The 67,733-nt window shown below is 40.2% G+C and overlaps 7 protein-coding genes across 12 annotated transcripts in view; 3 read left to right on the forward strand and 4 right to left on the reverse strand.

Annotated features, from left to right (window-relative positions):
• The first annotated feature begins 17,192 nt into the window (after positions 1 to 17,192).
• On the forward strand, positions 17,193 to 20,670 carry LOC116261750 (cytochrome c oxidase assembly protein COX11, mitochondrial). Its single transcript, XM_031640595.2, has 7 exons — positions 17,193 to 17,548; positions 17,663 to 18,026; positions 18,381 to 18,433; positions 19,664 to 19,736; positions 19,827 to 19,931; positions 20,208 to 20,288; positions 20,375 to 20,670. The coding sequence occupies exons 1-7, from the start codon at positions 17,454 to 17,456 to the stop codon at positions 20,471 to 20,473; spliced, it is 870 nt and encodes a 289-aa protein (XP_031496455.1). The 5' UTR covers positions 17,193 to 17,453; the 3' UTR covers positions 20,474 to 20,670.
• Positions 20,671 to 22,884: 2,214 nt separating this feature from the next.
• On the reverse strand, positions 22,885 to 30,592 carry LOC116261837 (uncharacterized). Of its 5 annotated transcripts, none has more exons than XM_050079831.1 (8): positions 30,272 to 30,592; positions 28,434 to 28,637; positions 27,156 to 27,314; positions 26,834 to 26,900; positions 26,654 to 26,734; positions 26,410 to 26,528; positions 26,194 to 26,276; positions 22,885 to 24,056 (listed from the first exon to the last, which is right to left on the reverse strand). In XM_050079831.1, the coding sequence occupies exons 1-8, from the start codon at positions 30,403 to 30,405 to the stop codon at positions 23,134 to 23,136; spliced, it is 1,770 nt and encodes a 589-aa protein (XP_049935788.1). In that variant the 5' UTR covers positions 30,406 to 30,592; the 3' UTR covers positions 22,885 to 23,133. The 5 variants fall into 5 exon arrangements, with proteins under 5 accessions (XP_049935788.1, XP_031496586.1, XP_031496585.1 ...); XM_031640726.2 differs by having other exon boundaries at positions 28,434 to 28,563; positions 30,272 to 30,382; XM_031640725.2 differs by lacking the exon at positions 28,434 to 28,637.
• Positions 30,593 to 32,217: 1,625 nt separating this feature from the next.
• LOC116262559 (ras-related protein RABA1c-like) lies at positions 32,218 to 33,360 on the reverse strand. The gene is made up of 2 exons (XM_031642033.2): positions 32,967 to 33,360; positions 32,218 to 32,847 (listed from the first exon to the last, which is right to left on the reverse strand). The coding sequence occupies exons 1-2, from the start codon at positions 33,194 to 33,196 to the stop codon at positions 32,391 to 32,393; spliced, it is 687 nt and encodes a 228-aa protein (XP_031497893.1). The 5' UTR covers positions 33,197 to 33,360; the 3' UTR covers positions 32,218 to 32,390.
• Positions 33,361 to 38,183: 4,823 nt separating this feature from the next.
• On the reverse strand, positions 38,184 to 38,831 carry LOC116262651 (transcription repressor OFP7-like; the record flags this gene model as incomplete). The annotated part of the gene is made up of 1 exon (XM_031642136.1): positions 38,184 to 38,831. A coding segment is annotated over one exon (648 nt), but the record flags the coding sequence as incomplete, so codon positions are not given.
• A 532-nt stretch (positions 38,832 to 39,363) lies between these two features.
• LOC116263298 (phosphoribosylaminoimidazole-succinocarboxamide synthase, chloroplastic) lies at positions 39,364 to 47,645 on the forward strand. Of its 2 annotated transcripts, XM_050080299.1 has the most exons (14): positions 39,373 to 40,000; positions 42,347 to 42,616; positions 42,684 to 42,785; positions 43,063 to 43,192; positions 43,356 to 43,448; positions 43,537 to 43,625; positions 44,597 to 44,677; positions 45,612 to 45,701; positions 46,500 to 46,589; positions 46,711 to 46,761; positions 46,839 to 46,885; positions 46,963 to 47,020; positions 47,098 to 47,201; positions 47,383 to 47,645. In XM_050080299.1, the coding sequence occupies exons 2-13, from the start codon at positions 42,368 to 42,370 to the stop codon at positions 47,155 to 47,157; spliced, it is 1,140 nt and encodes a 379-aa protein (XP_049936256.1). In that variant the 5' UTR covers positions 39,373 to 40,000; positions 42,347 to 42,367; the 3' UTR covers positions 47,158 to 47,201; positions 47,383 to 47,645. The 2 variants fall into 2 exon arrangements, with proteins under 2 accessions (XP_049936257.1, XP_049936256.1); XM_050080300.1 differs by lacking the exon at positions 45,612 to 45,701 and having other exon boundaries at positions 39,364 to 40,000.
• An 8,130-nt stretch (positions 47,646 to 55,775) lies between these two features.
• On the forward strand, positions 55,776 to 57,854 carry LOC116263360 (3-ketoacyl-CoA synthase 6-like). Its single transcript, XM_031643068.2, has one exon. It carries the CDS (start codon positions 55,878 to 55,880, stop codon positions 57,366 to 57,368), a length of 1,491 nt encoding a protein of 496 aa, XP_031498928.1. The 5' UTR covers positions 55,776 to 55,877; the 3' UTR covers positions 57,369 to 57,854.
• A 5,843-nt stretch (positions 57,855 to 63,697) lies between these two features.
• The window catches only part of LOC116262515 (putative 1-phosphatidylinositol-3-phosphate 5-kinase FAB1C), an 11,060-nt gene continuing 7,024 nt past the window's right edge, over positions 63,698 to 67,733 (reverse strand). Inside the window, exons 6-11 of the mRNA XM_031641963.2 lie at positions 67,304 to 67,635; positions 67,081 to 67,207; positions 66,818 to 66,988; positions 64,645 to 66,195; positions 64,289 to 64,555; positions 63,698 to 64,205 (exon numbers count right to left, since the gene is read on the reverse strand). Coding sequence (XP_031497823.1) covers positions 63,954 to 64,205; positions 64,289 to 64,555; positions 64,645 to 66,195; positions 66,818 to 66,988; positions 67,081 to 67,207; positions 67,304 to 67,635 — 2,700 coding nt within the window. The 3' untranslated portion in view covers positions 63,698 to 63,953. The remainder of the gene's footprint in view (positions 64,206 to 64,288; positions 64,556 to 64,644; positions 66,196 to 66,817; positions 66,989 to 67,080; positions 67,208 to 67,303; positions 67,636 to 67,733) is intronic.

Raw genomic sequence — 67,733 nt, forward strand, 5'->3', positions numbered from 1 at the left:
CTTCAACTATTTAAGCTTGTTATATGCATTGTGTAACCAAGGCTCATGGTGGCTTTTCGTAGTGAAAAATCATGCATATTTAATGAAAAGACATTAAACCTACATGTACAACCCACCATTTGATGAACAAAAGAGATCACAAGTTTCTGCATCTGCCAAAAGGGAGAATTTTTGAAATAAACATTAAAGGAAGAAGATAAACACTTAAAACCAACAAAGCAGTGGCGGAGCCACACGGTGGCTAGTATGGGAAATTGCCCATCCCAACCTTAGAAAGTTTACTTATTTTGATGTTTTTCATATATTGGCACCAAAACTTTGATGCAAGGGGCATAAAGTACTTGGGTGATAAGACAACTTATATTTAAAGGGACATGAGATTTGAATTTATGGTCAAAGTCATGTGGGCATTTACACGATTTTCACAGTTTTGTTGGTCTATCTGTTATTAGGTGACATCTATGTATGTTATTCTACTAGAAGAAAATAGATTTGATCAACGAACAAGTTTAACCTCAGGGCCAACTTGAAATGGTTAAATTAAACAATGATATGAGTTTATATTTCTTAAGATGATTCTAACTCCCAAAAAAAAATCATGAACTCATTGGCGTCATTTGTGAAAAAACCTTTATATCTCTCCTAAAAATTATGCAAAATATGATTAGTCCTCCCCCAAGAAGTTGTAAAAAAAAAAGGCAGTCGTGTATTCTGCTCTTGGGGGAGAAGCAAAGGGCTGGAATGGTGCTAAGTACACAGGTCTGAGCTCGAGCCTAGCCCATAGAACTTCGACTGGACCCATTCAACATAGAAGTCGGCGGCCCTACCTGAACCCAGTATCCTGATCTAATTATTCAGATTTACCATGTTGGATATTAGAGATTCAACAAGCTTATTGCTCTAATGATAATATCCCCATGGGAGTGGCTTAAAAATTCTCCCACATCGAAGATCTTCAGAAAGTTTTGTGATCGGATATATCATGATTCATTGGTACCTTTATGTGAATTAATTCAGTTACTGAGCGAGTTAGAATTTGCTAGACTAGCTCACGCAAGTCTCTTTGCTGATGTTATGGTTAGCATCAAAGAGACATTCCATCCTTGGATGCAGAGCTGCAACAGGCTTCTTCTTTCAGTGTGTAAATTAGAATATCTAACGCATAAGAATGGATTGGAAACAGTGTTTTGTCCAAGAATATTAGAAAGATTGATGACTGTACGTACTTGATCACAACCTTTTTCTAATGCTGATCTAAACTAGCCATCATGAATCAAACCAGGGTCCAATAAATTAGCCCCACTCATACCCAGCCATATTAAGATGTATGACAATCTTTTTGAATAATTCTGATATTTTCTTGTTAGTATCAGTTTCAATTCAATATTGAAAAATTGTTGGTAAAAAGCAAGTAGTTTCCCTCATAAGTTACGTTGAATTTGTCAGAAAGCTGGCTCCAGTATATGTGATCATACCCATGTTTATTGACATACCAGTTGGACGTTGTTCTCCAGAATGGCTGGCTACAATGTTGTAGGTTTATGAAGGAAGACTGCCATCTGATCAGAATTCTTCTCTAAGTTGTTAGATTACATGACCCAAATAGGGTAAGTTGAACGGATGGCTATTTACCGAGTCCAAGCAAGATTTGCGGCTTGATGACTGGCTTATGTGGTTGACCTCAAGTTTGAATTTTGTTTTATTATTTGATCAATCCCAAAGTTCTGCAGTATCATGAATTTGGAATAAAACATCTCATTTATGTCCATTGTGGAAGACTTAGTTATGGTTTCAATTGCCATACAACAGTTGTCATTTTAAATGTAAACTCTTGGGTGAAAACCATTTCAACAAAAAACAAGAAAGGCATTTGCCAATATAACTTGAAATAAACACAATGAACAGCCTTTTATTAACCAGACCCCTCCCTAACTGTGCTACTCCTGGATTTCATTTATAGCACTCTCTTTGTCCTTTTGTATTGTCATGCATCGCTTTGAATACAGAACCCTTCAAACCATGCGTGAATGTATGATATTGTTATTTTCTGCTACATAATTTGCTAGCTACACTTGGAATTCAGGTTCCTTACAAGCTTTATCTCTTTCAAGCTTTTTGGTGTTGCCTTCATGCGTCTGTGTATTACAGTACTAGGTTGGATGTGATCTTACATTGGACTTACAGACATGTTGTTCCGACAAATCCAGCAAACTAGCAACTCAGAAAACAAATCAGGATTTACCAATTGCTTCAATAATATATGCAGGAAAAACATTACACTTTTCACAGGAAACCCCAAGACCAAGCGCCCCACGCAAGGAAATATTACAAGAAAAAGTTTCTTTCGTTTGAAATTTCTTCCATAACAAGCAAAGAAAGAAAGGTAAAGATGAAAGTAAGGAACGTCCAAAGGAGAAAAGAGCAGTTCATTTAGTTGTATCTCTTATATTAGCTTGTATGAAACAAGTAAACGACCTCTTCAGGTTAAGTCATTGGTCATAGAAAAGTTTGTCACCAGCCCACGTCCCAGACAACCTTTGAATAGGTTAGTTCCTTACTTTGTCTTTCAGGATAATCCAGCAAACATTTTTAAGTCTCAGCAGCACACCATAGCCTCAGTTGAGTAAGCACATGGCTCTCACCTACCATCCAGCAAACATCTTTATGTCATCCTTGAGCATCCCATATAACCGAAAATCATGTCGAACATGTTTGCCAGTTTTCAACTCTAGCTTATCTATTGCAGGCCAACCCCCACCCCCACCACCCACCCCACTTCCTTTCGTCTAGGACCTTGGTCACATCCATGTTGGGTGTAGGCTTTTGACTTGAACAAAAAAAAACACAAAATACACTTCTGACTTGAACAAAAAAAACACGAAATACACTTCTGACTTGAACAAAAAAAAACACAAAATACACTTCCCTTACAAGATCAATTTGAACATTTAATGTTTTTGCCTGACAGAAACGAATTGCTTTAACTGACTTATTTAACAGGAACCGTTTCTACTCTGTGGCACAATGAACAGTCAGAACATTCTTACGAAAGTGCAAAAATCTCAAACAGAAACCAAAATGGAGCATGTCAACGAATAGCCAATTTACCTTGAAGCAGTAGTTCCCTCCTGTGCATGCCACGCAATTTCTCCTCAACAGTCTGCAGAGACTTAGACCTTGTCACAATGTATAAGAAAGACTCAGAAATATATGGTGACCACTGACCAACCATTATTTTCTACAGCAATGTGTTCCACCATACTCAAACTAAGCAAGGAAACCAGCCATACTGAACAGCAACCATTAATATAATGATGCAAACTTGTTAAATTTTCATCCTAAATTACTCTATTTGTACAAAATTTACTGACTTTTGTACTTCCACATTCGCAAACAATGGAGACAAAACTCATACGAACCAGTAATGAACCAAGACACTAGTTTTCCGAATCACACATCTATATCGTGTAGGAAAAACGGGATTTCGGGAAAATTCATGGTTACCTCTGCCCGGATGTTGCTCAGATATTCCTTAAGCTGCCCAATAGAAGAGAGCAAGTCCATTAATGAAGTGAAGATGTCGGCCGTCAAATAGGAGACCCTGGAACTGTGGCTCATGCATCTCAGATATCCACTTCATTAATGGACTTGCTCTTTTCTATTGGGCAGCTTAAGGAATATCTGAGCAACATCCGGGCAGAGGTAACCATGAATTTTCTAGAAATCCCTTTTTTCCTACACGATATAATAGATGTGTGATTCGGAAAACTAGTGTCTTGGTTCATTACTGGTTCGTATGAGTTTTGTCTCCGCTGTTTGCGAGGAACAAACTTGAGGGAAGTAATGAAAGGAGTGGAAAGAGAGGTAAGATAAGCAGCCATTAGAACCAGCAATGCTTTTAATGCCTCTCTGGTGACTTAGCTCACGAATGGTTTGCTAGTTTATATAGACGAGTGTACATTGCATGTTTATAATGGTTGAAATATTTTAATAAGGTTCAATTTCTTAAACTATAGCGTTTGCGTAAGCTAATATGATGGTTTTTTCTTTTTAAACTATGACACTTGCCTATTATTTTCTTTGCATAAAAATAAATTCTTTCTTCACGTTTTGGAACAAAGAAGGCGGTTTTCGAAAGCCCTTTTGCTACCTTCACGCGCCACTCTCTCGATGTGGGAGGTTTTCGCGGAATGCCCGAGATCTCCTACTTTATTATGCTGGTATCACTCAAGGGCCGGGCACATGCTCGGTTTCCCAGAACTTTCAAAGAAGAAAGATGGAATGGCTGGTATGTCGACTGAATCGGTTTTCAGATTTCTATCGGATCGGGTGCCTTGCTTGATGGCTTTTTTTTTGTAGCGTAGAAATTGACACCACTAAAAATAGAAATAAGAACCGGGCTGCCTACAAGCCCTCGTCCTATCCATTGTGCCAACCCTCATGAGAATACTTCACCATTACTACTAAACGAGCAACTTAATAAAGAAAGCATACATATCTTAGACAAAGATCTAGATGCAGTCACATGACTATGCAGGAAAAGGGGCATTATGTAATGCACTCTGTCTAGAACTTGAGGATCACTTAGTGCATGTCCTCACTTTTTTCATTCACCATCTTAAGAAAGGGTCTTTCTTCATTAAGACCTTTTCTTTCCAGGTTGTCCGTGTTTGTTTTGGCAACCTGACTGATTGCCTTTGACACGAATAAAACGAGAGTGAGTTGCATGCACCAGGGTGGTGATGCACGTAAAAGATAAGCACTACAAAAAAGAAAGGGGGATTTCAGGTATTTTGGAGATTTTTTAAAAGAAATGCGACTATTTTTCACTTTTTTTTGTCATCACAAGAGTGCTCTTCTTTTTACTGACCAGGGGCATTTTGGTCATTTTGTTCTTACACAAAAATTTTTTATGTTAGCTTCAAGATAAAATGGAAAACAAATTTTAGCTTTTCCAATTTGTGTGTAATTAAAAGAAGGATGCCAACCTCGCACCTTAGAAAGAAGATGAGAAAAGAAATAAAAACACAACAATTTACGTGGTTGGGAAAGATCTAGGTCTTCCTACATCTACAGCTGCAATGAGTCTCCATTATTTCAAATAAGAGCAGTCACAAGTGATTGTTGGCCCTCTAATAAAACAAGAGTTTAGTGCAACACAGCAAACACATTGAAAAGTTACAATACAAGATTTTAATGCAACGCAGCAAACACATTGACAAATTACAATAATGTTCCTGCCCAACAATTTTTTTGCATAAAACAGGTGAATCCTATTGAAATTGCATATAGGCTCCACACTTGGTAGGACCTAACTCCGGTATAGGCGACAGCCCAGTCCTAGAGTCGATCCTACACCCAAGATCCTCGTAGAGGGTCCACACGGGTCTAAAGACGCCTAAAGATTGAACCAACACAACTCAAAGAGGAAACTAAGGCTAGACTCAGACCAAACACACTCCTTGTAGCCGGATCTTAGGCTCTAGGCCACCGAAAAACTACAGGAATACTGGACAAATGCGGAAGCGATTCAAAACTATGCAAGGAAAATAGCAAATCTAACTAGTCTAAATGAAGTACCTCCCCAAGGCTTGCTCGGGGTTCATTTGATGAATCTTCTGGAATTCTTTGATGATCTGCTGTAGGTGCTGTTGAGGATGAATTCCAGACGTCAGGTTGTAGCTGAGAAAATCGGGACACCAAGGTGGAAGGTGCTGCAACGCCAAGTAAGACGCCAAGTTGGAGAAGATCGCTGGTAAAGTCTTTGATGTCTTCTCTTCAACTCGGTTGCTGCTGCTGGTTTTGACGGAGCTGATACAAATGCTGCTGCTCCGGGTGTGGCAGTAGGCTCTAGATATAGCTGAGAGAGAGCCTCTTAGCTCAGCCCACCTGGCTGAGTGCCGTGGTAGCACACGGGATCCGGTTGCTTGGTGATAGCAACCTCAATTCGCTTGGGCGAGTGGATGAAATGCCCAAGGGTAGCACACCAAATGTTGTAGTCGTGGCTGGGGATGGGTGGATTCAGCTTGGTCTTAGCTGAGGAATTACCTAACTACAGTCAATAGAGGAAAGCTCGGCCGTAGAGCTTGGTAATGATCCTAAGTGTGGCTGGCTTAGGGCCGGTTAGGAGCGATAGGGGCTTGGACGGCTTCGGCTACGGTGTAAGGGAAGATGATCTAAGGGTGTGAGGTCTAGAATGAGGTGGCTTAAGACAAGGGAATGTGGGATGTTGATTAGGAACTGGTGGTTAGGTTCAAGGATGATTGAACGAGTGGCTTGGGTTTAAATGAGAGAGCTAATGAGGAACTAAGGAGGGTTAGGGATCACGTGAGTGAGTTTGACGTGGGATCAAAAGGTGGACTCCTACACTTGAACCTAGGATAATCCTCTAGATCTAAGGCTGAAAATTCAAAGGTGGTAAGTGGGATGTGATGTGGCTGGGATCTAGGGATGGTTAATGATTGAATCACCTAAACTAAAGAGCAAATCCCTCCAAATGTGGGCACTAGTGGCGCCGGCTCCTCCAATGTAGTCAAATGTGGCGAGGTGGCGCCTTGTGGAATGATGATTCCAAATGTGGGGATTCTCTTCCAAATCACGTGCAAATCAAGGGTCAGATCTTCTCCTAAGGATCTGGATGAAGGGCTAGGAGAGACTTAGATGGGTAAGGATGAAGCTCGTACCACTTTTTGAAGCTAGAATGTAGGAGTTTCCCCTTAATTCTCGCCTAGAAAATCTCCTCTCCATGCGATATCTCCTTGGAGTACTTTTGGACGGACTTACCCTTGGAAATGATGGTCCCACTTCGTGGCAAGGAAGGGCACTTTGGTCCTTGGGTGATGATGACCAGAATCCCCCAAATGTGGCCGGAATTATGGCAGAGGTCGCCGGAAAACCAGAAGTTCCCGGTGACTTGGTGCTTGCTATCGCCTAGGCCGTTCTTCGCGAAACCAATGTGTATCTTCTTCTTTCTTTGCGTGCAATCACCTTATATGGTCCATTCCCATGTCCAAGATGGTCTCACCGTGATTTCTTGAGGATGGGATTCTGATTTTGCCGGCGAAATTCCAGAGATGGACCGCGGATGAAAACTAGAATCGATCGACTCTTCTTGTGCCGTTTCCTTGAGTGATTTCTCAACTAGGAAAGCCTCAATGCCTAGGATCTTCTAAGACACGTAAAACTTAGTTTAAATCAAGTTTCAACCGTGGAAAAGAAGGGAATCTCGGCTGTGACTCGAGACTTCTCCTCTTCTTGTAAGTCAAACCTTGGATCAAACCAAACCAACGTAGTTGCTTAGCTTTCACCTTAGGAATCCAAGAACTAACCTTGTATGAGGAAACCGTGGGTTTGCTGTCCTTCCTTGGATGAAGACGCAGCCTCCTTGTTCAACTTAGGCCTCTAATATCTCTGATGTAGCAGAGATATTGCACCCAAGACGTGGCTGGGTAGATGCGAAGATGAAGACGATGATAACTCCTAGGGCCGTGGCTCACCCAAGAGAAAGCCCTCACCTTCTTCTTCAACGAGAATTGATGTAAATGAAAGAGAGGGGAGATAGTGAGGAGTTGGGAAGGAGAGGAGAGGAAGACGTGAGGGGGAAGGGGAAGTAGAGGGCCAGCATGCTGGTCTTGGGAGAAGAGATTGGAGGGAACGTGAGAGAGAGAGAGAGAGAGAGACACGAGAAGAGAGAGAGAGAAGTGAGGAGAGAGAGAGAGCAAAGAAGCAAATGACCTTGATTTCCCAAAATTCCATCCATTTACACATGAATCAAAACCTTATATACATGAGTACATAAATCTGGTTCCCATGCATGGAACCAGCCCAAATCCAAATCCAGAACATGCTAAAGCAAAACGGATCCAAGGCACAACCCGCCTTGGTAAGTTTGAATCCAAAACCGAATTGGCGCAAACTCAAATAAAGCAAATCAAGAAGTGAAAAACGGCTAAGTCCTAGCTAGACGCCCCTTGAGCCTTGTGAGCTCAAGGTGGGGACCTCGTCCGGGTTGCCGCCCAAACTTCGGACTTGACACATCCCTTAACCTCATTGAGCTGAGCTCAATTCAGCCAAGAGACCTCCCTAGACTCGTCCTAGACCGACTCTAGAGACTTGGGTTTCGATACGACTCAAGAATGGACCATGGCCTATACCAGAGAAGTCCTATGGATCTAGTATCCTAACTCGCGGATTCTCTCAATTGCTGGTCTTCACCTAGTTCATTCATGTCCTAGAGCCGTTGCATATCCTCCCGCACCTCCCATTGCATTTGCTCTAGGCTCGAAGTTTAATTCCATTGAGCCGTGATCTCTCACTGTGGCCGTGCCTTTGGCCTTGGTTAGGCCTACTCGGACTAAGGCTCGTATCAGATCCACCCTCCTTAAATCGAGCTTGTCCTCAAGCTCATTATGAACTTGTTTCTTGGTGGCTCTGACGCACGCAGTCATCTTTCACCTTGTGTTTCCTCCCTGGTCCATAGTCTCTGGGTAACACCTTCACTGAGTTCCTAAGATGGAGGAAACATCTTCTTGGGCCTCTTGAATAAACCTTGAACATGGCCCTTTTAACTCTGAGTTTAGCTATGGTCAATGTGTCTGGACCATAGTCTCGAGGTAACTGTCCAATTCGCTTCATTGGTTGCCCAAGCAACCTTTCATCATTCTGGATCTCATTCGTTGACATGGCTTTACCACGGTCATGTGGTTGCCACTTTCTACCACCATGTTGTAGTGGTTTTTGCACTTGTTTAGGACTATAATCCCTTGGGAGTTGCCCTATAGCCCTCTTTTGCAGCCCTTGTAGCTGCTCAATAGTGCCCTCCTGATGTGCGAGGGCCTTCCCTCTGTCGTGGGCTTGCCATAGGCGCCCACCTGCTTGTAGTACTTGTCGGTTGATGATGTAGTCTTTCTGTTTACAATTACTCTGTACTGCCCATTGCACCTCAGTTGCGCTCATGTCGTTGGAGTCAATTGATGTTGGTGACTCCGACTTGTAATCCTCACATGAACTCGAGGGGTTCCACATCTCTTCATTGCAATTTGGTGACTCTGAGTACTGGAATGCTCTCCATCTTTTTGGGTAGAGTTTTTCATTCTTATCTCTGTGAATCACCTCTTCATTTTGTTGTTGTCCACCCTCCTTAGGATGTATCATCTGTTGTTGTAATAGAGAATGGGTGGACAAAGATCTTTCCTTGTTCTCATACGATTCAATGTGCCCACTCTTAGCCATTGGGCCTTCACGATTCACTCGTGGATCTTCTTGAGGAGCCTTATATTGGTTGAATGATGGTCTTGGCTCCAAAGTAATAGTGTGATCGTCATCAGAACTGCACAAGAAATCATCTTCAAACTCAAAGAAGAATCCTGCTAATTCCTCTTGCACTTCCTCTTGCCACTTTTGGATGCAACGAAGCTTAGCATGTTGATCACTTTCACTCATCTCAATAGGGGCTAACCACGTATCCTCGCTCTGTGGATGATTCTGACAAGAGGGTATTCCTTCAAGTTGCTCCACCCGTGGTCCGATACCTTGGTCTTGGTGTGAGCACGTCATGTGGAAAGCTAACTCTTGGGTTGCTTGTAGTTGTAACTCTTCCACAATCTGTGAGCAGTCAGTTGAATCCGCTCCACCCTCCTTATGATCTGCCTTACCTTCTATTGTGGAAGGATATGATGGATGATCCTCGCTTCGCTGGCTGGACTCTTCATCTCCTTCTATTTCCATGGGATCATTAGAGTCCATGCTGCTTGCCTTTTCTACATCATTCCTTTGATCTTCAAGGTTAAGATCTTCTGGCATTTGACAACGGATTAGCTCCACCTTGTCTTCTGGCTGTATGATCTCAAGAGGTTGAAGCTCGCTTGATTCTTCCACTTCCATCATGTTGGGTGAAGCTAGAGCTGTACACACTAAAGATTCTTCTTTGTACGTATCTAATGCTTGGTTGGGACTAGACGCGTGCATTGAGTTTGTAGAGATTGAAGCTCTTTCTTCATGTGATCCTAAAGAATCTTCACTTGGAAGTGTCTCTTCAATAGATTCGCACTCTTGACACTTGCTTTCTATTTCAGCCAATAACTCATTGGTAGTCCATGTCTTCAATGATTCGCCATCACTTGAGTTGTTGGATGGCTCCTCAACTGTAGCTTGATCATGAACACCCTTGCCCTTGAGGCTATTGTTCGGCACTTCACATTTGATTGTCTCTACCGCTTGGTGCATTTCATCTCTCTTGTTCCTGCTTACTTCGTCCCTTTTCTTAGGTTGATAATTGGTCTGAGGGACCTCGGATTTTTGAGTAAGGCCTTTAGTTGAGTAGGCCTTGCGGTAGGCTTTAGTGTTGTCAGTTTTCTTTGGAGGTGATTGTGACACCGCACTCATGATGCCTTGGTTCTTGCTTCCGTTGCCTTTGCTCATGTGCTCCGTGCGAGGTGGCGGAGTAGCTGGTCCGAGTAGCTCTTTGCTCTTCATGTTGGTCGGAACCATGCCCTTGGACGTGTTGCTCCTTAACTCCACGTGAGGCTTCTCTTGTTTCACGTTGTCCAATATCTCATCCATCTTTGAGAGCGCTTGTCGTATCATCTCTTCAATGTTAGGAGATGACTTTCCTGGGTTACTATTTCCAGGTTTCCCTACTTGTTTGACGGGTTTGGGTGCTGGGATTTCTTCCAACACAAACTTATGACTCATGTCTCCTATTTGTATCACTTCTCCTGGATAAACTTGTAAAAGCTCACCCAGGTTGACTACTCTTCCTGCAACCCTAAGTCGACCCACTAAGGTCCTATTGGTGATCCTAATGTTACAGGTCCCCTTGTCCACTTCAATCACACAATGATAACCCATTACACTGACATCTCGTAGGATGATGTCGCATCTCGGGTTTTGCCCAATCAAGAAACTGATGAACTGTGGGCCGTAACTCCAATCTTCTCTGTGAACTAAAATCTTCTCTTCCATGAGTTTTCCGTAAGAATAGGTGCTAAACACTAAATCAACATCTAAACTTCTGGGATACGCACCTTCTTCCATCATTCTTGCCTTCTCTTAAATCAAAACAAATGCTTAAAAACTTTCTAAGCTATCTATTTCAAACACCAAACTGAACTACTAAAAGCTGAAAACCACGACACTTGTAAATTCTGTAACTCTCTAACTCGATGTCCAAAAATCACGAAACTTGGTAGCAAAATACTAGACACGATAAGGAATCCAACGCCACCAAGATCAAGCTCTAACTCTGCTCCAGGAAAGCACTCGTTCTTCTGAAAGTCACGCCTGGGCTTGCTCTTCAACCGCGCAGGACTCCCCCAGTGATAGGGGTCCACTCAAAAAATCATAACTTTTCACCCGTAACTCAAAAAAATCTGAAATTTGGACTGGAGATTCCTGAGACGTAGGCGCTTCCAACGAGCCTAACCTTGACCAATTCCGATGCCGGATCTGACAGCGCCGGCCAACGGAATCCGGCGTAGTTTCTGGTTTTTCAGAAACTGAAAAAAATGCAGGCTGAAGAGGATGAGTTTCTGCTATGCTACCATCAAACCAAACTAACACTGCTGGAATCTGAAAACTGAGTGCGGCGGCCTCTCAAGATGGCTCTGATACCAAACTGATAGGTTTGGTATCAGCCGGATAAGTTTGGAACTCTCCTTTCCAACTTTCACCCGCTTTTACCAAAATCGATCTTTCTTGCACTTATGAGCAACATAAACTCTAGAATTTGAATTCACAAGATGTAAACAAGCAACGGAATCCTCCACGTTGGCTCTGATACCAAATTGGTAGGACCTAACTCCGGTATAGGCGACAGCCCAGTCCTAGAGTCGATCCTACACCCAAGATCCTGGTAGAGGGTCCACACGGGTCTAAAGACGCCTAAAGATTGAACCAACACAACTCAAAGAGGAAACTAAGGCTAGACTCAGACCAAACACACTCCTTGTAGCCGGATCTTAGGCTCTAGGCTACCGAAAAACTACAGGAATACTGAACAAATGCGGAAGCGATTCAAAACTATGCAAGGAAAATAGCAAATCTAACTAGTCTAAATGAAGTACCTCCCCAAGGCTTGCTCGGGGTTCATTTGATGAATCTTCTGGAATTCTTTGATGATCTGCTGTAGGTGCTGTTGAGGATGAATTCCAGACGTCAGGTTGTAGCTGAGAAAATCGGGACACCAAGGTGGAAGGTGCTGCAACGCCAAGTAAGACGCCAAGTTGGAGAAGATCGCTGGTAAAGTCTTTGATGTCTTCTCTTCAACTCGGTTGCTGCTGCTGGTTTTGACGGAGCTGATACAAATGCTGCTGCTCCGGGTGTGGCAGTAGGCTCTAGATATAGCTGAGAGAGAGCCTCTTAGCTCAGCCCACCTGGCTGAGTGCCGTGGTAGCACACGGGATCCGGTTGCTTGGTGATAGCAACCTCAATTCGCTTGGGCGAGTGGATGAAATGCCCAAGGGTGCACACCAAATGCTGTAGTCGTGGCTGGGGATGGGTGGATTCAGCTTGGTCTTAGCTGAGGAATTACCTAACTACAGTCAATAGAGGAAAGCTCGGCCGTAGAGCTTGGTAATGATCCTAAGTGTGGCTGGCTTAGGGCCGGTTAGGAGCGATAGGGGCTTGGACGGCTTCGGCTACGGTGTAAGGGAAGATGATCTAAGGGTGTGAGGTCTAGAATGAGGTGGCTTAAGACAAGGGAATGTGGGATGTTGATTAGGAACTGGTGGTTAGGTTCAAGGATGATTGAACGAGTGGCTTGGGTTTAAATGAGAGAGCTAATGAGGAACTAAGGAGGGTTAGGGATCACGTGAGTGAGTTTGACGTGGGATCAAAAGGTGGACTCCTACACTTGAACCTAGGATAATCCTCTAGATCTAAGGCTGAAAATTCAAAGGTGGTAAGTGGGATGTGATGTGGCTGGGATCTAGGGATGGTTAATGATTGAATCACCTAAACTAAAGAGCAAATCCCTCCAAATGTGGGCACTAGTAGCGCCGGCTCCTCCAATGTAGTCAAATGTGGCGAGGTGGCGCCTTGTGGAATGATGATTCCAAATGTGGGGATTCTCTTCCAAATCACGTGCAAATCAAGGGTCAGATCTTCTCCTAAGGATCTGGATGAAGGGCTAGGAGAGACTTAGATGGGTAAGGATGAAGCTCGTACCACTTTTTGAAGCTAGAATGTAGGAGTTTCCCCTTAATTCTCGCCTAGAAAATCTCCTCTCCATGCGATATCTCCTTGGAGTACTTTTGGACGGACTTACCCTTGGAAATGATGGTCCCACTTCGTGGCAAGGAAGGGCACTTTGGTCCTTGGGTGATGATGACCAGAATCCCCCAAATGTGGCCGGAATTATGGCAGAGGTCGCCGGAAAACCAGAAGTTCCCGGTGACTTGGTGCTTGCTATCGCCTAGGCCGTTCTTCGCGAAACCAATGTGTATCTTCTTCTTTCTTTGCGTGCAATCACCTTATATGGTCCATTCCCATGTCCAAGATGGTCTCACCGTGATTTCTTGAGGATGGGATTCTGATTTTGCCGGCGAAATTCCAGAGATGGACCGCGGATGAAAACTAGAATCGATCGACTCTTCTTGTGCCGTTTCCTTGAGTGATTTCTCAACTAGGAAAGCCTCAATGCCTAGGATCTTCTAAGACACGTAAAACTTAGTTTAAATCAAGTTTCAACCGTGGAAAAGAAGGGAATCTCGGCTGTGACTCGAGACTTCTCCTCTTCTTGTAAGTCAAACCTTGGATCAAACCAAACCAACGTAGTTGCTTAGCTTTCACCTTAGGAATCCAAGAACTAACCTTGTATGAGGAAACCGTGGGTTTGCTGTCCTTCCTTGGATGAAGACGCAGCCTCCTTGTTCAACTTAGGCCTCTAATATCTCTGATGTAGCAGAGATATTGCACCCAAGACGTGGCTGGGTAGATGCGAAGATGAAGACGATGATAACTCCTAGGGCCGTGGCTCACCCAAGAGAAAGCCCTCACCTTCTTCTTCAACGAGAATTGATGTAAATGAAAGAGAGGGGAGATAGTGAGGAGTTGGGAAGGAGAGGAGAGGAAGACGTGAGGGGGAAGGGGAAGTAGAGGGCCAGCATGCTGGTCTTGGGAGAAGAGATTGGAGGGAACGTGAGAGAGAGAGAGAGAGAGAGACACGAGAAGAGAGAGAGAGAAGTGAGGAGAGAGAGAGAGCAAAGAAGCAAATGACCTTGATTTCCCAAAATTCCATCCATTTACACATGAATCAAAACCTTATATACATGAGTACATAAATCTGGTTCCCATGCATGGAACCAGCCCAAATCCAAATCCAGAACATGCTAAAGCAAAACGGATCCAAGGTACAACCCGCCTTGGTAAGTTTGAATCCAAAACCGAATTGGCGCAAACTCAAATAAAGCAAATCAAGAAGTGAAAAACGGCTAAGTCCTAGCTAGACGCCCCTTGAGCCTTGTGAGCTCAAGGTGGGGACCTCGTCCGGGTTGCCGCCCAAACTTCGGACTTGACACATCCCTTAACCTCATTGAGCTGAGCTCAATTCAGCCAAGAGACCTCCCTAGACTCGTCCTAGACCGACTCTAGAGACTTGGGTTTCGATACGACTCAAGAATGGACCATGGCCTATACCAGAGAAGTCCTATGGATCTAGTATCCTAACTCGCGGATTCTCCCAATTGCTGGTCTTCACCTAGTTCATTCATGTCCTAGAGCCGTTGCATATCCTCCCGCACCTCCCACTGCATTTGCTCTAGGCTCGAAGTTTAATTCCATTGAGCCGTGATCTCTCACTGTGGCCGTGCCTTTGGCCTTGGTTAGGCCTACTCGGACTAAGGCTCGTATCAACACTCCAACAGGAAGCTCCTTTGTCAACTTTTTGAGGGCATTCATTGTTATTTTGGTCACTTCAAACATATAACCAGCAGGTTCTATTGAAGTGTTAAAAACACTGTATTAATTTAAGCTGGTGCATGCCATTGTATCTTGCCTTTTCTTTTAAACCATTTTTAAGAATGCAATAAAAATAAGTGAAAATGCCAGTAAAAAGAAACAGACTAAAATATAAACCAAGTGTCATTGACATCTATTGGCATGTCCGTCACCATTATACAATGAAACCAGAGGTTTCCAATAGAACATTTAATCAAACACTTGAGGTACCAAACCTTAACTTGCATAACTAGTTCCGGCTAAGTCTATCTAGAATGATCATAACCGTTGCTGAAATGGTCATCCATTTGCATGCTTTCGATTTGCCTTCACAGTCCCACAAGGAGGTATCTACCTTCCATGGCCCTCGGCCACTGTTTGATTAAAAGATTTCAGGAGAAATAGTCTGTCACCCACAAAGAAAGCATTCTAATGGAATTCTGTTTCCACATAGCATGCTCACGCCGGCAGGATCCTGCTGCTTCTTGTCCGAAGAATTCAACAGAGAAAAAATAATTCCTGTAACTTATATGGATCGAATGGCACGTTGTCATCAACGATAGTATAAAAAATATTTAACAAACATGAAATCAAAACCAGAAGATCATAAAACAAAATATGTGTTTCGATCGACCTTCTATTGTGCCAGAATTAATCATATCTTTCTTCATTTTTCATTTTTTAGATGAGGAGTAACTTGGGCATACCAAAACTACTTTTTCCTTCCTCCCTTTAACTTTCATCATCTTGATCATAAGATCTCATGAAATGAACGACAACCAATAATATTCACAGCCCATACTATATATATATATATATATATATATATATATATATATATATATATATATATATATATATATATATAGAGAGAGAGAGAGAGAGAGAGAGAGAGAGAGAGAAAGAAAGAAAGAAAGAAATGATTAAAAAAAGAAATCATACTTTTCCAACTAATTGTGTTTTACCGCTGTTTTAGTTTGTGATCTTCATACTCACAACGTTATAAATCGACATAAAAAGGACTTTCTTTTAATGGTTCAATAAAATTCTGCAAGAATTTAAGAATCATCACCCATGATCTTTTTACTCACAAAATCCTCTTAATGTCCAAAAAAGGTATTTTCACCCCATGCCCCTAAATATGAAAAACATCTGCATTTTTTTTAACTAATTCAAAATATGTAACTAGTCGGATCAATTCATCAGTTCACTGTATTTACTCATTACATTATATTCGTATTTTATTTTTAATTTTATAAATAATATGGGGTAAAGGGAGAGAGATCCATGCTTAAATGAACAGGATAGTCCATATCAAACTCAATTACCTTTTGGATTACAGACAGGGAGCTGTGGACATCAGGAAATTCAAAGGGAAATAAGAAACCAAACCGTCCACAACAATGAAGCATTAATTTCTTCCCCTCTGAACTTTCTATCAATCTTTTGGTTCTTTTGAATCAGGAATAGTTCTTTCTGATAGTACAAGCAGTACCTTTGGCAACACTAATAGTTCGTTTTTGATAATTGAGAACAAATGACACTTTCTAATCACTCTTATGCATGACAAGTTACGTATATGAGTTATATTACAAATTATGGATCTACAAGAAGCTATACGAATGTCTGTTTTTTATAGTATAGAGGACTTTTTATTCTTGCAGGCTACATGAATAAATAGTTTGTTAGAAAATATATACAAATTATGGGTTAACACACACGAATACAGATATGTATAACATATTTTGTGTTTGCATGACAAGTCACGTAGATGTCGCTCATGTGTCAATGCTTATGTGGAGATATATAGGAACGCATCCAGGACGTGTGAGCTAGGTATACAAATAGATCATCTATGATACTTTAAATGCATATATTAATATGTTATAAATCATATGCATGGCGGAATATACAGGCAAATAATTACTAGTATGGATGAGTGCCAAAGTTATCCGCATGTTACACAAAAGATGCATGGTGCGTGACAAATTTAGCTAGGTGACAAATGCTCACATTCTAATGTTATTTAGTTGATGAAAAAATTAAACATAAAGTTCAGTTAGGCTTACCTTTTTTGTCTATTTTATAGAAAAAATGCACCATAACAATTTAATTTATGATTGAGCCCAGCCGAGTGATCGAATCTAGAGCTGAACCTAGTGACCCAGTTTTAAACCGATTGCCGTTGGAGTAACCGGATTACCAACCATGCCCTAAACTGAAGTATGCCATGGATCCGCTTATCCTTGATAATGATACAGAGGACTAACTGCAACTGTGCCAAAACAAATGGAAGAAGCCTCACTAAGACCTCCTTTTGGATTTGGTGGAGCCTGTGGGCTGTGAATCTTGGAGGGAGGAATCCGCCCCGCCTGCACGCACCCAATCAGTTTTGCCTGTTTCCGGCGTCCCTTTTTCCGATCGAGGCCAGGCCTTCCCCCTCCCTGGATGCCCGTCGGAGAGGCGTGACCCTCTTTGCTTCTTCTGCTTCGTGAAAGAGAGAGAGAGCTGATAGAGAGATGTCGTGGTCTCTCTTTCAGAGGAGGATCGCTCTCGCTCACTCAAGGATCGATAGTCTCAATCGACTGTTCTCCCACTCTCCTCTTGGATTGAGGTAACCGCCCGCCAATATGCTGCTACTCCAACTAAAGGAAACCCATTAGCAAGAAAATGTCTTTCATTATTTGGGCTTCCTTCCCTCACTGCTTTGGAGTTTTTGGGTTTTCAGAGGAATGAGGAATGCGAGGAATGGTCGAGTTTCGGATTCGTTTCCGCCCGTGAGTGATGGCAGGCAATCGATCAGTCATATTACGTATGGAGGACTTCCGACTCGGTCGATGGTCCGCTCGGGTTCTTCGTGCATGGACGTCGCGTCAGTGAGGGCATTGATTTCCGGAAGAGATCGCCGGTGGTACTCAGCTCGTTCGGAGGGGGTTTCTCGGTTTCGTGCGGCGAGGGAGGGTAGTCAATCAATGCTTCTGTATCTGTTTGCTTTGGTTGTGGCGATGGTGGGTTCGACGTATGCAGCGGTTCCATTGTACAGGAAGTTCTGCCAAGCCACTGGTTATGGTGGAACTGTTCAGAGGAAAGAGGTAACCATAAATTGTCCAGAAATCGCTTTTTTCCTACACAAAAATAGATGTGTGATTGGGAAAACTAGTGTCTTGGTTCATCACTGGTTCGTATGATCACTGGTTCGTATGAGTTTTGTCTCCCCTGTTTGCGAACGTGGAAGTACGAAAGTCACTAAATTTTGTACAAATGGAGCGATTTAGGACGAAAATTTAACAAGCTGGCATCTTTATATTAATGGTTGCTGTTCAGTATGGCTGGTTTCCTTGCTTAGTTTGAGTGTGGTGGAACACATTGCTGTAGAAAATAATAGTTGGTCACCATATATTTCTGAGTATTTCTTATACATTGTGACAAGGTCTAAGTCTCTGCAGACTGTTGAGGAGAAAATTGCACGGCATGCAGAGGAGGGAACTACCACTTCAAGGTACATTGGCTGTTCGTGACATGCTCCATTTTGGTTTCTGTTTGAGATTTTGCACTTTCGTAGGAATGTTCTGACTGTTCATTGTTCCAGAGAATGGAAACAATTCCTGTTAAATAGGTCAGCTAAAGTAATTCGTTTCTGTCAGGCAAAAACCTTAAATGTTCAAATTGTTCTTGTAAGAGAAGTGTATTTTGTGTGTTTTTGTTCAAATCAGAAGCCTACATCCAATATGGATGTGACCAAGGTCCAAGACGAAAAGGAAAGGGGGTGGGTGGTGGGGTTGGGGGTTGGCCTGCAACACACAAGCTAGAGTTGAAAACTGGCAACCATGTTGGACATGATTGTCGGTTATATGGGATGCTCTAAGAAGACATAAAGATGTTTGTTGGATGGTGGGTGAAGGTATTGTGGTTAATTATGTTGTTACTCAACTGAGAGTCTGAGACTATGGTGGGCTGCTGAGATATAAAGATGTTTGCTGGATTATCCTGAAAGACAAAGTATGAAACTAACCTATTTAACGGTTGTCTGGGGACAAACTTTTCTATGACCAGGGACATTACCTGAATAGGTCGTTTACTTGTTTCATACAAGCTAATATAAGAGATACAACTAGATGAACTCTGACACTGACTGGATTATGTGTAGCTTGCTGGATATAGTTGGGGCATATGGCTTCTATGCATGCCCTGCTCTTTTCTCCTTTTGACGTTCCTTACTTTCATCTTTACCTTTCTCTCTTTGCTTGTTATAGAAGAAATTTCAAATGAAAGAAACTTTTTCTTGTAATGTTTCCTTGCTTGGGGTGCTTGGTCTTGGGGGTTTCCTGTGAAAAGAATAATGCTTTTCCAACGTATATTACTGAAGCAATTGGTAAAGCCTAATTTGTTTTCTGAGTTGCTAGTTTGCTGGAGTTGTCTGCACCACATGTCTATGAAGTCCAATTTAAGATCATATCCTACATAGTACTGTAACATACAGACGCATGAACCAAAAAGCTTGAAAGATATTGTATCCTGATAGACAACCCCCACCATTGTCTCTTCTGGTTTATCAGTAGAAAGTCAGAAACTAAGAAGTTGATGACTAGAAACAGGTCTATATGATGTGAAGTACAGAGCCCAAAATGGCCTCTGTTGCGGTGGGCTGATTACACTACCAAATAGTAAGACATGAATGCACATACCTTTCCTTCTTGGTTTGTTAAACTGATAAGCTCTTTCGTTGCAGGGTACTCACTGTTCAGTTCAATGCAGATGTTGCTGATGGCATGCCATGGAAGTTTGTTCCGACACAACGAGAAGTACTCTAATTCCACAAACAGTAAACAGTAGCCGTCTAGAACCTTTCCAGAAAACAGAGTGCACTAAGTCATCTTTCTCTTATTTTCCAGGTAAGAGTTAGGCCAGGAGAAAGTGCCCTTGCTTTTTATACTGCTGAAAATCTAAGTTCGGCACCTATAACTGGTGTCTCCACATACAATGTTACACCAATGAAGGTAATATTCACTTGAATTTGTTGATTGGTCGTCTCATATTGGTTTTTTACTTGTTGTAGTTAGATTGCAACATACACATAAATGCATGTTGTCCCACACACCCAAGATATTTGGTCTTATAAGATAGTAGAAAATATCAGTCTTGGTTGGCGTCAGTTTGGTTACTCCTTGTCACTGTTTCTTCATTTTGATTTTTATGCTTTTGTTAGTGGGACCTTTGTTTATGATGAATGAGAAAAAAAGTAGTGTTCTACTTGGCTAACAATCGGCTTTCAGGCTGCAATTTACTTCAATAAGATCCAGTGCTTCTGCTTTGAGGAACAACGTCTTCTCCCAGGGGAGCAAATTGACATGCCTGTAAGCATTGTGTTTTTCTATCTTACCTCTTTGATCTTTTCTGGAGGAGCAATGTTGAATCACATGATGATGTTGGGTGGTCTCAGGTATTTTTCTACATTGATCCTGAATTTGAAGAAGATCCAAAAATGGATGGCATCAACAATTTAATATTGTCGTATACTTTCTTCAAAGTCAGTGATTGACGAGATTCTTATCCTTTTGTCTTTTTGTTTTCAATGTAATAATATGCTGGTAAGGAATTATTCAAAGCAAATAATTTTGGGAATGCAACTTGTCTTATTGCTGTAACTTTTCTGGTGCAACTTTTTGTATGCTGAGGTCCTACGTGGACAGTTCGTTGTGTATTGGAGGTGGAATATATTAAGGTATTGGATGATTATATTTTTTGCTTCTCAATATAATGAGGTCTCACTTCCATGTTGAGCAGCATATGATAGTATTAAGATTAATGCTGTTGGAACCGAATTGACAGTGATATCAACAAAAAATAAAAAGGCATCCATCTGGAAACTATGATCAGGTCACGCTGCATTTTACACGTCCTACAATGGGCCACGCATGGTCCTGAGCCTTTTCATTGTAGTGCTGATGGAACATTGACATATATGAATGACTGGTGGCATTTCAGATTGCAATAAGAACCACAGGACGATCTGATCTTCTCCCTTGATTCGAGGGACTGAATGAGTGGTATGTGGAAAGTCACCTCTTCCCCCCAAAAAGTTCTCAAGTCTTCTGTTAAATGATATAAATTAGTCGAGTAATGTAAAGAGTACTGGCGTCTGTGAGAACAAACCATGTATGGTTGGAAGTTTATTTGTGATGTTCATCAGATTCGATCTCCTCTCCTTGTTTGTGATGCAAGTACAATTTGTTTGCTCACTACAAGTAATTTGTTTTTGCAGTTAGCCAACAAGTGGCTTATTAGGATCACCCTTTCTCCCCGACTTTCTTTGTATAAAGCTTCTAAGTAACCTGAATTTCAAGTGTAGCTAGCAAAATAACGATATCATACCTTCGCGCATGGTTTAAAGGGTTCTGCGTTCAAAGCGATGCATGAAAATACAAAAAGACAAAGGGAGTGCTATAAATGAACTCCAGGGGTAGCACAGTTGGGGAGGGGAGGGGTCTGGTTAATAAAAGGCTGCTTGTTGTGTTTATTTTAAGGTATATTGGCAAATGCCTTTCTTGTTTTTTCTTGAAATGGTTTTCACCCAAGAGTTTAAATTGTTAAAATGACAACTGTTGTATGGCGTATTGAAACCATAACCTAAGTCTTCCACAATGAACATAAATGGGATGTTTTATTCCAAATTCATGATGCTGCAGAACTTTGAGATTGATCAAATAATAAAACAAAATTCAAACTTGTAGTCAACCACATATGCCAGGGCGCATGTATGATATCACTCGTTTGATGCATTGCATGGGGCGCCAGGTTTCAATCCTAGAATCTGTTGGGTTACGGGCCCATGCTAACTTCCACACTGCCAAGGTCTCATCCCATGTTTCTAGGTGGTGGGTCGTAATCCTCTGATTCACAGGGAAAGAGAGAACTTGAAGCACCTTGGAAAGGATTAAGGTGACAGTAATTTCAACGCCGAAAACTTTAGCATCTTCCCACATCATCTACTTCGAGTCTGCATTTGAACAGGTCCCATCAATTTGAACAGGTCCCATCAAGTGGCTTTCCGTAGATATCCACGCCATTAGCAAAATCTAGGCAGGAGCACGCACAAAACAGCGACAAAGATGAACAAGTGAACTTGAGCTTTCAGAAGCAGAAAAACGTGACTTGTAGGCGCCCATCTTGCAATGACTCTCTCAAGGATGTCACCCATCCACGATCAAATAGTGAATCAAATCAGCTATTTCCTAATTGGGAGTTGTTGAAACCAGCTTGCACCCTAACGTGGGTGTCCTTTCTCGACGCATCCACAACCAAAAGGACACGTCCAACGCACGACCCGACGAGATTTGACACTACTAGTGTTTAAGATAACATTGCCACCCTCAAGTGTCGCATCTTTTCAGCAGGTACCGTCTTGTCAACGAAGAATTCATCAACATCTTCCAATTAAGTGTTGAATTAGTGCATGTCACTGTTCAAGAGATTTGGAATTTTATTGATTTTTAGAGGCTCTCCGTATTTTCCAGAATGAAAAGGATGACCAAGCTAAAGACTCCAAGACGATATATATAGGGTTTGGCATGAAATTATATGCCGTTATAAAAGCATTTCAAAAAAGCTTTCTTTCAAAAAAATGACCAGATACGCATGGTGTACCTTATTGACTTTGTAGGAGCTAACCCCTGCAACACTAAAGGTATATTAATATAGACAGGTTCAAAGAGATAATCAACTGGCTCAATAAATATTTAAAGCTCAACAAGCGTGCTTTACTCATTAAAAACAATAGCAAGTGAACTTTTGCTGAGAATAACTCCATGTCCAAAATTCAGAAAAAAAAAAAAAGGATCACGAGTACCACCCTCGGGCCACTGAATATGGAAAGTGTTATATTTTGGCAGTCAATTTTAAGTCCTACTCTTACTGCATTGCCGAAGACTAGGAAAAGCCATAGCCGGAGTATAAACAAGTGTATAATAGTTGATTCATGGACTCAACGTATAACTGACCATATGCAAGTCCTTTCATAACATATTTACAGATCTAAAGTATGCCAAAGATGGGTACATCAGCAGAAAAAGTTTCGGACTGTCCCAAGATTAATTGGAGATGTCCAACACTTGCTCATCTGCAAAACACCGAAGAATGCATTGAGTTAAGAAAGAAGTTCCACTACCACCCTTGCATATCAAAATGGATTGCCCTGTAAGATTACTCTGCATCAGATTCACTTTCAGAGATCTCAACGATGTGGCCAACATGCTGGAGGGTCATATGCCTCAGTCTAGCCCCCGCATGTGATCCACCTTCCTCATCTTTCCGGGATTCCAGGCTCAATGAAACACTAGGCTGACTGTTCTTTAAAACTTTAGCGTAGCCATTTGCAATGCTTCCTAAAGCATTCCCCTGGTTAGTGACAGCAAAAGCTTGAGACTTATCCATGGCTTCTCCAACAGAAAGTCCACTATAACTGTAGCTGCCTGGAACACCTGTATCATCTTTTCGACTGTTATTACAATTCAAACTGCAGTGACGTTCATCTATGGTGCTTTCTTCTGCTAAACCCTTTATACATTGATTCAGTTCAAGGTCATTGTTCTCTCCTGCAGCCTTTGGTAGTAACCACTTTCCCATGTTTGATTCACTCTTTTGCTTCTTCTCTGATCTTTTATCTATCAAGGGTTCCGAAGAATCACTTTCTTCTTCATATGCATACCAACTTTTCCATTTGATTATGACTGTGTAAATATTCTCTCGATGCTGCTTTCTCGTCCTGCTTAAGGATCTACACTTGCTGTCTGAGACAAATCGTCTAGTGGACCTTGATGCCTTCACTGGCCTTCTGTTGCTTCTAGGATGCTCACTTTCTGATGTGCCTGAGTGCTCTTCAATTGCACCCAATTCATTCAGATCATCTACCCTTTGGAGGTCTTCTCTAGATGGAGAAGAGCCATGCTTTTCAGTTTCAGGTTCATTCTTAAGGATGGAAAAGAACTTCTCCAGCGTTTTGCATTTCAGTGAACCAGAACATTCTTTTCCCTCCACTGCACTATCACCAAAGCCAACTCTTTTCGTATTTTCATTGTTGAAACCAGCCAATTCTTTTGAATAACTGGTACCAATGCCATGGTTACCTGCACAGATATGAGTATTGTTTGCAGTTCAGCTCTGTTTTCCAAGGTAATATTATGCTCTGCAAGTTTGTATACAATACTTGTGCTGAAAAAGAAAAGAAAGTTTTAAAGTAGAGAAAAGAACTAGGGAAAAAATAGCAATGGCAGGATGCCCCAATAGAGAATGATTATCTATATGTCCGTCATACTTTAAAGATAACATGAGAAAGTAAGTAAGATGAACTGCATGATCTGCACAAAGACCCAACATAATTCTGGCAACCCTGAGTTTAAATCTGCAAGAAAGTCACCTTCTAGTATTACATGCCTATTGTTGCTAAGCATGCTTAATGACCATCTTGAACAATTCAATTAAGCTCAAAGCTATATTTTTTTTTTCAGTTATTTTTCTATCCTGAGCATTGTCAAAGATATCGCTTTCAGGTATTAAACAGCAAGATTTTTCTTGGTATAATATGGCAGAGTTGTTTTTATCGGGAAAATAACGACAAAATCTCAGCAAGTTTTAAAAAATATAATAAAGGAAATAACCTAAAAATAACATGTGAAAAATGTGAATAAAAATCTGGTAACTAAAAAATGTAAAAACCGCAAAAAATAAAAAAGGAAAAAAAGAAAAGAAAAACGCAAAATATGGAAAAAAAACATATTTTTCATGTTTTTTCATTTTGGCATTTTCCAAAACAACACGTTTATTCCTGTCTTTTTCGACGTGACTTGTTTTTAACGTTTTTTTTGTGCTTTTTTTAATAGAACACGTTTTCTGTGTTCCTAAGGCACATAAAATGAAATTGATATGGAGAATCTCATTTTTGTTTTGATGTAAAAAAAAGTGTAAGATATATATATATATAAATATAAATATATAAATATATATATATAATATATATACTTGTCCATGCAGTGTAAAGGACACAGTAGCCATTTTCATAACTTTTGAGCCTCTTTCCATTCACTGTATTAAGGGAGATCCATGTAGACTTTTGTTTTGTGCATATGCAGTATAGCCAAGTGATGTTAATAATAAGAAGACTGATACCCCTCAGATGAAGAATATTTGGACTACGCTTTTCTTCCAGTTCTTCCTCTATACTGAGTCACTGACACATAAAGAGCTTGATCATTTTTTTTTCTCCTATTCTATAGAGGGTATGCAGTCAATATTACAAATCTGATAAGTCTCTGACTCTCTACATCATCGTCTCTTTGCAAAAGACTCCTACTAGTGGATTGAGATTTGGATTAATTGATTAAAACTCTCACATGGGGATGGACAGTGAACCAATGTCATGTCTTTGATACCCACTTGAAGTTAAACTAACTCGGCTTCTGCTTTTCTTAGAATCCTTTTTTGCTGCCTCATGGATGCTGATTTCGGTTTTCTCAGCCTTATTTTCTGTATGCTGAGACCCTCAAATTGAGATTTTTTCTTCCCCAAAAGATGAGGAATACTCTAAGGATCACACCACCTGATGGGATTTTTCTTGAAAGGAAAAGGAAAACCTGGATGGGTCTCAGACAAGTATCTCAGGTTGCCTAGTGAACATGTGTGTGATCCAGGGTCACCTCAATATCTTTCACAATTTCCTTTCCCCACATGACATTCACCAGCAAAGGTGAGATCCTTCTCACCTTCTCTGTACAGTAGACCTCCTCTCTTTCAGCAACATGCAACTAAAAGCATGATGATATGCATAAGTTGTTTTCAAGGAAAGAAACAATGTTATGATGTTATCTAACAACACTCACATCATAATTATGCACTGCATTTGTTACCAATAAAAACACACACCCAAGGAAGTAATTTGACTTCCTCAGTTTCTTCATCAAAATGAACAAAAACATTGCTCATATTCACAATGCCAAATGAACAAAGACTGTGATTTGTGAAAACACATTACTTGCCCCAACAATGTACATCTTTTATCATTAGTCACCATGTTAATTATGCCTAGAAAGTTGGAAAAAGGAATAGTAATTTGATGTTCAGCAGGCAGTTCAATATAGAACAAGCTGCTAAAAAACTGAATAGAAGAATGGCCATTTCAAATTTTATGAAATTTAACAGATGCAAGCATCAATGGAAACAAAGTAATCATGAGGATGGACGAGAATGTATTTAACACGATGCTATTACCTTGGCTTCTCTTAGATCTTTTTCTTTGGCATCCAGCCGGTTCTGCTATCTTTTCATAATTACCGCTGCATAATCTTTTATGGCTGCAGAAGAAAATTATGACAAATTCATTAAACTGAACAATAGACTTGGCTGAAACATCAACTTCAATGTTTTCAGAAGAGGATCAAACTGATGCTACTTTTGTGCCTGTATAAGTTGATGATAGGTATCTACCTGTGCCAATGGCACGATGGGTGATTACAAACTTGACCCTCCTTGAGTCTTTGAATACAATCATTTGGTGAAGGTTCTCTGTTCATAGCCCTCTTCACAAGGTCTCCACAATTATTGCACTGCATGTTAGAAAGATGCAGAGAACTTTTGGTTGGTTGTGGATCTTCAAACGGATGATAGCTTGCATAAAATTCCTATGCTTGAAATGCTTCATAAGAACCATAAGGGTGCAAGTACAAGTTACCATCCAGTGATGGACTCTATAGCTATCAACTTCATCAAAAAAATTATGGTAGATGGTGATGCCGTAACCACCAGGAGGTCTCTACACAAATAATTAGCTTTAACAAATATCATGCTATATCTAAATATCCAAAAGCAAAAAAGGAAAAAAAAACGATAAAAAAGAAATAAAGAAACTAACCTGATAATCAACCACAGTGCTACAGTTGATCTTTTTCATCAAGTTTTGGAATTCATTACCATGAGAGCTGATCAATCAAGACAGAAAAGTAATGTTAGGATGAGTCCTTCCTTAAAAATCAAAATCAATAGCACTAGGACTTGACTCAACAAGGGGAACATTTCAATGTGATGCAAGGCAAGCATGCATCAACTCAGTGACCTCGTCACAGCAATTCAAGAGAATCAGTCTCCTGAGATTAGTCCAGATCACATCCAAGTAACTATCGAGTCCCGAGTCGAGTCCATAAACTTCCAAACCATGATAATTCCAACAAAATTACCCATGATCACGGTTGTTATATTTGATGAACAAATATGCATGAATCATTTCATGCAACAAGGTGTTCTTAAGATCTATACTTGATCGGAACTTTAACAATGGCTCAGAAAGACGAATTTCACAGCTACCACCACCCATATAACGGCAGGTACCTGCACACCTAATTTAAGTCACAAAGTTAATACAAAATCTATTTTCAATGCAAATAATTTCTCAACTGATAACAGAATCAATAAACATGAACTCAATGATTGGCATATGAGGTCCAGTTTCCTGCATGATAATCATAATATTATCATGCCAAACTGATGGGAAGAGAGACTAAGAGAAAAAATAACGATAGCCCAGACAGAAAAGCCTTTTCAATGACCAACCTTAGCGTGAGAAATCAAATATGGCATGCAATAAATAAGGTAGATTACATTCAGACCTCCATCATGGCCATCACCCAGATTAACTCGCCACAGGTTGTCATACCATACAAAAACATAATGAGAATTAAACACTGCAACCCTGTCAATGACCCAATGAAACTACCAGTAGATATCTCTAGTAAAAAAAATCAGATATTACATTACCCCTCACACAAAACAACTGATATGAGAAAACATAAAAGGGATGACTCCTGACACCCATTCAACTCCCAAACTCTATACTTATGTTAAAGTTCATATGAGGAGACATATTTTTAATTTCACAACTGAAGATGAATGAATATTTTTTTTTCTAGGATAATATTTCTATGAAAATTTGTTCAAATTTAAAAGATTGATGATATAATAAGACATGTTGGTCTCTAAAATAGCATGTCCTCCTGTCACCAAGAACACAAGATAAAAATGGCTGTCCTTGTGACATAGTGAAAAAATGAAAGCCGTATATTAAAACTACTGAAATATAAACCTCTTGAACCTTTTTAACTAGAAGTCTAAGAGGCCTAGACTCATCTCTCATGTCACCAAGAACACAAATACAAAAGTGGGATAAAACAACCGACAGCCATTCAATACAACTACCAAAATACAAACCTGTGAACCATTCTGAACAAGCATATGATATACAATCTAAGCTTTCTTGGCTGGAAGGCCTATGGGCTCTCACAATCTAAAATTTCTTTTTATGTATATAATTTTGGAAACACTATTATCAGTAATTAACTAATTTTTTTATAGTTACATACTTCTCTTACCAACACTAATGTTTCAAAAAACCTAAAAGCTAATAATACTTGACATTTCTTCAGTATCTGTGTAAAATAGACTATTTAAAGAGGCTCCACCTGTGCTGCAAGCCTACAACAGAATCAGATGCCAATGTAGCTGTGGCTATAGACATTTTGGTGATGCAGCGTTGTTCATAATGCTGATAGAGTTTGTAAGACCACGATTGATACTGGAAGGCAATGCCAGCTGGCCCAAAAAAAAAAAAAAAGGTTGAGCTATGACAAGTCCAGATAAACAGCATCCACCCAATCTGCCCATACCTGAAAGCACATCAAACTCACATTGGGTACAATCAAATGAGTCATAAACTCAGGTTATCAGCTAATTCTCATGGATAATTTTGTTTATTATGTTTCTAAATTATCATATTGAAAAACTTCAATCTTATAATTCTTTCACTTCTGTAAATAATTGACTGTTCAATGCTTGTTAATGCTTAATCGACCCAGGGTACCCGCCCTTTTCCTCCATCCTTGTGGCAAAAGATACATGCCTCAAGTATTCATCTACAAACCTCCTCTAACTCTGAGTTTTACCACCTACCCAGGTGTGCAACCTACTGTGAGCCTCTGACTGTACATCTTGCCAATATGCATGTATAGAAATTTTAGGACTAATCACAGACACAAATACAAGGCCAATTGCAGATAAACAGCTTCTTCATGATTTATATTGTCAAGCACTAGAAGAGAAATAATACACCTGATGTCCAACTACCTTCCATATAAGTTCAGATCAACTATTTCCTGTACTTCAATGAAAAGAATATTATAACATACCAAATCTTGGCATATTCATCTTTTGCTGGAGCCACAAAGACATCTATAGGGAGTTACTTTGGATGTACTCGTAAACCTAAAATCCCAGTGATAGATATTTTTGCTTTTTCGCATTACAACCAAAATCTCTAGTTACTCCAAATCAGCACCCAATTAGCATCACAGTAACACCATAGGAAAGAATTTATGCATTCCAAAATCGGAGATGGGATCCAGAAACATGCATCCTAAGAATTTTGGGAAGCCAGTATGCAATTTAGTTCAACTGCTTAGATCGACCATGCTTCATAATTTTTTTACCCTATGTTCAGCACCATTTTTTACTCTGTGCTGACCCTTATTTCAGGCTTTCAGCTATGCCCGGAGAAGATCAATACAATTAACAAAAACAGAAGCAGGAATCACAAACAACTCTTAACCAAGAACGGGCAAATCAGGACTCTGCTTATGTTCCTTGCATACAAGAGAAGTTCTACCAAGACGCTCCTGCAAACCTGCCTGTATACACTCAAGGATGCACACACGCACGCATGCAGGCACTAATGTAACTCCCTGCTGAACTGGAAAGTTCAGAGTACCGTCTTCAAAATTTAAATGATACCATTATACTATCAAAAAGAAAGTGACAATTAAACCACATGAAAATGGGTCACGAATCAAAGTTCTGCAAGATAAGCTCTCGAAAGGAGAACCCAACCAGCGACTGTCAGTTAACAACTATCTTGCAACCACAAAAACACCCAGGGAACAAAAACAACCAAAATAAATAAGAGAAAAGAAAAAAAAAACAATACAATAGCCATTATGCAACCAAAGCAAACACCGAGAGGAAGGAAAAATAGATGCAAGGATGGGAATAGAAACAACTGGGAATAGAAACAACCGCGGCCACCCAATTGGACACACTCTGAGACGATGCAGCTCGGGAGATAAAAAAAAAAAAGAAAAATGTTCACTACCCACAAGGCGGTTTTCCGTAGACGTTCAATTGGATACGAAAACTCGAAAATCTAAGATACAAAAAACCGCTAATCTTCGTAATGAAGTCACAATATGTACTAAAACAGATCACTGCATGAAACCAACGGCTAACAACAACAGGGGAAGTTGCTCACAGGGTCATGCGCCCGGAGCTCCACGTGACGAGGCAAGCACCGAGGATGTCCTCGAAGTAGAGGGCATTATAGTAGCAGAAGAGTTCGTGGATGTCTGGGTGTGGGTCTAAGACGTCCACCTCCATTAAATCCATTCGCGGCAAAAGGAGGAAGGTGGGTGGCGTTTCACAAGGAAAACGAAGGCAGGGTGGCGGTTGCTATTTTGTATTTTGCTGGCTTGCGGAGAGCTCGTCCCACCCTCACACAGACACACTTTTCCCTCCGCTCGCTGTTCCCTCTTTTCTTTTGGCTTCTTCGCTTGGTCAGCCACGAATCCTCCCCCGGCGTTCAATGATGTGATGTGTGGGTAGAAATTTATGGTGAAAAAGTAGGCCCTGTTCAATCTCGGTGACTTGCTTGCTTAAATGGAAGTGGATACATATCGTCTCAACTTAAAAATGATACTGAAACAATGAAACCTGTACCGTCATGTAAGATTTTCTGCGCCTTTCTCCAAATGCATTTTGGACACATCGATAGGATTGTAAAAGGATGGAGCTTGTATCAAATCTAATGAATTAGATTCGAACAAGCTATTATCATCGTCATGCAAGATTTTTCTGCTCCCTAAAACATGCTGGACCCGTTGATAAGGCTGTACATCAAATCAGATCTAAATAGAGTGGATTCAGATCAAACGTTGATAGTACAAGGTTTGATTAACTGGGTTTTTCCTAAACGAATTGAAAGTGCAGGATTCACAGAATACGAAACTCGATTCAAACGTTCACAAGTGGTGACATAGAACATGATATGCACTGCTGGAGATGCAACGTTAAACTGAAAATGAAAATCAAAACTGCCATATGCATATCGGTAATTTAGGCTTAATTTTCCGAAAATGGGATGACGATAATCTAAGTGAATTTATGATCCAACAACTATAATGGCGACTGTCTTCATTAATAACGATTCTGCAGCTCTGCTAACTCGTCACTTCGCAAGAGCAGATTCTAGTGAAACGTCACTTTGCTTTTGAAATGCTGTTTGAATGATCTGGATTTTCTGATTATGCTACCCTCTTCCTTTTTCTTAATAATCGTATATACGTAAGATGCTGGATCAATTTTAATGGGAGAACTATGTCTTTTTCCTTAGTTTTTGATTCATATCTAGGGACTATCTACAAAGCTTGGTTATGCTTTCTAATATATTAAATTGAAAATTATGAAACCAACGTAAAATTTTTCCCACACCATGCACACAAATCAAATGGCCTTCCGTGAATTTCTTAAGTAAATTGATTCTGGAAGATTTGTGGATTTGTTTTCAATAATAATTGGTGGTAACCTTCAGCCACAAAATAATCGAACAATTAGTAATTAACCTGGCTGCTTTATGATCATGCTAATTGCATAATTATCCAATTAAACGTTCATAATGTGCAGCAACAGAAGGCCCTCATGTTGGCTACAAATGACGCCAGAAAGTCTGCCATAGTTTGTCCCCAAAAACAAACAATTAAGAGAGATCAGAGGGAAGGGTGGTGCTGTCCACCAGTGACCTGCCATTTTATGGGAATTTCCGTTTACAACCATTGTTTTGCCACAATACCAAATATGATATTTATCTTTTTAAGTTCTCAATACAGCTCTAACCTTTTTTCACAGTCATTGAATGAGTGTCGCAGTCAAATATAGGTTTCAGGTTAAATTGAATCACTTTGCTCCCCACAAAACTTAGCTTTTCATATTTGACATGGAAAGTTGAAAAGTACTATTATTTTGGTTAATTTTTTATGAATGATTTCTCAACATGGGGACAACGGTAAAAATATGCCACTGTTAGCCCTATCAGCTGCAGTTGAATCTGAGGTAGATTCATTAAAAAAGTAACGATGAGTTATTTGTACAAGTTATAGATTTCATTTCAGAAATTAAAATGTAATAACAATAATAATCTGCCGGGCGACCACTTTTTCAGCATAGACTACATAATACATTTTTTCTGCTTTTTACTAGAAAGAAAGACCTCAGATTTGATCATTTTCAAGATAATAATTCAATCCCACCCATTCTATATACTTGATTAATATTGCACGATCGAGGAAATGAGAAATGATCGATCCCGGCAATGAATTTCACCAAGAAGCGCAACAATTCTGTCTTTTGGTGGCAGTGACTTCATCTATGATGAGTAGCCGCCGGCCGGAAGCCGGGAACTGGGATGCCAGGGAAGCAGCAATAATGGCTTCCTTCTTCCTCGCCTCCAGCCTGCGCTTGCTGATTACCTCGTGAATATTGGAGATCATGTGCATGAAGGCGTCCTCGACGTTCATGTTCTTCAGGGCGGAGGTCTCTATGAAGAGGAGGTCCTCCTTCTCCGCCAAACCCGCCCCCTCCTCGACACCGACTGCCCTTTGCTCCTCCATATCGGACTTGTTGCCGATGAGCATGACGACCATGGCGGGGTCTGTGTGCTGCCGCAGCTCGCTCAGCCATCTCTCCACGTTCTTGAAGGTTGCACGCTGAGTGATGTCATACACCAACAACGCCCCGAGTGCGCCCCGGTAGTAAGATGTTGTTATAGCTCTGAATCTACAGCGAAGATTTATTTTGGCAGTTCATTATTTGCTTTCCATCTGCAATTTCTTTGAGAGAACGAGAGGTTACCTTTAATTGGTTACCCTTTAATTCTTGAGAGAAAGAGAGGTTACCTTTCCTGGCCGGCTGTGTCCCAGATCTGCGCTTTAATGAGCTTGTCACCAATGGTGACCGTGCGGTTGGTGAACTCAACGCCGATGGTCGGTTTACTGTCCAGCCGGAAATCCTGACCGGAGAAGCGAGAGAGGAGGTTGGACTTGCCGACGCCCGAGTCCCCAACAAGCACAGCCTTGAAGAGATAATCACACTCATCATCCACTGTTTGAGCCATGCTTATATGCATAGATGAATCCCAATGCACAGACTAATTACAGGAAGTTTACTGATCAAGTGACAAAGGATTCAACAAGAGAATATAAATACCAAAGGAAAGGAATCACTATACACTGATAGACATAGATTACAGAGATGAGTTGGATAGTTCTGTTTTTTTAATCTGAATTTTTAGGAAAACTTCAGGGGCCACGGTGTTGAATCTTCTCAATTAAGGATTTGACAAGGGTTGTCTTCTCTTATTATATTTTCTTGGTACTCTTGTCGTTGGTTATCCAGCAAGAGTGCTGTAGCCAGGCTAGACTGACTCAGGCCCGCTGTGGTGGGCCTAGGACAAGCCTACATTCACCGATAAATGAGATGAATACAGGAAGCTCTACATGTGAACCAAAAGAAACGAGGGGTGTATGTGTGCTGGAATGACTTTCCGGATAACTGAGGTGCCATGTAAAACATATACATCGTTCAAGAATTGTACAAGGCATGATCTAATAGATCTTGGATAGGGCCGGGGATCTCTTTTACTGGTAAGCCTATGATCATGGCGGCCCACTAGATGGACCATCCCCTAATAAATTTCAGATTTATACCTTGAATATATACGATAAGATCCAAGGTTATCACAATGCAGCCTAAGGTTATAAATTAGGCTGAAATCAATCTGGGTGTGCTACGAAAGCACAAGGAGAGGCTCAACATCCAACGTGAAAATCCACCATGGGGAATCTGAATTGCACATTCACCGCTAATTAGCCATATATGAATTTGGACCAACCAGCTTTAGATCCACCTTAGGTTCAAGTCCACTCAGTGGCGCAGCCGGGATTTTTTTGGTTAAGAGGCACTTGATCAATTACTCATCCAGGTCTGGTTTAGGCACCGCATGTGGTTCAACCCTAATGTTAGAGTGTGGAGCATCATCCATACTTAGCAGACTTCTCTAATTTTCATGATTTTTTTGTAAGGGTATTTATGTATACCAAAATATCAGTCAAGTGGGCAAGATAAAAACAACAACAACATATCCAAATGTGAAGGATCTATGTAGTTGGTGCTAGAACATGTGATGGATTATTTTTCGCTTTTCCTTGAGAACATGATCATGTGAATGCATAACCTCTTTATGAATGAGGACAAGAACCCAAATCATTTGGGTACACCAAAGTGGGTAACCTTATTAATGGTCATGGCCTTACGTTTTGAAGCAGTTCAATAAGTTGAATCTACTTGTCTGTCACTCCACATATTTTGGTAAGCCCCTTCAAGCAATGAGAGATAGTATCAAACGATTCAGCTACACAGTATTATAATCGTCGGTTTGTGAGGTACTAATATTTTATGTACATGGCTATATGCTACATAAAAGAACTTGTGGATGTTTTCTACCAATATGATATATTTAAAAAATTGATCCTAGCAGATGATCTTAAAATAAGTTTGGAAGCCAGTCGAGCACTATATAAATATAAGAAAGAAAAGTAGGCATGAAAGAAAGAAGACAAGAATATGTGAAAAAACTTTCCATGAAAGGGGCAAAGAATCATGGGGTGCGCAAATCCGCTGAGTAATAGACGAGACTACAACACCACACATAATCTCAAAAAAGCAAAATAGGAAAAAGATACATACACCCACTTCTAATACTAAGATATATAACACAAAGTTAAGCCCTTAACGTATTACGTCCATGAAGCCTCTACAAAGACCTCTCTCTCTCTCTCTCTCTCTAACTCTTTAGCATGATGAGTTCTGATGGAATATTTCTGTTCTCTCGTGTTGGTACACACACAAACACACACACACACCAGCACCAAAGAACTGAAATATTCCACCAGAAGTTTTCTACACGAGAGTATTAGGTTTTGTTTTAGAGAAAAATTTTCTCTATAAGGAGACCTAACACGTGTGTGACCTCCAATAGAGGCAATGCAACCCCACAACGCTATCAATTTCTCCCACTAACCACATGAGTCGACCAGAGTTGGCGGATCATACTCATCACTATCATCCCCACTAACACCCTGTCATGTGTTTCTCTTAGTTTGGATGGGGCCTTTTCATCACTTGCGGATGAATATAAACCATTTCCAACTATAATAGCTAGTTTTCTAGAACATCTTCATACCTTAGCAATGGCCCAAATAAAATGGTAAAAAGAAATCATTACTAGGTGGATATATAGCACTGTGACAATCACAATGTACAAGTTCTGTAATTAAAGCTCATGTCTTGAAAGAATTTCTTTACCTTCAACAACTCAGGCTGGGTTTGACAGCCTTGAAATCTTACAACTCAGGGTGATTTTTTATCTGAGTTAGATGAAAATCCACAACTTAACTACTTAAGCAAACAGTGAATTGTTAGATCCATGTTATCTTATGAAAACCACATATCTGTGGTCCGAAGGGGATGGTAAGGTTCTAGCTTCTGACCCCATATCCGTGCTACAGAAAAAATATGAAACTGATGCTCTTCAAAAGAGCATCAATGACGGTGTCGGTGAAAGCCACGTCGTTACTGTATTTTCGACAAATTTTATCACGTTGATAGTACTAAATGATGTTTTCTCTTCCTGTCAATGATCAAGAGTGAAGCTAAGAAATTTTCATTGTCGGGGCCAAACTATAGTTTCAAAACAGGAGCTGCAATTTAATTTTTCAAAATTTTTACGTAAGTTAAAACTAAAATCTGAAAGTAAAACTTTTATTTTCCAAAAAACTGAGATGGGGTTCATGGCCCCTACCAGCACCCTCCCGCTTCTCTCCCTTTGCCTGTACCGTTGTTAATGTTAGTAGTGACACTTTTTCGTTTCATCGTCGAAGCTTTATAAGTTTCGATGAATGTCATCTCGTTGGTGATAGCATCACCAACACTTTTTTTCTTGTCCAAGCGTTACAAACATATCCACGAGAGTAAATAGAGTCACTATTTCAACTTCGACAAGTCTTATCAGATGTGTCGATGAAATACAACAACTAAGCAACTCATTTATATATATATATATATAACCAGATAGATGAACTTTTTTTTTTTTTATCATGCATCGTTAAAGGCCATTGCAAAGGCACAGTTTTCCATCATGGACAAAGCAAGTGCAGTTGCAAACACGCCTTCTATGACGTTTTCATCGACGCAAAGATTGAAAAAAAAAAAAAAATCTGGCCAAGTAGAGGTTATCTGGTAGCTGCAGTTTTTATGCGAGCCTAGAGAAAGCAATCCTACTGACAGAGAGATGAGACATAAACAGGGAATAAACGAAGACAGAAATGGAAAACATTTTATTTGGTAATATCTAACGCAATGGTGGCGTTGTACGTTTCTCCACAAGCAAGCAAGAATAAATGTAACTGTTTGGAGTCATGCACATCAGTTGTTCGATGAAATGCCTCCAAGAGCTGTTAGTCCATGGAAAGTTTCTCCACAAGCAAGTAAGAATGAAATCTAACTGTTTTGGGTCATGTGCATCAGTTGTTCGATAAAATGCTTCGAACAGCTATTAGTTCATGGATCTTCACAAGCAAGTATGAATGAGGAAAGCTTCGCTACATGGAAGTAAGAATGTGCAAGAGGATGCATAAGCCTCAAACTGACATGCTTAGTCTAGTGTTTCGTCAGCATAGGAAGGTTTGCCCTGAACCACGACCCTTCTTTCTTGTAATTTTTTCATGTTCAGGAGGAACCATAGGATCAGTATTCATGGTGCTGGACGTCCCCTGCCATAAAGTTGAAACACAGAATCAGTATTTTGGAGAAAATCATTTTCTATCGAAAAATTCATAGAGCAAAAAAAAAATATATACAAAATCACCAAAAGAAACAAATGGTTTCTAGTGAATGTAATTAAACCATGCATCAAATCTAATATTTCTTGCTGTATAATTCGATTGGAAGGAAGGGCTTTTTTTCTTGGCAAGGCTGATTTAAAATTTCATCTAAGATCTTTTTCCATGTCAATCAGATATATTTTGTGTACCTATCAAACATGGTTATAGCTATTTATTTTTCTTTGTTCTTTGTCAAACAACGGTTTCTTTTATTCTTGCTCTTTTTGAACCTTGGACAATTATTTTATATTATGTGCAAGAGAACCATGTTAACAAATCTAGATTGAGATTTAAACCTTGACGGCAATTCTTGTGTTTAACTTCTTTATATTGAGACCTATCACAGTCTTTTGTCACAAATCAGAGACACCCTTTCACCTTACATCTTCCTCGACAACATGTCACATCTTTCTACTTCAACACACGACTAGGATTAAAATTCTAGTTATCTAGCAAAAGCTCAGCCAAAGTAACATAGCAGCTCCACTTTGAACACCATCTTGATTGTTAACAGTTCAGTTAAATGCTCTGCAATAGAATTTCCTTCTTAAGCTTGGGGTTCACCACCCGCTCAATGGAAAAGACTTTGTTCCATATTATCTTCCTTTCATAAAGGTCTTTCGTTGTTTTTGACAATATTTACATGGTTATCTTTGCTGAAAAATGTTGGAATGGTTTATCATCCAACTGCTGATAAATAACATAAATCACCTTTCAATCTAACAACTTCCATTCACTGTTCATTGTTCTTTTCAGTTCTCAATCCCTTCAGAAGGGATGTACATAAAACATCCTTATAATCAAATAGATCTTCTATTTTTCCTTTCCAAATAATCTAATAATCTTGATTGAAGCAATTCATTTGACCAACTGTCAAATTTATCTCATATGACCCAAGAAGAGAGTGCCAACCTCTCTCTCGCACACCCAATTCTGGAAAACATCTTTTTTCTGGATTTTGTGAGAATAAATTGACAACTACTCAAAAACACCACAAATATATGGAAGGAAATAAAGGCAAAGTTCAAAGAGGAGAGAAAATTTCTGTGAGAAAACATTCAATTTAAGAGGGCGTTTGTTTGAGGTTGAAATACTGTAGAGAGGCAAACGCCAGAAAAAATTACGCTAGAAATGGGCCCATCCTGGTTGAAAGTTACCAAGGGCTCCGACTTTTTACTGAGGCAAATTTAGCCTGGCCACGGGCACTTCTTCCAAACGTCTCGTGTCCCCATCGACATTGCTTCGGCCTGAGCAGCAGCTTCCTTCGAACGTCCGGTGACAGGTAACTTCAGCCATCTCCTTCTCCCTGATTATCTCCATCATTGGTTTCATAAAATCATGGTATGGGTCCCTCGATCGCTTCACTACGGCGAAGCTCTCCTTCACCTTCCCGTCGAACGCACGCGGCAGAATCCACCGGAAACAGCACATCCACGCCGGCGAGATGGCAGCGCGGCCGGTGCCGCGGCGGGACTTGGCGGGCTTCCGCCTCCCCGACGACCTCTGATCCCGCAAGGCGGCTCCTGGATAGTCAGGAGGTGGTTTTGGAAGAAGTCGGAGGAGAAGCGTCTCTGTTTCATCCTCTTCGCTGCTGAACCAGCAGGACTCAGCCGTAGAGTTGCTGCGCCTCCGGCTCCTTGAGGAAGCCTTCCGCTCCTGACATATGCCCTCATGCCCTGGCTCCTCGCCCTTCTCTAAGGGGCCAAGAAGTAGAAGCCCTACGAAGACGCCGTGGAAGCCGGAGGGCAGGGGCCGGACGGAGGAAATGATTTGATGGCAAAGCGTTTGATGGATTGATGAGCATACTACGAGCTTGGCGTTTCATGTTAATGGCTTGTGGCGCATGTGTCCGATGGGAAAATTCCAATTAGTTGCTGAGAATCAACGCATCCTCCACGACGAGCAGGCATGGATGAATTTAACGTCGGGCCTGCCTCTCGGCTCTCCGGCGGCTCTGAATTGGGAGACCTCAAAGCGTATAACTTCATGTTTTTTTTTGTTATTCTCTCTGTACGTAGAGTAAAACACACACATGCACAACAGCCATCTTATATATTAATTTTCGATTTTGATATATAAAGTAATTTTTTTATATATTAATCAAGTAATGGTTTCGATTTCTTATATATTAATTTCCGATTTCGATATATAAACCTTGAGCTGCACCAAAATAAAAATCAGCAGACATCTGTGTTAAATTTTTATTTCATTTAAAAGTTGTTAAACAAAACGTATGTGATTATTGTTTACCAATATATTTTGGCTGCTCATCTACAACTGTTTTTATCCCCCTTCCTTAACCAACAAACACTTAAAATTTTCTCTAGCTCAACTTTTTATGGTTCATCAAACCCACCTCATTCTAGGATGAGGTGAAACTTCCTTTCTCCCAATGGAATTTTCTCATGGTAAAATTTTGCTTCTAAATCAGGAAAAACAATCAAACGCTACCTAAGGGATAAAACTACACGAGAAAACAATCCGCAAGAAAAAGAAAAGAGAGAGATTACACTAAATACCTGCAAATCCCAACAAAGCTATAAAAGATTACACTGAATAATACTAGCTTTCAAATGAAATGAACTAATAATGCTGGCATGTCCATTAACTATCTGAAAATATAATTGTCATTGCTTCCTGCAATTTCGATTATAGAGTTTTCTAGTTTTGTTTGCAGAAAAGGTTCCTCTGTATACTCACTGATGGCCACTGGATTTCTTTCAAATCGAGCAATAAAAAATGAACAAATCACAGGCTAAGTTTCATGGGCCAACTCAAATGCAGCGAATAGATTTGATGGGCTGATCTTTGTTCTGGGCGACCGAGCGAAACTACGTTCCTGCCGGGATAGACAAAACCCGCCAAAAATAGCAAAATCCTTACCGCCCGCCGCCCCTTTGGTGTGCTCCTGCCGAATCATACCTCTTTTCCTTCTTCACCTCTGAGCCTGGTGCTAGTGCCGCTAGGCCCGCTACTCTTTCTCGAGAACAGTGAGTGCTGCCTCGAACCCCTTTCCTTTTCTCTCTCTCGTGTTCGACTGTGCCACTCTACATTAGACCTTCCCGTTTGGTGAAAGAGCCCCTGTTACTGCCGGGTGGGCATTGCTCTGTGTGTGAAGATATCCAGTTTTGTGAGTTTTCCTTTTTAATATTTTGCTATGAGGTTCGGTGAAGGACTACTGAAGTTGGGCTTAGGAAGTTTCTGGGTGTTGGGTGATTTTCTTCAAGACGTTATGTTGTGCTCGTATAATCGTATATCTGTCAATTGAATGGCGGATTTTTTATGGGTCTGTTAGTGTCCATCTGTCGACGGGCCTTTTTTGCGTCTGTTCATGTGCTTCTCGCGCTATTTGTGGTCTATAACCGCCTCACTCGAGTACATGTTTCTCTTTGCGTCTTGCCCTCATGTCATGCTCCTCTCTGGCTCTTTCTCCCGGCTGCTTCAGAAACGGAAGCACAAGCCACCACCCAAGGAGTAGAAAACCAGGAAAAAATAGCGAAGGTTTTTCATCAGTTCATTAGTAAACTGGTCATGCAACAATTACTGCTATGGGATATTAAATTACTGAAAATTAGATAAAAAAGTGAACCATGATACTAATTCATACATGGCCAATTTCTGATCCCCTAGGGAGCAGTAGGCGGAACAAAATTACTACTTTCATCTAATCCCAACTTTGATTTTGGGGATCAGTTCACCAATCTGTAAAATTTCAAGCCAAATGCCTGACACGCTGTTTGCATTCATACCCTTTCGTAGTTTTCCTCTTGTTGCCATTGTGTTCACCATCTCCACCTGCTGTCGTATTCTGCACCTCTTGCTGCCATATTCCTGCTGTTATTCTTCCTCCTGCAGTTGTTGTTTCGCCCTCTCTTCTTGACTCAGTCTGCCAAGTAATATATGTCTATAGAATAGGATGTGTATGCTCAAACCTAAGAAGTTGTTGCGGTTTCACTACTTCTGTCGTCAGATAATTTTATCTTCCTATAAATTTTACTTTCTCAAGGAACACCTAGATAGTTAGTCAAGTTACAGTTCAAATATGATTAGACAACTTTGTGAAAGGTGAATTTATTCTTTTTGGCTTAGATAGGGATGGTAGTTAATTTCTTTTTCCTTTCAAGTAGGGTTGATATTTCAACTAGCTAATGCTTTTTAAGCAAGTTTGCCTCGTATGGTTAGTGGATCTTTATGGATTGTGGTGTGACATACTATCGCATGAAATAAATGGTGATTATATTGTTGTTGCACGATCATTCATTATATATTCTCACAAAGGCAAATTGCCAGTCTAAAAAAAAACTACGTATTGTTACAAGGGTACTTTGTTGATTATGAACTGTTATAGGAAATAAAAGGTTGATTGTATATTGTTAACAAATATATAGATTTAGTTCATTACCTTTTTCTCTTTTATTGGAAATATTTGACACTTTAGGATATGAAAACTATATGGGTTGGTTGTAAAATGTACATATCAGGATGCCTATTTGGTGTCTCCTTAAAATGTTTTTTAGTTTAATTTATAAACAAAATTTTCTTTTCACGTATGTGCCCACCCTGTTTTAAATTTGTAGCTCCATTTCTGTAGCCTGTAAGGATGTTTGTTCTGACATGTCTATTGTAGCAGGAGCGTAATGATGGGATGCAATATTCGTAATTTTTAGTTGTATCAAATCTTATGTCAAATTATTTTTCCACATGTTGAACTTAGCTAAATCTTATTTGTGTCTTCCCTTCATTTTTTTCTCATTTGTATTAGTATTTGTCATTTAATTTTCATGATTTGTTTGCAACAATTCTCTATTGATTTTCTAATTGTTAAGATGGTTTCCGATATCTTTGCTTTTTCAAGCTGGTAATTTGTTTCCATCTTTTAGCAAGTTTCCAGTGGTTCTCGACCTGCGTAAGAGGTCAACAGTGTTCCATTTGCTACTTTGGACTGGTATCAGTAATCAGTTATCTCTTTTCCTTTATCTCGTATTGTCAAATTTGCAAGGTGGAACACTTCATTTCCCTTATGATTTTCAGACAATCTTGCCTTATTTAATGGGTATACAGGATTTGATTCATATCCTTAATATTATTATCAAAATACAATTGTACATTAGGCTTCTTAAAACTGAGGTCTTGAGTATGTGTATGTAATCAGTGAACGAGTAAAAATGAGATGAGAAGATTGAGTGCGTGACTGTGACCTTCTTCCCATGGATTTAGTCCTTTTGGGCTGAATACACATGTTTTCATTTCCCTGCCATCCAAGGATGTCTTCAGTTTTCCTATTTCACCATCCCAAGCAATTACTGATTACTTTTCCTTTTTGTTTGCTGAAACAGGACAACAGGTATATTCTTTGCATGGCACCTTCTTTTAGTACCTTAGAGGCTTCTTGTCTTCTCAAGTCGTCCTTTCTGCCTCGCCTTTCTGCAAGTCCCTCAACTACCCGAGCGAGCCTTCGGGTTTCAATGAGTTCTAAACTTGATGTTGGTGCCCTGAGTCATAAAGATTACATTCTGGAGGCAGCTCGCCTTGCCTCATCCGACACCCTCTCAGAAACCCATCTTCACAAGGCCATCCCCTCACTCAATTCAAAGTCTAAAGGAAAGGTATATTAAAGCTGAATATCCCCAGTTTCTCCATGTTCAGATAAAGATTTGGCTCTCCTTTTTTCAGGTTAGAGATATCTATGAGTATGGAGATTATCTTGTTATTGTCACCACTGACAGGTTGAGTGCTTTCGACAGAGTCCTTGCCTCAATTCCATTCAAAGGCCAGGTTTTTTCTCCTTTAGATCTTCATCAATTTGTTTATGGACTTACTTCTAGCTTTTTTATTTTTTAAAAATGAAGGCACCATGGCTTCTGCAGTTGCTTCCATCCTTGTTGATGGTTTTGTGCTTGGCATGCTAGACAATCTTATGGTGCTTTTGGGTCTTTTGTTGTATTCTTGCAGCATGCTTTTCATTTGGAAGATATCTCTTGTTTGCTTGGCTGTTTCACTTGCCATTGCAAGTCTTAATTTCAATTGTGGTTATGTTCTGTTTGTTTTTCAGGTTCTTAATGAGATTAGCTTATGGTGGTTTGATCAGACACGGCACATTACTCAAAATGCTGTGATTTCTTCACCAGATAAAAATGTGACGATTTCAAGGAGGTGTTCAGTTTTCCCAGTTGAGTTTGTTGGTGAGAAATGCTTAATCCATTTTTCCACCTCTAGGTTACGTCTTCTAGCATTTACTGCACGAAATAATCACTACTGTTGTGGCATGAATATTGTGCACCAGTAGCCTTTGGTTCAGTTTTGTCTTTTGCACTAATTAGGTTGGCATGTTTCACTCATTCACAGTTCGAGGTTATGTGACTGGGAGTACTGATACTTCATTATGGACAGTCTATAACAAAGGCATAAGAAACTACTGTGGCAACCCTCTACCAGATGGTATCTTTGTCAATTAAGTTTCATACTGATGCAACACTGCATAACTTGCACATTTTTACTTTGGCTAATACTAGACCCTGTTATGAAGGTTTGGTGAAGAACCAACAGCTAGCAAAAAATATTCTGACCCCAACTACCAAAGCTAAAGACCATGATGTACCTGTAACTCCAGATCAGGTTTATTTCTCTTGACCCTTTTGTAAGTTTTCTTGTGAATAAACTGCTGTTTTGAATTGAACTTCACTATACAAATGTAAAACACTTGGTTAAATTTAGTAGTTGCTAGTTTTGGTCCTTCTATCCCATATGGATGGGAAATATTTAGGTGTAGTCCTTGATGATTATCACAGGTTAGGATACATCTATATGTAGGCCTAAGATGATCTTCATATGATTCTTTCACATTACATTTGGGACATTAAGTAACTTATGGTTTATTCTTTGAGCTCTACATCATCATGCAATATCTTGTGATTCTAGTCACCAGCTTGGACCCTTTAGTTTGCAATGAAATCTTTAATTTGTTGCAAAATTCTCTCATGAAGTTGCATGTATCGATGGCCTCATGTTTTTTAAATAACTTGCTCAGGGTTCTGCTTATATTAGGCAAGGAAATGAATAAAATATATAAGAAAATCCATTTGGTTTTTCTTATTGCTGCATGAAATGTTGCCATCTTCTTCTCAAATGAATGATCTTCCATATATGCAACTTCAGATAATTTTGATCTATGTAGTTTGAACATCAATGCTGACAATATTTCATTGGCTGTTCTTGACTTCATGTGTCTTGTAGAACAAGCATTGGTCTGGTGAATATGAAATCATGTCCTTAGTTTATCAAATAAATTGAATTTGCTGAAGAAAATTATAGTTTCTGGTCAGTTTCACTTTTGGTGAAATTTTGGAGTTTGTATGTGTGTGAGTTTTTACCAACAGAATGTATATTAAACTGTTTCAGTCTTAATGATCTTAAAGTAAAATTTAATTCTTAGCAGGTTATTTTGTTTCTTCTGAATTAACGGTTTCCCCCCTTTCTAGCAAAGGCTCCATATGCAAATAAATTATGTTAATTGTCATGAAATGCCTTTTCTGCCTTTGGTTTATGGATTAGACTGTAAGTTGACATGCACTTTATCTATGTCACAGATAATCAGTCAAGGTCTAATGACCCAAGATGAATTTGATGAAGCACGTGCTAAAGCATTAGCTTTATTTGAATATGGACAAGTAAACCTGCTGATCTCATTTTGTAGTTATTGTTGTTCCTTCCTTTTTGTTTGTTTCCTATCATTGTCATTTCTTTATATACACATGTTTAACTTCATGTCACATGAATTGACATTGGCTTCATATTGTTTGGTCTGTGATTGTTGCTTCGTACTATTCCTTTCCTTTCCTTGCTCTGCAATCTAGATTCAATTCAGTTGGAAGCTGAGCAGATGCTTCTATATTGGAAGATGTATTAACCCAGATATTGCTCAAGTGACAGTATCAAGGAACTCATTTCTCTCAAAAAGGTCCTAATAAGTTGAATAGTTGCGATCTGAATCTGAGGTACCTTGAATTCCAGGCCATGCTCACACAGTTTGTATTTTTATTTTTTTGGGGTCACCACAGCACAAAGTTGTGATGATTCATATTGATTTTTCATCTCCACTAAATACTGAAGACATGAAAGTTACGAACCCTTAGTTATGCATCCATTGGCACAATTGTTTTGATAGCGTGTACATAGGGCGTACTGCTTTGGAGTTTAATCATAAGCAAATTGAGGTGATATTTGCTCTGACTTAGCTTAATTTCGAACAATTGTTACTTATCTGTATTGTTTCTAATACATCCATAATGGCATAACCTGTGATGTCAGCGTGAGAAAAGAATAGATAGAAATTTACTTCATGTATATTAACATGTGATTTCTATGTTAATTTTGTAGTGCGTGAGCTTTGCATGCAGTTCATGTTTCTCATATGTCTGATTCATATTCCTGATGGCAGAACTCATGATGCATAGTGTCCAAAACATTGCATAAAAATAGCTTTCTGGAATTTAACGTGTGCATGTTAAGTTGCAATTTGTTGTGCTACTATAGATCCCAATTACTTTTCACTTATGTTTCTAATGCAAGTTTTTCTTCTAATGTCATTGTGGTGGGAGATAGCTTGTTGCTTCGAGTCATGGCCTCCTGTTGGTGGATACAAAGTATGAATTTGGAAAAGGACCCGATGGTAGCATTGTCTTAATCGATGAGGTCAGGGATCAGTTCTTGGAAAGGTCAATAGTATTGTTTCTTGATCATATTTAGTATACAGCAAAAAAACATTTTTTCCCTTTGATTTTGCATATTCTAGTGTATGGCCATCTGAAGACCATAAAATGGGCTAACACAATTAACCGTTTTTCGAGGGCATAGTAGATCTTAACATGATACCTCTGCAGGGAGTAGGTGACAGTACATGTGTAAGACAGTACTTACACACACACACATGCATATCTGCTATTCCACAATCCTGCAGCTGTGGATGTATTCTGATCCAGCAGAGAGCAGAGGTTCTGATAATAGTTGGAAAAATGCCCCTTGCTTTTCTTTTTGAAGGCTAGTGGCTTCCCTCTCTCAGTTACAGACCTCAAACTGTTCTCTAGTTGATAGAAGTTAGAACTAACAACTAACCTACTAACTGAAAGCACAAATTCTATCTAGAGGATGTCTTTGGTTCACTGACTGGTTATCCTTAGCTACTGCTATCAATCATTTTCACATCATGGTAGTTAACTTTTGGTGTTAAAACTTTGACATGGAAATCGCTACAAATTGAAGAAAACTGCATTCGATGTGCCCCTTTTTTCATTTCATTAACCCATTATGTTTTGTGTGTCCTATTTGAGGTGCTGTGGAAATCGAGTAAAGTAAAATATTAGCAATTTTCACTTCTTGTGTTTCTCCTATGTGAAATGAGGTGGAATTGAGGAAAGTACATTGGCAGCAATTAGTGTCATTTATCACTTAAAGAGATTAACCGACTTATGCATACTATTTGAATATTTCCAGGTACATACCCCTGATTCAAGCAGATACTGGATTGCTCAATCATATCAGAAGCGTTTGGAGAAAGGTCTAGAACCTGAAAATGTCGATAAGGTAGGTGTCATATATCTTTGTGTAGGTGACATCCGGTTTTCCTCTTATTTGGTCACTGGTCTTTTGCCATGCATTTATTGCTGTCATTGTTATTGTGTCCTGATTTGATGAGCTATATTAGGAATTCTTGAGATTATGGTTTAAAGATCACTGCAATCCATACGAAGATGAGGTTGGTTTCTTTTGGCTTTCTTAATTTCTTTTGAGCTGCACAGAACTGCAACCTTATTTGAGAATCATGTTGTGCAGATCCTTCCAAATGCACCATTGGATCTTGTTTGTGAGCTTGCTTGGCGGTACTTCTGTTTTCACACAAACTTTGATCTGATTATTTTGTTTCACAGTGGCTTAACTTATTGGTCCTTTTATGCAGTTATATATTCTTGTACGAGAAAATAACAAACAAAAAATTTGAGTTACCAAGAGCAGATGTAAATCCTAAGACTCCATTTTCTCTTTTTATGCAACAGGGTTCTTCATATTGATTGTCTTAATTATCACTTTTCAGGAACCTGTGCATGACCGTATATCCCGAAATGTTTCTGAAGCAATTTTGAACCTTGTCTAGCACTGATGGTGCAACGCAGATAAAGAGCTTTGGCTTGCTTGAAGGTAAAAATTAAGTGAACTGTGGTTCTACCTAGGTTTTATGTCTACTATATTGTCCAAGAATGTACCTGTGTGATATGGGCGAAGATCTATGCAGAAAATGACACTTAAATTTTGTGCGATTAATATAAACTAATATCATTCTTTTTTAGCTAAAGAACAATTTGTCTTATTTTAATCTCAGATGCCGTTTTTGCGTGATTGAAGCTTGGTAGCTCTCACAAGAAGCAGCGTAAAACTACTTCGGCTGATTTTATTAAATGGAATAAGCACGCGATGAGTGTAGGTTTTTTATTAATGGATGCCTATATAAGAGATGTATCATAACTTATGCGGCAAAAATATTTAAAGAAAGGTACATGTCAAATTGTTGGTATCTGTGGGTTGCTTTTCCCCCTCTGGATAGAGGTTATAGTAATCGGTTACTTGTTTTGACGGGCAAGTGCATTAACTTCCATAAAATCTTGGACGAATTCACATCATTTTGAGTGGTTGTGGGTTGGATGCAGGGTCAGATATGGGGGATCAGATTATACTCTTACAACTTTCTTCGGGCCTGTATAGGTTCGCATCATCTTTACTGCTCCTAGGCATTGATGCAACAAATTCAGATCTATGTGATCTTAGTAGAAACTCTGATGCGAATTCAGATCCTGTCTCAAGGCACGGCAAAATCTCCAATACAGGACACCACTCATCCTAAGCTATGCCCTGTAACCCTCTCACTACGTTCATTCCAGATGATTGATTATTAGCTTTTCTCTTTTCATAAATCTATGAGTTCTTTTGGAAGATCCAGCTTCCAAATTCTTAAATATGAAAACCTGACCTTTCTGAAGGAGCATAGCAAATTATGGGCACTCGGTGAAACCACGTATTATACCACCATCAAAACAATGCACCCACAAAACCACACATCATGAAGAATCCATAAACCATAAGCCAAGAAACCATCCTGTCAGGCTGTCCCACAAATAAAGCTGCGCATCCAGTTGGGTACCCATTGGGGCTTTCGGTTTCTCAGCCTGGGTGATAAACTGTGGCCTCGGTTCAAGACCATATCCGGCCCGACCCTATATGCATATAAAATTATATTTGTATATAATTTTCACCATAAATGTTATACATATATATATATATATATCGGGTTGGACCAGGCTGGCCCTGAACCTTGATGGTCAGGCTCGGACTCCAGGCCTGACTTTGAGTTGGACGAGGCCAGCCCCATGTCCAGCCCTAGCAGTACATTTTCCGCCAATGTCTTAAATTTCAGTGAACTTATTGCTACAAAATTCAGGAATGATCATTGTGTTCATAAGTAAGAAGTAATGTAGCATGTTTTATATATGTTTTTCAATTGAGTTCTTCCCCCTTTTGGGGGTTTTAAGTATTGCCATTTTGTGCGTTAAAAATATAAACCCAAACATTCCCAGAATGTCATGAACAAAAACTGAGCAGATAATGGACGTTGCTTTTGAAAATGTCACTACCGAATCTCGTATATGTGAGTCTGTGACTCCGTAATCCAAAGTAACTTGTGCCTCATGTATTAAATTGAAATTGACTGTTTTTTGGTTACTAAAAATTAGAAGAATAAGAAGTCCAGGTTTCCTATACATGCCCACGACTGAGAGCTCTCTTGTTCTCGATCTAGCCAGATCAAAATAACTTAAAGACTTCAAAGTTTTGCGTCTGTCTTCGGAAGACTTCTATATATGAGGAACACCGTTAGTTGAACGGACTTAAATAGCCTATAATGTCATAAAATCCAGTAATAGTATGTTCTTTTGATTCCAAAACAAAGCTTTCTTCAACTTATTGCCTTTCTCCAACTCATTATGTCTCGAAATGACAGATTTCTGCGCTTTCTATAAGCTAAAGCTTATGATAACACATGTCAAACTTCATGACCAAAGGCGTATAAGGAACGGAACAGATCACCAAGAGATGTTCTATGCTTGATCCATAAATAGAAGTTGGTCTCTGCCGTTCTTATTTTAGTTGTTCCATAGCAAAAAAATCCTTGGTTAATTCCTATCGTTCTACCAGAAAAAAAAATCCTCATTAGTTCGTCGGCATTTCTAAGATCTCCCGCTTGGAGACTTGATTTGAGGTAACCCAATTGAAGAAAAATTTACTCCAAGTGAGAGTTCTACTGAACCAATGTGCATAGAAAGAGAAGCTTTCCAGCACAAGGGCACAACTTCCGGGGAGCGCCATGGGGTTAATTCAAGGACAGAATGATGCCTCCTCCAATTTCCACTATGCTCTCATTAAGCACATCATGAAAGTGGAGATGAAGTACTGTTTACAGCTTTTATCGAAACAGAATGACAGGAAAGGAAGGGCAAACCACAGTCTGCGATTTCAGGATATATAACTCAGTTTAAATTTTAACGGCATTTTGCATCAGGTGATTCAGGTCCTGTGAAACATGTCATAATGCTTCTATGAAGAATTGCTAAAGATCTTGAATATGTAGAAGAATGATTGGAAAAGAGCACCAATTTCTAGATTCTAGTGAGAAGTTATAAATAGGAGAACCACATGAAGTAATATCATGCATGCCATAAATTTTTGCCAGAAAATGAAGTTATGTTAGGACTCTTCGAATTTTTGTCGCAATCTTTCGTTTTCTTTTTTTCTTTTTTTTTTTGTTTGTTTAGAGGATATCTATTAATATTCATCAGTAGTCATGCTCGCATGCATCTCCTTTAACTAATTTTCCAAAACAAATAGAATGAGATTAGTTGGGAATGCTTATTTTGCATTACGATTTGTACATTCTCGTCTTCTTCTTAAATGCACTCAATTGCAAGAAAAATCACGGGATCATGCGCGAGTGCAGCTGCAAAAAAATCAGTACTGTTGTGAAAATTACAACCATTTGAACTCGTGATTGAGCAACAATCACATGTAAAAGAAATCATGTGCTTAGAAAAGGGGGGAGAGAAAGAGAGAGAGAGAGAGAGAGAGATTGATTTTATTGAAGGAACGTCAACATAGACGCCGATCACGTTTAGATCTAGTGGGGCCCAGCCTATATCTAATCTCTAAGATTATTGTCATGTGTTTTATAGAAACTTGAAAGAGAGAAAAAAAGATTATTGTCATGTGTTTTATAGAAACTTGAAAGAGAGAAAAAAACTATGTTTTTTTGTCTAACAGAAGGAAAAGAAAAGAAAGGAACAAACAATGGACACCTAAAGACCTCACAACCTAGGAGGGTTCTCTCAGGGAGGGGGGGGGCCACTTGGGCCGTGGCTCCATCCAAATAAATTGAAAAAAAGAATATATTAAAAAAATTAAAAAATTTTAGTTGCATCATGTATTTTTTGGATTCGGGTTTAATTTGGATCTATCCAAATCAGTTCGTAGGACCGTTTGGCCCGCTCCTAACAAAAGTCTTGAACTCCACCCCTGGTTTTACTACTGTGTGTGTGTGTTTTTTTGATCCATTGAGTGGAGCTTTGACCTCATAAAATCCAAATGAGGGGTCCAAATCTCTAACCTGAGTCAAATATGTCTGCAAGTACTGGGATCACACCTTAGATGTCGAAGCATTTTGAAAGAATGTTGCTGTCTTCAAGAAAAATTAAAGCTTCCTACCTTCCAGCTTATTTGCGAGATACTATCTCATACGATATTATCTTTGACTCTTGAGTTTGAATTCTGTGATTGCCCATCTGTTTTTGGGTTTTGACATACTTCTTAACTATAAACATGCAAGGACATTGCCTATAACATCCCACATGCAGGAACTTCACAAGAATGATCTTGTCAAATGGTGTCAGGCTATATGTGGACTTGGCTATTATCCTGTCTCTTAGTCAATTAAGTTATGAACTTTGTGCCTTAAGGGGCACAGCTCAAATGGGCGAGCAGGAGGTGCTTGTGTGGTGTGTTCCCAGTTTGATCCATGGTGGGCTATGCTCCGGTATAAAAAGCAGGGTGGGCTCTACATGCAAGTTGAAGCATGGGTTGTTCCATCGTTTGATACCAACGTAGTTCTGGACCCTGAAAACAAAAGAAATGAAGAAAGCTTCAGAAAACAAAAGAAAGGAAGGGAGAATAACCTCCCACTCAACCTCCCCAAAAAAAAAATGCTGCACTTTGCATTAGTTGTAGGTCAGGTCGATGTGCTTAGTGACATGTATGATTATGATAATGTCAATGTATGGAATATCTACGTTTATCTCTTGTTATCCTGCATCTTGTCTTTCTATTCTCCAAATAAGCATGCAAAAGTGTGTAAAGATTGCTATGAATCACCTTCTCGACAAATATTATTGCCAAATCGCAATCGATGGGCCGAAGGCAAGGACAACCAACTAATTAAGGGCTATAATTAATTCACTGTCCGAAATCTCCAGTTACAAGTAAAGACGAGAGTGTACCAACCGATGTTAATCTTCATTGATTTTAAGTCAAGTGGTAAGGTTGGTTGATTTGGACCATCCAAGAGCTCTGATACCAGTGAACAAAGTGGAGAAAAAAGGGGGAGGAAGACTAGACTCGACCAGAGGAGAAGTAAGAAGAAAACGATTCTTCAGGACGGGAGAGGTCAGCCATCTAAGACACCAGCCTGACACGAAAGCCTTCTTCCCATCCGACGGCTGGAGGAGCCCTTTGATTTCCAGATGGACGGCGGAAATCGAGTCCCCATCGAGGGAATTTCTTCTTGGGTGGGCCAACGGCTCTCTCTGTCGCTCTCCTCCCCAAAGGCATTTAAAACTCATTAGCAACGCCGGTTGGTTGGCGGTTGGTCGTCGACTCGCCGGCGAAATTTTGGCCAATTCGAGCTTGAAACGTGTTTGGTAGGCTGGCGTTTGGTCCACCCTCTTCCTCCCGTCTCCATTTATGTGCGTGGCCGCGTTCGGACCCGCTCGTCCGTCCGGCCCCACAGACTGTTCGGGAACAGTACGAGGCAGTCCCTCTCTAGATCCATCTTTTTCTTTTTTCCGTTCAATACTTATAAAAATGACAGACAAGGATGAATCATCGACACATTTTGAGGGTTTTTTCCTTTTTATGTAAACACTTATGGTATTAAAATTTAATGTTAGGATGCTGTTTTTGTCTTTGAACTTGGTTGTTTTCATCAGGAAACATGAAGAAATCAAGAAGCTTTGTATTTCAAAGTTCGGTAATATATCGGTTTTTATTTCTTTTCCTTTTGTTTACGAGAGATTTAGGAAGGAGGAAATCAGGTACAGAAAAATTCAATGTGAATGCAATCAAACGCTTTTGTTTGTGAACTGTTGCCAATCAAAGTCTTGAACTAGAATTTACAAGAATGTTGCACCTAATTCGCTGTAGACATCAATACCAATGATCATTTAAATGGTGCATTTTTCTTGGAGGTACGAGTAGAATTATCATATCATAAATGACGGGGAGAAGGGTAGCCGACTTCTCTCTTAACACAAATTGGTTTGTTCTTTCTAACCTCAATAAAGGAGTAGCAGGTGTGGACCAAGAATTTTTTTTGTTGCAGGGGCCGAACTATAGTTTTAAAATTTTAATAAAGATCGTAAAAGAAATTTCAAAATGTTTTATATCCTACCCCACGTGTAGCTCTTTCACTCAGTGCCCTAAAAAAGAAGAGGACTAAAAGGGTCCGCCAAAGAAAGGTGGACTCTTAAAAAAAAAAAAAAGTCATTTGTTCGCATTTTGTCATTTCAGGAGAACTGCTTTAATTTTTTATATTTAAGGGTATTTTGGTCATTTTGTATTCAAATGGGCTATTCATCAATCTGTTGTCGCCATGAAATGCAAGCATCATATGCTGTTTTGGAAACTTTGAGGCACATTTGTAATGTATCTATTTCAAGTATATATTTGTTTAGATCAGTACTGGTTCTGAAGAACAGTTTGTTCCTGGCCTTTTAGGAAGTGACTACTAACGAACTAGAGATCTATTCTGATGTCCCCTCCCATTTCATTGAAGAGGAATCTTTTTATTATATTGTTATTTATGTCTTCTTGGGCAGTTTTTTCTTTTGAGGAACTGGTAGTAGCTGATGCTTTGACCTATTAGATTTGCTGCTTTAGTTGTTGGTTGGTATGAATTCTTTGCCTACTACTAAGAAAGCCATTTCTGTTGCTCTAGCCTAAACAAGAAACGTATATATCATGTATTTTAGGTTTCATTCAGTTGGAAAGATATAACTTAGACCACCTAATCTTTACCTTCTTTATATTCTAATGAACTTTTCATGTCGTAATGTACACTATTATTAGATCATGACCACAATTATTTGACGACAACAAGAAGGAATGTCCGTTCCCTGCAGGAAAAACTTGCCAACAGTATTTGTTTCTTTCAGTACTTTATTTTTATAAATTTCTTATTAGGTCATATTCCCAAATGCATGCCTCAAATTACTGATTTTCATGATACATGGCTCACTTATAAACTCAAGGACATGACAATTATGCCTATCCGAAACTTTTCGTGTAGATGTGAATAATAATATATTATTTTCGAAGTTTCACGGATTTAACAATCTTTCACGTGTACACCATAATATTAATGATAATATCATATGGTTGTTACTATAGCAAAACGTAACGTGCAACTGGTCGAATCTAATAATCGATCCATACATTATAAATGCTGACAAGTGACAAGTGTTGATAGGAGATAATAAATGATCGATATATTGCATCACTTTCAATACTTTTATGATCTGATCGATTATGTTAGCTGGCCAGATCAGAGCGCCTTGGTGTCTAGAACGCCACTTTGAAGTCTAGATGAGACGAGTAGTCAAACAACCCTTTCAATGGTAGTTGGTGGAGCTCCCACCGCCGGATCTGTGTAACGGACGGTGGTGATTTCGGATCTCAGTCTCTTGGTCAGGTGGGTTCACCGAGTTCCTTCCAGCTCCTCACAAGTACGACTTGGCTGTCCACTCGTGGTATTGGTCTCGATCGATCAATTCACGGTGGCCGTCGATCAGTCAAAATGGACGGTGGTGGTGCCGGAACGACCACCTCCGGTGAGCTGCCGTCGTCCGTTCCTCTAGTCTCTTTCCTGGCATTTGCATGGGCCACCGTTTGCTGACTCCAACTTAAAGGCCATTGATGGCACAATTAATGTACTCTTCGTGGCAACTCAACTATTTTGTCGCCAAGGACACCTCGCTTTATTAATCAATACATCAAGTTGCATGTCTCATTAAGCCCTCATCAGGGAGGGCGCTGAAGGGGCACGCAGAGAAATTACCGATTTCTAACTCTTGCCTTGTATATACTTATATAAAGGGACTAGATTCCTATGAATAATAGGCATTCCATCCATTTAACAGTCCCCCAATGATACCCATCAGACTATTGCCTCTCACTCACACACTCCCAGCCATTCATCAGTCCGCTGTGTATATTATTGGCTGGATTCCAGAGCATTCTGGTGCGTGTGTTAGAGGCCTACTAGAGGAATATATATATATATATATATAGGAGGTGTGACTCATCACAATACTACTCTTGCTCAAACATGTTTAATTTGAGACTTTTGATGGGATCTAATACTACTTTACTTAAAATAGCACTATATATATATATATATATAATCCTCATGCCTCTTATACATGTTGCCCGAAGTGCATGTGTGATCCATCATAATGGATAATGAAAAGAAAAACGATCACAGAAAGGTGGTGGATATTTTTATCATTTAGCATTACTTCACACATTTTTCTTTTCTTCTTGTTTTTTTATCAATTGTTTATCATGATAAACATTATGACCCTTATGAATAAAATGAGTGATTCTAGATAGCTAGAATCATCATTTACTTGTTTTATTTGTCAACCGTCCATCAAGAATGATGTGCTGGCTCTCATGAGCAATTGGGTGACTTTTCATATATATATATATATATATATATATACATGTTTTGAGACTCTGTAGCTGGGGGCAAAATTTTTTTTACTGCTGGCGTTTTAGGCTGATGGAAAACGCAGGTCCAGCAGATACCCAGCACATTGACAACGGCGTGACTTTAGTGAGTTTGTTGCGTTAAAAACGCGGTCGGAAACTTTTTCTTTCCATCAATGTCTCGTAGCTGCAACGCCCACATGCATTTTTACTACCAAATATTTCCCCAAAAAACTGACAAGAAACAATGACCATACCAAGATAAAAATCATGCAGATTAGAGGAGTTGAGGTGGGGGGTCATTGCATCCAGTGTACTCGGGCAGAGCACCTGCTATATACTTACTTCCCTCCTCTCCAATAGCAACACAGCCATGCGGTAGTGGGACTTGGGACTCGCACTCTCTAAGCAGTACGTGTGCAAGGAAGCGATTTAGATGCTCGGCCAGATCATGGAATCCCGTGATCTCGTCGTCGCAGCGTACGCCGATGTCTGTTTAGGCTCAACCGTTTCCTACTATACCATAAAGAAAGGAACCAATTATATTGTTCGTGAAAATTAAATTTATGTACGTAGCTAAGCAACCCAATTTAATTGATTAATTAAGTAACAGGTGGCTTCTACAGTTAAGCCACGTCCTCTCTCATCTGCGCACATTCAAGACTTCTCCCTCACCTCTCCTCTTCCTTTAAATTCTTCTCCCCTCCCAAGAAGCTCCTCTGCATTACTCCCCACTTTCTTCTTCTTCTTCTTCTTCTTCTTCTTCTTCTTCTTCTTCTCTGCCATCTGATTAAGATGCCTCCGACTCTTCCAGACTTCTCTTCTTCTGTCCGTCTAAAATACGTCAAACGAGGCTATCAGTACCTAGTGAATAACTTCCTCACCTTCCTCCTGGTACCCGCCATGGCCACCTTAGCCATTCACATAGTCCGGCTCGGCCCGGACGACATTCTGGCCCTCTGGCGGTCGCTTGAGTTCGACGCGGTGCAGATGCTCTTCTTTGCCCTCGTCATGGTCTTCCTCGGCACCGTCTACTTCATGTCGCGGCCGCGACCGGTGTTCCTCGTTGACTACGCCTGCTTCAAGCCGCCGGTCACCTGCAGGGTGCCCTTCTCCACCTTCATGGAGCACTCCAACCTCTTGGAGCACTTCGACAAGAAGAGCGTCGGCTTCCAGATGAGGATTCTCGAGAGGTCGGGGCTCGGCGAGGACACCTGCCTCCCGCCGGCGCTCCACTACCTCCCACCTAAACCCAACATGGAGGACGCCAGGGCGGAGGCCCAGCTCGTCATCTTCTCTTCCTTGGACGACCTGTTCAAGAAGACGGGCATCAGGCCCAAGGACGTCGACATCCTCGTCGTGAACTGCAGCCTCTTCTCGCCGACGCCCTCGCTGTCCGCCATGATCATCAACAAGTACAAGATGAGGAGCAACGTCCGCAGCTTCAACCTTTCCGGCATGGGCTGCAGCGCCGGGCTGATATCCGTCGACCTGGCGCGCGACATGCTCCAGGTGCACCCCAACTCTTACGCCGTGGTGGTCAGCACCGAGATCATCAGTCCCAATTGGTACGCCGGAAACGAGCGCTCCATGCTGCTGCCCAACTGCCTCTTCCGCATGGGCGGCGCCGCCATCCTGCTCAGCAACCGCCGGAGGGAGCGGAGCCGTGCCAAGTACCGGCTCCTTCACGTGGTCCGGACTCACAAGGGTGCCGAAGACAGGGCGTACAAGTGCGTCTACGAGGAGGAAGACAAAGCCGGCAAGGTGGGCATTTCCCTGTCCAAGGATCTCATGGTGATCGCCGGGGAGGCCCTGAAGTCGAACATCACGACGATAGGCCCCCTGGTCCTGCCGGCGTCGGAACAGCTGCTCTTCGTCTTCTCTCTCATCGGCCGAAAGATCTTCAACCCCAACTGGAGGCCGTATATTCCCGACTTCAAGCAGGCCTTCGAGCACTTCTGCATACACGCCGGCGGCCGGGCGGTCATCGACGAGCTGGAGAAGAACCTGCAGCTGTCGGCGCAGCACGTCGAGGCGTCGAGGATGACACTGCACCGGTTCGGGAACACCTCCTCCTCATCGCTGTGGTACGAGCTGAGCTACATCGAATCGAAGGGGAGGATGAAGAAGGGAGATCGCGTTTGGCAGATCGCGTTCGGGAGCGGATTCAAGTGCAACAGTGCGGTGTGGAAGTGCAACCGCAGCATCAAGGTCCCGGTGGACGGTCCATGGTCCGACTGCATTCAGAAGTACCCCGTCTACATCCCAGACGTCGTCAAGCTCTGAAAAATTAATCAAGCTCAGTCAAGAGTTTACACACCCATCACCATCGTCATCCTGTTTCTGTCGTCTTCATCCTGCCTCCATCATAGGCCTTCCTTTTGTCTAATCCTTGTGGTTGAAAGCAATCCTTTGGTGGACACCACCCCCCGTATATCTTCTTTCCTCGCTGTAATTGAATTCTGCTCGGTTGGTCTGCACCCTAGACATGGATGGTTAATTGCATGTAAGTGTGAGATGTACTTTCTGTTGTATAAAAAGAGGTTCGATCGGAGAGAAGACAGTGAGGTAATAGTAGCGAGCTAGTCGGTTTCCTTTTCGTTCGTGATCAGTGCGTCCTCTTCGTAGCTGTGACACCGGGCGGTCGAAGTAAGAAGAAGTAATGGGCGGTGGTCCGTTACAATGGCCTTTACTGTTTAGCAATCTCCCAATCGCAGAAAACAGTGACAACTTCTATGTTTAATGCCCATTTACTCTTCTGGCATGCATTAACACTTCTCTCTCTCTCTCTCTCTCTCTCTCTCTCTCTCTCTCTCTCTCTCTCTCTCTCCCCAAAGCGCATGCAACACGCACGAAGGCACATAAATAACACTTGTTGATGTCCAGAAATTGAAGCGCAAATGACAAGAGAGGCATAAATTTGGCTTTTCCCGATCATATCTTAAGATAGTATAGTTGAATGCTGAGATCTTCGATTTGACTATATATCCATAGCTTCTTGAGAAAACGTTACCAGATTCGAGCATTAACCAACTTCTCTTCTTTCATGTGATGGACATAAATTGACACATGCACAAATCAGAAAATTGCATGAATATAAATGCTGTAACGTTATGCGAAGATGCTTGAAATTGAATACTGTCACTGAAAGATATGGAACGCTGTCTATCGACGGCCGGTTTCATTAATTGTCAACGGGAAAAAGAAGTACCAGTCCTTTTCACGAACTAGGCAAGACAGTGACGAGCATCGGTGATGCTTGATTCTTTAATCTGTTCGCTGTTAAAATATTACCAAAGCAGTAACACTAGTTACACTACTAACATGTACAAATCTCCAAGGTTTATAACTTTTTATATATTTCAACTGCTGCTGCATAAGCTGATAATGATTTTGGTTTTCTTGGTCGACAAATTCAATCACTAAGGTATTTAAATCATCAAATAAAAGCCCATCACTGGTTATACCTTAGAAGTAGCTAGCTGTTTTTCTTTCCAATTTACATAAAGAAACCAAAACCTGATCCTTGGGAGACATCATTATTTAGCCAAATGCTGCAAAAGTGAGGGCCGTATTTGAGATTCAGAACTTCGACCGCGAGAGCCATATATAAGAATCAAACGTACGATCCACCTCCCACCTTACAGTCGTTTTCTGCCCCGCTGCCTGAACTACAAGACAAACCATATGAATGCTTTCCTTTAACCTGATCTATTCACTATCCCACTTGCATTATAAGTTGCATAGCAACAAATCTTAGTGGGATTACCTATTTGAGATCCAAAGTAGATTGGCGAAGACGAACACCATGATGGTTTTCTTTGACATCTTTTGCAAAGAAATTCATCTCAGTAAGTTTGAGAGAAATCATCGCGACCCAGTTAAAGTCTGTTTCTGAATTGTTTCCTGAAAGCATTTCTGCCTCCGCCACTTTATTGATGGGAGTCACCTTCCATAAAATTCAGCATCTATGTATACTTATTTGGGGATCTGGATGCTAAATTGCATACTGAATCCCAGTTTGGTTATCAATCAATTCAAATTTAATTTTCTCTACGAAGCAAAACTAGCTAGTTGGACTTAGGTGCAACTTGTTGAAAGGAAAAATATTCAACTGTACCCACCTTAACGAAGTACTTCCATCTGCAATTTTTAAATTTAAGGTTTTACTTTCTGGCTAGGTAGACTTTTCGACAAGCCATGTAGCTTTGATTTCGTGACATGAGTATAACCGCCTAGAAAAAAAATAGTTTAGGTTCGATTTGTGCAGCGAAAAGCGAAAAAGTTTAATTAGTTATTGCTCTTCCTGTTCTTCTGTCACCGGGAGGGAAGTACATCGAACATGCTTTTTTTCCCACTTTCCCCTTTCTTGATGGATTTTCCAATAGAGCATCTAAGCTTTGATTTCAGGAGATGAAACTGCCAAGAAATTTTGAGCTTGGGTAAAGTTTTGTCACCGGAAAATTAACTTGAACTATTGCTGCACCTACCTTTGCTAACACGGAAGTACATCCAGAAGAAATCGTGAACTCCCAATCTCTTCTTAATTAACTTGGTGAACATACCGAACAAGCACAATTAGCTTAATTGTTTGGCAGAGCACCTGGCCAGCCTGAAGGTTCTTGGTTCATATTTAATTGGAGCACTCTGTGAATGGGCAGTTCTCAACTTATTCAACTGTCAGAAATCAGTGGTGGAATCAGAAATTTTTGGCTAAGGGGAACTAGTTCACATAATCTTAGACCCTTCAATATAATAAGGAAATGATTGTGGGGCATAGATATATGAATAGACAAATGATTGGACATGCACAACTAATATGTAAATAAATAAATTTTGCGAGACCATGTTGGCATTGCCTGTTCAAGCCAACATCTGGCTTCCCCACTGCATCAAATTGATGCTGAGAATTGCACAAGTGGCCAATGACTTAATCAGTTCAACTCCAACATTCATCTCACCCCAGTTCAATGTGTTCATGAGAGCTGAATTCGAGCCGGCTTGCTAACAGTACTAGCTAGTAAGTTGAGCATGTACTCGATCATCTCAAAATGAAACTTATTTTCATGAAGCATCTTTAATTTCGTCCCTCGGATCCACTAATTCTAGAGTAGCGATAAAGAGAAAGGAGGAAGAAAGAGCAAGAGAGAAAAAAGAGGCCAGAAAAACGAAGCTTATGTATGTACATATACTTTCATTTATTAAGTCACTTTTAATTTATTATCTTTAAACTTATGGCAATTCAAATACGCTCATGAGCAAAAAATAATTTAGGATTTGAAGATCAAATTGTGCTTTTATGATATTTTGATTACACACTCATGACAACCTCAAGCTTGACTTGCTATATAATTTATTTCCATGACGCTCAAACAAGCTATGTTTCTTTTAAAAAATAAAAGTGTCACTCTCACCTCAACATGGACAGACTTCAACAAATCAATGAGATGAAACTGAATTTGTTTCCTTCATTTCCCAATCTTACCTGACCTCAAAGAAAGACGCGGTCAAATGTATCAAAGGTAATTTTAAGCACACTACCAAAAGTCTTTCTCTAAAATTAATTTCTAGGAGAAAAACTTAGCTTCTTTCAGTTGCATCTTCATACTTGCAGCTGGACTTGCATGCATGTGTCATCAATATTGCTCCCTCCCTCTCTCCCCCACCCCCATATGCATGCTTAATGCTTTGGTTGGAAAAGAATCTAAATCTTTATACTTGTTGATAAACAACTTAGACTTATGTTTGTATCCACCCTGGCTTGGATTTGCAGCTTCATGCCTTCCCAAGGCTCTGAATAGACGCATCTGTAAATCACTTGTAATTTGAACTCTTGCGTTCTCCCTCTCATCTAATTGTCCCTTTTCTCTGTTTTCTTTCTTGGGCATGGCGGAAGTTCTGAAAGAAGAAAATGCCGGCCGCCTGTTATTCTGGTGGACGACGTCGCACCAACTGGAAGACCACTTGGATCCCTACAGTACAAAAATTAATGTCTAATAGGTAGATCCACGTGATTCTTCCCCCGATATACACAACAGCTTGTGCAAATTTAGCAATTATGCGTGCAGTAATGACGAGATATCTGCCACAATGACCAATCATTTAATGGAAACCAGATTCATGACGGTTCACGCCACTCATTGTATGTCAAAGAATGTTTCCCTGTAGATTTTGGTTCCTCTGTGTTGATTCCTGGCCACGAATATACATCTAGAAAGAGTAAAGCGTACAAAAGATTTACATGCTAATGACACAATATTTGACGGTTATTTTCTTGATTTTCCCCGTTTTACTTGCTTGAAAGGCTACTTCACTTCAGACAATCAGGCGCTTGTTGGCAGCAGTACTGCCCTTCCATGATGTGGACCAATATCCCTCCTGATTCATTACAGTAAGTTGGTTCGAAGTTCGGGGTTGTTTGACTCGTTTCTTGAGGAGATGAAAGCAAAGATCCCTGAGAATTATGATTAACATATAACAAGGAATTAAAGGATTCATGGTCATCGTCTAGCTCAGGAAAAGATGAGCTAAATGCAAGTTTGTTTAGGTGAGAAGCACGTTAAGAGTTGCAGTGGTCGACAGCAACCCAACAATCTAAACTATTCTACGAATAGATGCAGATAAAAAGGGAAGATCAAGTGAAAGGCAAGTCTCTTACGAAACGGAGGAAAGTAGATCATGAGTTACACCTTTTGGTGGAAAATGTTGAAATCCTACATGGGTATGCATTACAATTTACAAGCCAATTCACAAAATCCAAAAACATGGGGCTTTCCACTGGCTATATTAATGATAGGATGTAATAGAAGAAAGAAGCCAGTGCATGAACCTGCATTCGAAAGTAGCGATGAAGTGCCGGCTTGCTGGTTGGAGAATTTTCTATCTATCTGCAAGTGGCTTACCAGTTGGCTCGATTAGTTCTATCGCAGATTGAAAATTGCAAGCACTCAACGATGAACTTCTGAGATCTTTTATAAAGTAACATTACGTAGCTTATACTCTATGGTGGTGAAATTCGAACCGACATGTTATTTATGTCGATACCTGTTCTGGAGATCGTAGATGTCCAGAAAGGCAGATTCAGCTCAGCACTTAATGCTCAGATGCCAAAATGTCAAAAATATTCGGCAGACTAAAACGGTGAAGCTTCCTTAGAAAAAAAAAAAAGGAAGAAAAAACCGCTTTTTTTAAGAAAAAAGAAACCCATCGATCCTTTTTTTAGGATAAAAAAGCCCCTGGCGCTCATAAAAGTCAGATCAAACATTGGTCGGCTAGCTGTTCCAAGCATTTTAATGCACGATGAACGAATGCATCATAGTGGAGCCTACGTTGTGTTTCATATGCCGCATGTGCCATGACATGTTTGTGCAGCACTTCGACTTCATGGGTGATTACTTCCCGGTTTGTTTGCATTTGGATTCATAGTGGAATCTAACGTGTAATGAGAAGTTCCTTTGTTTTGCGTGCAAAACCATGTGCCCACTCAACTTGCATCACGTCTTGAGCATGGAGGTAATTCTCTTTTGCCGGAGATCGAATCCCAGTTTTTTGTAGTCAATAATTGATGATGCCTGTTTTTTTTTTTGTCCTGCAGATAGCATGTGAATTTTGTCTTTTTCATCGCTTGTGATGAATAATGAAGATATTATGTGAGTGTTAGGACTTGAATAGCAAATTACGTGTCTTTCATGCGAATTTTTCCTTTTATTTTTCCATGATTGCATATGTGAAAGAGAGAGAGAGAGAGATTAGTGTCACACTTTGACTAATCATCACTAATGAGGAGACCATGTTATTTATGGCCATAAGCCATAAGCAAGTTATCTCGTAACAGATGGAGTGCTTGCTTCACCGGTTATGGAAATCGAAAGTTTTAAAAATAAAACAGTATCTAAAACAAAGTTTCCGATAAAACCTCCACAACTCCCTCTTTGCCACTCTCCATCAGACCAGACAACAGAAAAACCAGAGTCCAAAGAGAAGCAAGTTCACTCTCAACGAAGACAACTTTATCTGCTCTCCTCAACCTCCATTCCTAGCCTGATACAACTGTCGCGCGCGAATCAGAATATTAATAGAGAAAAGACGGCCTTCTCTGTTCTCATTGATACCTTCATTTCTAGCCTGGTAAAACCGTGGCGAGCGAATCAGAATATTACCATTCCTATTGACTCCATTTCGTCTCATTTAGAGCCCAACTTGACGGATAAGACATCCGACCTACAGGACTTGCCAACACCATGCAAAAAGAACCCAAAATCAGAGCCGCTTGAAGACTTAGGAGAGACACCTTGAAGACTTAGGAGAGACACCAAGTCACATGGAACAGTTTCTGTACTAGCGCCTAGCGAGATCCCTTCTCAGTTGTGAACTTAACGCAGCAACATAATGCGGCAACTAGAAGATTTACAGGACAACAAAACAGTGCAAGCGAAAGCTGCATATGAAATATATGTTCGCTGGTTCCTTAACCCAAATGCAATCTCACGCCATTAACAGCGGTCCATGTTCAAAACGGGAGCTGAATTTGGGTAAATTGAGCACTTTCTTTTCCACCTTTTAACCATTCTTTACAAGTTTATGTAGTCGGTTACTTTTGTTTAAGACGAGAGAAGGATGCGGCTACAAGCAGGAAGGGCACTTGTTAATGGTGGAACATGTACACTTACAAGCGATTGAATCAACAAAGATTAGAACATTTAATAATTTGGCTAAAAAATGGGGGATAGAAGCCCAATACGAAGAATGGTACCGATTAGGAAACCGCCAGGCATCATTAATGGAATGCCATATCCTAGACTTAATGAATTTTTTGTCAAAATTTGGACAACCTGCCCATTACTGAATCTGGCTAGGAAGCTGCAGATTGGATCAGGACCACTGTTCGGGGACCATGAGAAAGTAGGAAGACATGGCTTTCCTGAACCTCTTCTTATACTGTTTGGGTGAGATTACAGTGGGAGAAACATTTTTTGGACCACCGAGAATTCTAGCAGCCTTAACCCATGTCTCCAGATGCTTGTCCCACGTATATTGTCTCATGAAATCAATTATGCCCAAAACCAGCTCCTTCCTCTCTTCGTCAACTCCAACCAGCAAAGAGTAATCCATGACATCTACAGACTGAAAGAGTTCCAAAAAGAAAAATGTCATACCTAAGAAGGACAAAGCTACAAACTGAATTTGAACATGGACAAAGAAATTACCGCCAAGAAAGATGTATCGTTCCACACAGCCCTTTCCAAGACTCGCTTGGGCTTGCTTCCAAGAAATATCGGCTTGGTTCGGAGCACTTCCACCAAATTCTGATCTAGCAAAACTTTATTACTACCAGATGTATCTGGGTTATAACGAGATCGAGCAGAGCCTTTCAGATCATATACTCCTGATATTGTTCTCCCAAAGAACAAGTTCTCCATCACCATAAAATCCATCTTAGCTTCTTTTCCACTCTTCAAATGCTTTGTTGTAACCTAGACAAACATGGTGAGACATGATAATTGATATAATAAACAAGCAATAAAATAAAGTTCATAAAGAATGAACTTATACAAAAGACTACCTGATATATTCCAAGAACCTTTGCCAGGCATGTTGGGCTGCCTGAACTAAGTGAATGTGACAGGTACTTGAAGTAATCTGGTGCAAACTCCTCAAACGATTCCAGCTCTGTCTTTGTGACCTGCTTCACAATAAACCTCTCATCCAGTGTCCTTGCAAAATAAACATTGCTTTTCCCACCCTGAGCACTCCATCTACGGCAACGGCTTAGAGATTGCATAAAACCTATTTCACTTGGACAGCATTTTTTCCGCAGAGCATCAAACTGTCTTGCAAAATAACATGTTACAGTAAATTTGACCTTGCCAGTAGGTGATGATGAATCATCACCAAACATCATCCTAAAATGTGGAGACTTAGGTGAGTCAGATATTAGGCTTCTTCCAGAAGATAAAACAGCACTGTCAGATCCATAGCTTCTAAGCAGCATCTCGTCTGAATCTAGCTGATAGCTGATCTGATGAGCGTGTCCTAAGTGATGGGCCATACTACTTTCATCCAGTGAAAACCTTTTATGAGTGTCTCCTTCAACACCCACTGATGTATCAGAAACAAAGGCATCATACTCCGTAGAACTAAGGGCATATGCAATTATGCTTGTAGGCTCATTGTCATAAACAGCTACAACTATGTCATTGCGACCAGTTGTAGGCAGCAGCAATCTTGGGCCTTCACTTACCATGCGATATGTAGATGAAATAAAAGATGGAGTATAACTCAATATGAAATCAAATCTCTGCGATGTTCCAGAAAAATCTCTAAAATAGAACCTCCGTATATTTGGCATTGGTTCCTGCACCAACTTTTCATACTCCGGAGATATATGAAAAGACTTGACCAAAGATAGATGTGGAGGGAAAAGGCTTCTATAACTCTTCTCTCTAGACCTCAGTACAGAATCAAAAGAATAAACCCTTTGAGGAGCCATGATGTTCTTGGATGGAATCCTACCACTTTGATTTGCTGTGAAAACTGAACCAACTCCCACTGTGTCTGAAGGTGAAATCTGGTTGTTTAAAGCACTGAGGAATTCCACAGTGCCCGTCCATGCCATATCTATCTTGTCAGAGAGATTAGAGTCATGTGCACACAGGGATTCTGATGCATCAGTAAAATGGTCATGTGAATCTTCCACAGAATAGCCTTCGACAGCACTTATTGAGGACTCTGACATTACTGGGTCATGTGAACAAAGGTTAAGACTGTTCAGCTCTATTGGCAGATGAGACTCAGGAACATCCATGGACCTCGGAAATGAAGTATGGCACCTTGGACTGTTTCCACTGAATATTGAAATGATCTGATCCTCTCTAGAAGATGTGTCCTTTTCGGTCACAGAACAAAACCTGGTGGCATCCTTGCATTCAGTACTCTCTCGTTTAAACTTTATTGGAGATTTCTTTTCCTTGGACAAAGAATCCAACACACATAGCCGACGGTCCCATAAATAAGAGTCAACTAGAAGACACCGCCTGAGGTAACTGAGCTCAAAGATACCCCCACCCGGGACTCCTTGTGGCCAGTTGTGAACAGCATCACTTTGCAACAAACTCTGTTAGGTTTTTGTCAAGTTAATAAAGATATTTTTAGAATTTCTGAGCCAGATATGCCATCTTAAGTACCTACCAAAATAAAAAAGATAAGCTGGGATACTGATTATTTGATATAATGCAGGATCTTAGCTAATCCTCATATGGATGTATGATGAATCTTAAGTCACATGGGTACTTCAATAAAGTCTACATACCCGTATCTCCATACCCATACCCAAAGTGGATACTTGGACACACTTGGGTACTTTTATTCCAAAACCGATCCAAATTGCTTACTTTTAGGTGATTTAATTTTTTCCAACTCAATTTTCATTATATTTTTTAGAGTTATTGTTCATTAACATGTAATGTTTTTATTTAAAATCACTTGTTTATTTAAATGTTGCTTTCATCTTGATTTTTTTTCTGTCATTATATATATATATATATATATATCTTGCCATACCCCCGTACCCACATTTTGTAAAATTGTCATGTCAGTACCCGTTTCTCCGTACCCATATCCATGTGACATACTTAGTAGTGAACTTTTTTAATTTGTCAAACATCATTCCATCAACCAGAATGAGAGATTAAAATTAATATTGATTTGCTATCAAGTGGGAGACAAGAGTGACTTACATCATATTCACTTTTTTCAAATTTTACCAAATTCTTGAGCTCTACCATGTAATTTTGGAAGCCATTTGATGTTGAGGTCTCACAACCAGGTCCAGAAGCAGTAAAGTGTTGTTCCATTTTCTGGAGTGCATCAGACACCTCAGCATAAAGGAAGTTCATCTTTTCAGAAACCTGAAGAACAAAACAGGGAAACAACATCAACAACCTAAGGGGTCTGTGCTACTACAAAAACTAGAGCTATAGCATTAGCATTGGTATCATACATCAATGGTCTCCTTTCCAATCCATTCTTGTTGAACATTGCTTCTACATTCCAGCATTGAAGGTGGCAAAAACACCGTCAGAATGTCAATAGGAGCATAACGAAAAAAGGCAATCATGTTCCCGGATCTGCTAGTAACAAGAAGCATAACAAGTTCAAAACCATGAATCGGAGATCCAACAAAGCCACATTTCTACAAGCTAGTCAAAGTTCACGCAGCATACCCATAGTAACGTAGGCAGTCTCTCTGCAGAGAATGGCCACAACTTGCAACCCGATTTGCAGTAGCATGATTGGAGAAACTAAGCTCCAAAAACTTACCAAAAGATAGTCCCCACGCAGCATCTGACATAACAACTCTTTTTGTTGCTTGTGAAATTCCATCTTTAACGGCACACCTGAGGCATCGATGCCACATCCATATTTTTCCCTCACGTTCTCCAGGAAGCTTCAATGAAGGAAGTCGTTTTACGCAGATGGTTAGGCTACCTTGCTGATGGCTATAGCAACGAACATGAGCTTCTGCTGGTTCACTACACGATTGACAGCGGTATGTCTGATAAAAATATGAAGTCAATAAATCAAGTGGAGATGAGCTTCTAGCATGCCCTTTTACAATATGCAGAATAACACACGCATATTTCATAATAGATG

Source organism: Nymphaea colorata, chromosome 10, assembly GCF_008831285.2.
Source record: "Nymphaea colorata isolate Beijing-Zhang1983 chromosome 10, ASM883128v2, whole genome shotgun sequence".
Classification (NCBI taxonomy): domain Eukaryota; kingdom Viridiplantae; phylum Streptophyta; class Magnoliopsida; order Nymphaeales; family Nymphaeaceae; genus Nymphaea; species Nymphaea colorata.

What these genes read in the sequence shown, in the direction of transcription:
- LOC116263298 (XM_050080299.1), top strand. Translation starts at nt 42,368, where the DNA reads ATGGCACCTTCTTTTAGTACCTTAGAGGCTTCTTGTCTTCTCAAGTCG. An exon ending in TTTCCCAGTTGAGTTTGTTG is followed by an intron (nt 43,193 to 43,355) that starts GTGAGAAATGCT and finishes ACTCATTCACAG; the next exon opens with TTCGAGGTTATGTGACTGGG. An exon ending in CTTTATTTGAATATGGACAA is followed by an intron (nt 44,678 to 45,611) that starts GTAAACCTGCTG and finishes GGTGGGAGATAG; the next exon opens with CTTGTTGCTTCGAGTCATGG.
- LOC116261750 (XM_031640595.2), top strand. Translation starts at nt 17,454, where the DNA reads ATGTCGTGGTCTCTCTTTCAGAGGAGGATCGCTCTCGCTCACTCAAGG. An exon ending in CACTCTCCTCTTGGATTGAG is followed by an intron (nt 17,549 to 17,662) that starts GTAACCGCCCGC and finishes TTGGGTTTTCAG; the next exon opens with AGGAATGAGGAATGCGAGGA. An exon ending in GAACTGTTCAGAGGAAAGAG is followed by an intron (nt 18,027 to 18,380) that starts GTAACCATAAAT and finishes AAGTCTCTGCAG; the next exon opens with ACTGTTGAGGAGAAAATTGC.
- LOC116262559 (XM_031642033.2), bottom strand. Translation starts at nt 33,196, where the DNA reads ATGCATATAAGCATGGCTCAAACAGTGGATGATGAGTGTGATTATCTC. An exon ending in GACACAGCCGGCCAGGAAAG is followed by an intron (nt 32,848 to 32,966) that starts GTAACCTCTCTT and finishes TCTTCGCTGTAG; the next exon opens with ATTCAGAGCTATAACAACAT.
- LOC116263360 (XM_031643068.2), top strand. Translation starts at nt 55,878, where the DNA reads ATGCCTCCGACTCTTCCAGACTTCTCTTCTTCTGTCCGTCTAAAATAC.
- LOC116261837 (XM_050079831.1), bottom strand. Translation starts at nt 30,405, where the DNA reads ATGGATTTAATGGAGGTGGACGTCTTAGACCCACACCCAGACATCCAC. An exon ending in AGCTCCGGGCGCATGACCCT is followed by an intron (nt 28,638 to 30,271) that starts GTGAGCAACTTC and finishes ATGTGCTTTCAG; the next exon opens with GTATGGGCAGATTGGGTGGA. An exon ending in GTTGTAGGCTTGCAGCACAG is followed by an intron (nt 27,315 to 28,433) that starts GTGGAGCCTCTT and finishes GACTTAAATTAG; the next exon opens with GTGTGCAGGTACCTGCCGTT.